The sequence below is a fragment of the Aegilops tauschii genome, chromosome 5 (genome assembly GCF_002575655.3).
Source record: "Aegilops tauschii subsp. strangulata cultivar AL8/78 chromosome 5, Aet v6.0, whole genome shotgun sequence".
NCBI lineage: Eukaryota > Viridiplantae > Streptophyta > Magnoliopsida > Poales > Poaceae > Aegilops > Aegilops tauschii.
Window position 1 is genome coordinate 6,221,901 of NC_053039.3, and position 72,089 is coordinate 6,293,989.

A 72,089-nucleotide genomic window follows, 5' to 3' on the forward strand; every position below is an offset into this window, starting at 1 on the left:
GTAGATTTTTTTAAAAGTTTCATGTGCCAATAAACTACAGATTCATCTTGTTTCCTATAAACTAGTTGTCTCCTCCTCCACCTCCTCTGTACAACTATCTTTTTTTTGCTCTTTCTATGTTTCATGATCCGGGTGTGCATTTATGATGGGTAGAACTGGATTTATTCTCAATTGGGTCGCAATTGCAAAGGATACTGCGAATTGCAGCCGAAGAGTTGCTATTCTGGGTACTCTTCTTCAGCTCCGGCTTTGAAAGTTCAGGTTTTCATATGTGCACTGGTGCTTCCACGAAGCAAACAACTTCAGATTTGGGAGACTGCATTGAATGATACGAGGCAATGAATTTTTATGTTGCTGTTCATCTTCAACTACTTCATCTTGGGCTACCATTCCATCCCTTGCAAAGGACACTCTGCTAATTCCTCCTAAAAGTCATTATGATTGTGTTACAGAGTTCGAACATAAAGCTGCTGCAGCCGAATGTGCAACGACAACTCGAGCTATGAAGGCCATTGCTAATGCGATTGTGAGTGCCATCATCATCCCAATGCTCAGTGAGATGATCAAGGATGAATACAACCTGGACAATCATTTGAAGAGACGCGTCAAGTCTCTCTAGCAGGAACTCATGATGGTGCAGGCTGCCCTCTGCAAGGTGGCCGAGGTGCCTCGGGACCAGCCTGATGCACAGATCAAGCCCTGGGCAGGAGAAGTGAGAGAATTGTTATACGACATGGAGGACTACGCTGACGATTTTATGTTGCGCAAGATGGAGAATGAAGACTGACCATAAGGAATCATGAGCCGAGTCAGGAAGTTCATCAATGTGATCAAAAGTTACAATGTGATGTGGTTATTAATCGAGCTTGATTTAATAAGCTTCATGCACAGGTAGCGGGAGAGGGGCCCTTGCCCCCTCCCCTTCCTCCCCTCTCCGTCCTCACCCCTTCCCCTCCCGTAGTTACACTTTTTTGCAATAACAATATACTAGGCTTTGTAGACCCGTTCCTAAACATGAGACACAAAAATATTGGTTGCGAGTAAAACATTGAGGCTTTGTAGACCCTCGTCACATTCTGCAGTCCGAAGTGTCGAAGCTGCGTTATATATGGACGCCCAGCTTTGTTTTCCATATCGTTGTTCTGGATCCTACTAAAGAGGTGTTTGTTTCGTTGATTTCATCATGTAATCTGATTAGTTATCAGTTTACCACTTACCACGTAACACCACCTGTTTGGTTTACATTGACCTGTAATTAGTTTTTTTTGAGACCGCCTGTAATTAGTTACCACATAATCGGATACAACTCTATTAATTGCTGATTATGCCCAATATCAACTGTAGTGAAAGTGATAATGCAGCTTCCTCCCTATGATTTCAGTAAGCCGCGCCTTCCTCCTAGGCTTTCTTGCTCATAGACCACCATGGCCATCCCAATCGATCCGTCCTCCATGGAGCAGCATGGCCTCTGGCAAGAAGGTTATAACGAGTTGAGACCGCTCAGTTTCATCTTTTGAGGAAGCGCTCGGTTTGGTTTCAAGCAACAAAGTTATGCAACAAAATATACTGTGAATATTATTTTTAAATACATTATGACATTTTTTAAATACGTGAAGACATTTTGGAAATACACTATGAATATTTTTTAATACATCGTGACATTGTCTAGTTACGCGATGATAATGTGAACAACTTTTCGTATACATGATGGTCATTTTTAAAATACATGAATACAATGTTGGAAATGCACGATGAAAATTATTTAGAAACATTAAATTTCTGAAAATGCATGATGAACCTTTTTTAAACATGAATAATATTTTTTAATAAATGATGGACATATTTTAGAAAAGTCTGAACATTTAAAAAATATGTGATTAACATCTTTATTAATACGACGACAGTTTTAAAACATTACGAACATTTTTAAGTTCGACAATGAAAAGAGAACTGAAAGAAAAGGAAAAAAAGGAAAGGAAAAATAAAATCAAATAAATGAGGATAGAAAAATAAAAAGAAACTAATTTAAAAAGAAATCAACCTTTATTTAACAAAAATGTTCAACTTTTTTAAATTATGCTTTAAAAAATACACAATAAAACTTATTAAAGTACTCACTCCGTTTCTAAATATAAGTCTTTTTTAGAGATTCTAATATGGACTCTACATACGAAGCAAAATGAGTGAATCTACACTCTAAAATATGTTTATATACATCCGCACAGGCGGAGGACCCGGTAGGGCGAGGGTGGGCGCCCGCCCTACCTTGATTTAGCACGAGACTCGATATACTAGTACGCTGCATCGCTGCATGCACCGGCAATCCGGCATCCTCGTGCAGGCATCGCTGGTTTTTCTTTTTAGAATAGAAAAAGGAGGGCATTTCGTATGGGGCTTCAGCCCAGCACAGCCGAGAAAAGAAAGGCCCACGGCAGGATCCACCGACCCACGCACCACTCAACTCCTCTGCATTGTCTCAAAAAAAAACTCAACTCCTCTGCACAAACGCACCAGGAACTCCTCTGCCTCCTTCGTTAAGCTAGCTTTGTGCATGGCAGTTCAGTGCATGCGGTTGGTTGACTGGTTGTTATGCAGTGCCGTTCAGTGCATGGGGCTAGCTAGCTAGGAACGCGTGTATTGCAACTTACTACATACGGCTAGCTAACTAATTTATGTTTATGTTGTTGCATATAAGCATTTGTCCAGCAGGTCATAGTATTCACAATACTCCAAAATACACCGATATGTGAAAACTGCGGTATCTTGACCTGCTTGTACTTACAGGCTAAAATAATGTGGTTTTTACGATACTTTGCTACCAAACATAACCTTATTAACAAAATAAGCTTTGTACTGTGTATATTTTTTGTAGGTGGTAGCTTTTGGGAATTTTATAACGTATTTTTGCGTAGTTATAAATGGAAAGTTATTTCATGTTGCCGAATTTAATTTTTTGCCCCGGCGTTCCTTCAGTCGGGCTCCGACACTCCCACCATGCTAGAGAGCAACCAACCCTAGCAATAGTGGCCACTATGGGCGGTCGGGCAAACAACCAGAACAGCGGAGGCGAGACAAGGTCCAGCCATGGGCGCAGGCGACCGGTGAGCAGCAGCGGTGCAGTGGCATTGCTAGTGGCCGGTGTTGGGTGGTGTGTTGCCGCGACGGTTGTTGATGCAAGGTTCGCCCCACCTTAATATTTTTTCGTCCTCCGCCACTGTACATCCGTATGTCGTTCATATAGAATTCTCTAAAAAATACTTATATTTAGGAATGGAGGGTGTACATGCCTAATGTTTTGTTAACGCATGGTGAACATTTTTTAGGTGGATGCAAAACATTTCTCTACAAAATATGAGATGAACTCTTTAAAATACATGCCAAACATTTCTAAAAACTATAGGAACATTACATAAATCCCTTGGTACTCCCGGGAGCACCAACGGATTTCCGTCACAACCCTTTACCATAGTTCCTATGTCGCTGGTCCATGTAGGGTTTTTTTTCAACAATTTTGGAACCTTCTAGAATATTTTCCAGTTTTCTGGGCCCAATTTCCGTAAGTTCTTCAATTCATTTTTTTTGTTTTCAGGGTTTTCTATTTGTTTATCATTTATTATTATTAATTTTGTTTTTCATAGGTCTTTTTTCCGTTTCCATTTTTTCATGAACTTTTTGTCATATTTTCAATGTCGTTAAGTTTCTCTATGGTTATGAATTCTTTCTAAATCCACGAACACTTTTTCAAACACATTATTTTTTTTAAATTCATTAGCTTCTTCTTTAATTTGTGAAAAAATCAAGTTGTTTTTATTCAAATTATTGTACAATTTTCGAATCCACAAACAAAATTTCATATCCATAAAATTTTATAATAGTGATTTTTTAAAGATTTGGGAACGTTTTCTAGGTAATGAACCAGCCAAATGATCATGCATGCCTTGAACTACCTCAGCCTCACCAACCAGTAAACGGAATAGGCACTCATTACCCACATATATGACAAATCTCCATGAAAAGGATTGTGCATGCAGCGGCACAATCTTGCTGCATCACATCCCAGAGCATGGCGGCATGTGGACACACCACAAGTCCATGAAAGGGATTCTCATCATACAGAGGACAGGTTGGGGAACCGGTAGATGAGGCTGGTGTTTGCATAGATTAGTCGCCATGTGTATCAGCTGTGACCCCATATTTGACTTTGTATGTACATGTAACATGTGATTGGGCACCTATATCCATCATCACATTAGTATATTTGTTTCTAGGGGACACATCATGATCATCACCATCTGGAGGTTGTGCATTTAACTTGTTGCGCCTGCAGAATAGCGCTCAAGCATAATTTGTCCATCACAGAACTCGCTCGCTCTCTCTTGGCCCATCCATCCATGGCGGCGATAGGCGGCCACCCTTACTCGCCAAGTGACATAGAGCTCCCTGGTTTCGTGCCGCAGCAGCTTTCACCCCTCCAACTCGTGGTGCCTCTCATAGGCACTTCCCTCTTGGTCATCACGGTGATCTGGCTTGTCTCAGGCCGTGTCCTTAATACCGGTAACTACTGTAAACACCAAATTTATCCTTCCATCATACATACATACATATGTACTTTCTCCGTTTATTTTATTACCGTGCTACTAGGTTTGTCTTGCTTGAGTCAAATTTTGTAAAATTTATATTTATCAATATTTACAATACCAAATAAATACAATATGAAAATATACTCCATGATAAATCTAATGATATTAATACGGTAAGGTGACTGTTGGTACTTTTCTCTATAATAAACTGGATCGACGTAAGACAAACGTAATATGCGTAGTAACAAAGAAATGGAGAGATTGTTCCATGCAAATTAACACTCCCGGCCCATGGTCTCTTGATCTTCGTCTCTTCCAGGAAGATCAGCCAGATTATCCAAGGCCGACCGTTTGATCATGTGCTGGTGGGCAATCACTGGGTTGACCAACCTAATCATCGAAGCATCCTTCCTCTTCACCCCCAATTACCTTACCAAGGAGAGCCCCAGTTTTTTTGATGAAATATGTAAGTTCTGGCCGATTATATCCTCCCACCGTATCCATCATCTTGAAATGACGATCTTATTTTTTTGAGTAACTAACTGCATGAATGCTACATCTTCAGGGAAAGAGTACAGCAAAGCTGACTCCAGATATGCCTCCAGGGACACCACAATTGTCGCGATCGAAGTCATTGCGGTTTTTCTACGAGGCCCTGCATCACTTCTTGCTATGTACGTCTGCTTGTTACATTTTACGACTACTCATTTTCCCTTCATTACACTGTCTATTCCTGGCCGTAGTGAGAATATACGGTGCAACTCAATTGTATTCCTCAAAGTTGGTCACAATATATACACGAGATGTCTTGCGTGACAAGGAAACTAACCCTATCATATCTCTAGGAGTCAACTATACAAGCCTAGAGAAGATAGGAATAGTAGTACAAATATGTCACGTTCAACACCCCCCCCACCCCTCCGGCCCAGTCTTTCGGAGGTGCTCATAGGGGTAGGGTGTGCGTGTGTGCGTTCATAGAGGTGGGTGTATGCGCGTGTATATGAGCGCTTATGTCTGTACTGATGTTCAACCCCCCCCCCCCCCCCCCCCCCCCCCCAGTCGAAGCGCTGGCATCGGCGATGCAAAGACTAGAACGGAACTCCTGGAATGCAGTGGTTGAGAGCCCTTTGGTCATAATGTCGGCAAACTGTCGGGTGGTCGGTACATGAAGAACCCGGAGTTGACCCGACTGAACCTTCTCGCGGACGAAGTGAACATCAAGTTCAATGTGCTTGGTGCGCTTATGCTGCACCGGATTGGCTGCGAGGTAGGTGGCCGAAACATTATAACAAAAAACCACCGTAGCTGTCGGGATTGAGACCCGAAGTTCGCCAAGTAGTTGACGTAGCCAACATGTCTCGGCAACAACGTTGGCGATGGCACGGTACTCGGCCTCAGCACTCGAGCAGGAGACGGTGGGCTGCCGCTTAGAGGACCATGAGATGAGAGAGTCACCGAAGAAGACGCAATAGCCCGATGTAGAGCGTCGAGTGTCAGGACAGCCAGCCCAATCCGCATCAGTGTAAGCAAACAGCTCGGTGGAGGCGGAGGCACGAAGACAAAGACCAAAGGTCGGTGTGCCGCGAATGTACCGGAGAATGTGCTTGACCCGAGACCAGTGAACATCACGAGGCGAGTGCATATGCAAGCAAACTTGCTGCACGGCAAACTAAATGTCTGGTCTTGTGAGCGTGAGGTACTGAAGAGCACCAACAATACTGTGGTAGAGAGCGGCGTCAGGCTTTCCAGCAGTGGCAGAGATCTTCGGCTTGGCCTCGGCAGGAGTAGCAGCAGGTTTGCAATCGGTCATGCCAGCATGATCCAAGAGATCAAGAGCATACTATCCTTGATGAAGAAAAAATCCGAAGGCATCACGTCGCACATTAATGCCGAGGAAGAAGTGCAATGCGCCCAAGTCTTTCAGTTGAAACTCAGAACCAAGACGACCAATGATGTCGCGAAGTAAATCCGCACGAGAGGCAGTGATGACGATATCATCAACATATAGAAGAAGCATGGCGACATGATCAGCTCGATGAAGCACAAATAGCGACGTGTCGGAGGTGGTGCTGTGAAACCCAAGAGCAGTAAGAAATGCTACAATGCGTTGATACCATGCACGAGGCGCCTGTTTCAAACTGTAGAGAGACCGTGATAGCAGGCAGACATTGTCAGGCCGGGTGGGATCAACAAAACCAGTATGCTGCTAACAGAGAACACGCTCCTGAAGATGACCGTATAGAAAAGTGTTGTTGATGTCGAGCTGATGAAGAAGCCAGTGACGGGAGACGGCGAGCTGAAGAACCACACGAATCGTAGCGGGTTTAACGACCGGGGAGAAGGTCTCCGAGAAGTCAACACCGACACGTTGTGCAAAGCCGCGAACAACCCAACGAGCCTTGTACCTGTCCAGAGAGCCATCCGGGAGAAGCTGATGCCGAAATACCCACTTGGCGGTGATGACGTTGGCACCGGGGGAGGGGGGAGGAACCAACGTCCAGGTCCGGTTGGCGACGAGGGCATCATACTCAGCGCGCATAGCCGCAAGCCAGTGCGGATCACTCAATGCAGAGCGCACCGAGCACGGCACTGGAGAGATGACCGTGACACTGAGATTGTGCTAGCGAGGGTTTGGTTTATGAATCCCGTCTTTAGCGCGCGTCACCATAGAGTGATGAGGCGGCGGAGGCGGGGGCCGAACCCAACGTCGAGGCGGAGGCACAACCACTGTTGTGGAAGAGGACGAGGACGAGGTCACGGGAAAAACCGCGGGCGACGAGGCGGTGGTCGAGGCCGTGGGCGACGAGGCGGCAGTCGAGGTCGCGGGCGAGGCCGCAGGCGACGGTGAAGAGGCCGCGGGTGGCGGAGACGAGGCCGCGGGTGGCGGAGACGTGTCTGCGGGTGAGACCGCGGAGGGTGATGACTGATGACGAGCCGGCGGGAGAGGCCACACAGCATGGGCGCGGGCAAGGCCGCGGCCAACGTGGGTGCGGACGGGAGCGCCGGAGAAGCGGCCGGGGACCCGGCCGAGACCCCGCCTGGGGGCGCTGCCAGGACAGCAGAAGCTGGTGCCGAAGCCTCAGGGGCGAAGCCAGCTTCGCCTGAACCGAGAAAGGAGGCCCCGCTGAGGGAGCCGAAGGGCCTGGCGAAGATGCATGTAGTCACGGCGGAGGAAGCACAAGGGCTCCTCGAGGCCATCGAGGGGGAGCATCCGAAGATGGAGCCGTTGTCTGTGGAACCTGCTGAAAAGGGAAAACAACCTCATCAAAGTAAACGTGCCACGAGACGAATACACGGCGAGAGACCGGGTCGTAGCAGCGAAATCCTTTGGTGTTGGGTTGATAGCCAAGAAAGACACAAGCAAGAGACCGTGGTGCAAGTTTATGTGGAGCGGTAGCGGTGATGTTGGGGTAACACAAGCAACCGAAGACGTGGAGATCGTCATAGGATGGAGGAGACTCGAACAGAAGATGATGAGGTGTATAGCTCCATCGTGGTTTGCAAGGTCGGATGTTGAGAAGAAGAGTGGCAGTGGCGAGAGCATCTGGCCACAAACGTGCGGGCATGTGTGCATGAAAGAGCAACGCACGAACACTCTCATTGAGGGTGCGAAGGACACGTTTGGCACGACCGTTTTGTTGGGATGTATATGGACATGTAAGTCGAAAGATGGTGCCATGAGTGGAGAGAAGATGTCTAATGGCGAGGTTATCAAATTCTTTTCTGTTATCCGTTTGAAGGTGAGCAATGGTGAGATGAAAGTGGGTGCGGACGTAAGCATAAAATGAGTGGAGGGTGGAGGCGACATCGGATTTACGGCGTAGCGCAAAAGTCCAAGTGAAATGAGAAAAATCATCTAATATGATAAGCCTGAATTGCTAGGCACTGGAGATGTCCAAACATCATAATGAATAACATCAAAAGGAAAAGTGGCTATTGATGTAGATGAAGGAAACGGCAAGCAAACGTGTTTTCCGATACGGCAAGCATGACAAGTATGTGCTGCTGATTTACTACATGAAAAAGGAAAAGTGCTCAAAATTTTGTGAAGAGCGTCGGTGCCGGGATGACCAAGTTGAGTGTGCCAAAGCGAGAAGTCGGCATGAAGAGTAACCGGACCGCCACTCGTCGGAGGACCGCAAGGGTAGAGATCGTCGGGGGAATCACATCGGTGCAGAACCCTCCGGGAGCGAGCATCCTTGACAGAGAAACCAAGAGCGTCAAACTCAACAGTGACAGGATTTTCACGAGTAAAAGTACGAACATAGCATAGGTTTTTGATTAAGGATGGTGAAACGAGCACATTATTAAGAGTTAAAGAGGAGGAGGGAAACGAAAGGGAGGACGAACCGTGATGGGTGATGGGAAGAGAGGAGCCATCACCAACCACGATGCGAGAGTTGAAGGGATAGGGGGAGGCGCGGGAGAGGATACCGGGGTTGGAAGCCGTGTGAGCGACGACGCTGGTGTCCATGTACCAATCGCCACCTCTGCAGTAGTTTCTTGGCGAGGGCGCGACATGAAGAGCGAAGAGAAGGGCGGGATCCCAGACACCGCCGTGTGTCCCGCCGTATGCACCATAGGCCGGAGGGCCACCATATGCCGCCGGACCACTATAGGGCGCAGCACCACCATATGCCGTGGGCCCGGGGGCGGGCGCGGTTAGGAGCGCCTGATGAGAGGCCGGCCGTGGACCGAGGATGCCCGGAGCAGGAGGGCGAGGGACGGGCATGGAGTATGCATGCACAACACCCGTCCAGGGATTGTACCACGACAGCCAAGGTGGAGGAGGGGCGACCGCGGTATTCGTGGGCGGACGCTGTGCCGTGTTGGAGTTGCGGGCCCGACCCCTGTGACCCCTCTTCTTGCGGCCACCAGAGGGGGCGGGCACGGGAGGCGGGGTCGGAGCAGGAGCACGTGGCACAGTCGGGGTGGGAGGCGCGCCGGTGCCGGCGACGAGGTCGACGTGGAGCGCGGCGTGGGTCGCCTGCCGAGCGGAGTGATGAAGTCGCTTCTCCTCCATGCGAAGGTACGTGACCGCCTTGGCGTACGTCAGCGTGACGAGGGAGAGGTTGGCGGCGGACTGGCCGAGGTCGAGGTGGAGTCCTCGAAGGAGGTTGGTGAGGAGGACGGAGTCGTCGATGGTCATGCCGACGTCGCGTAGCTCGTCGGCGAAAACCTTCAGCCGCGTGCAGTACTCATCGACCGAAAGATCGTTTTGCTGCAGAGTGAAGAACTCCCCTTGAAGGAAGACACGGCGTTGGAGTTGATTGTCGAGGAAGAGGTCGCACAGCCGTGTCCACATGGCGTACGCCGACGGGTCACGGGAGTTCACCATGTTGAGACCTGCAGAGATGGTGAGAAAAAGCCACTTGATGATGCAAGCGTCCACGACAAGCCACTCGTTGTCGTCCTTCATGTCGCAGAAGTCGACGCTCCCATCAACGTGCTCGATGAGACGGTAGGAGCGGAACAAGAGCAAGAAGTAGGTGCACCACGCGTTGTAGGATGGCGAGTCAAGGTCGAGGACGACAGGGACGTGGTCTTTGATGTGGAGCTCGTTGAGGCGGTCAGATGTGAAGATGGCGTCGGCGAAGGAACCAGCGTTGGAGGGTTCGGCTTTGGAGCGCGACATGGTGGCGAGGGAAGGGAGAGGGGTGGCGGCGGTAGGTTTAGGGTTTAGGTGGTGGCCGAGGAGGGAAGGGGTGGCGGCGGCTATAGAAGAACAACGGCAGGGGCACTAGGGTTTGGGGAGAAAGCGGCGGCGGCTGTGGGAAGAAGGAAACAGCGACGGCGGTGTAGGGTTTTGGGTAGGAGGAGGAGGCAGCGGCTACAGGAGAGATAGCGGCGGCGGCGCTAGGGTTAGAGGGCGGCGGCGGCAGCTACGGGAGGGTGCAGCGGCTGCGGGTTGCAGAAGCGAGAGGAGATCGCGGTAAAACTGATACCATGTAGAGAGAATATGCGGTGCAACTCAATTATATTCCTCAGAGTTGGTCACAATATATCACTACTAGGAAAAAGCCTAGTAGTAGCGTGGGTTAAAAGCTAGTAGTAGCGCGGGTGCCTGCGCTACTACTACGGTGCTACAGCTAACTAGTAGTAGTAGCGCCGTGCATCCCGTGCTACTAGTACGTGTGTTAGTAGTAGTGCGGATTCGACACACGCTAGTACTAACTTTCTGTAGCGCATGTCTGTGACCCGCGCTACTACTATTAATTTGAAAAACCCCAAAAAAAATCTCGACCCCGTGCGTGCTGTCAATGGTGTCAATGGTTCGGTCGACGGCGCCGACGCGCACGTTGGCCGGGAGCAGGGAGATCTCGGCCATGACGCGCGCCTTGTGGAAGCCGTTGAGGGTGGCCGCGGAGGCCAGCCCGGCGTGGGCCGGGAGCTGGAGGACCTGGATCTTGGCGTCGTGCGTGGGGAGCAGCACCTCGCGGCGGCCGTTGCCGTTGAGGTCGGCGAAGAGCGGCGGCGGGAGGCGGTCCACGTCGTGCTTGATCGGGAACCCGTCGTCCGACAGGTGGTACCACACCTCCCGGAACGAGAAGTTGCCCTCGTGCTGCCGGACGAGGAGGGGGATGGGTCAGCTAGGGTTCCAGATCGAATCGGAGAGGGGGGAGGAGGAGGAGGGCTGACCTGGAGCGAGAAGAAGATGGCGAAGGTGGCGAGGAGGAGGATGCCGAGGTCGCGCTTCTGCATCTTGGCGGCGGCGAGGAGCTCCGGCGACCTCCCACCGGAGGGATCTCAGAGAGGGAGGGGGAAGAAAGCAGAGTGTACCAGCGACGGCCACCGCTGGAGTACGAGGGAGAGAGGAGGAAAGTGAGAGAGGGAGAAAGTGAGGGAGAGAGGAGGGATTCGGCCGAGGATATGGGGATTTCACCTACCTCGTATTTAGTAGTAGCGAGGGCTATAAAACTGCGCTACTACTATCAACTTAGTAGTAGCGTGGGTTTGTACCCCTCGCTACTACTATGGCATGTCCCGGGAGGGCACGGTAGAGACCGCTTAGTAGTAGCGCGGGTTAAAAACCCGCGCTACTAGTATCAACTTAGTAGTAGCGAGGGGTAAAAACCCGCGCTACTAGTAAGTAGCAGTAGCGAGGGTTACAAACCTGCGCTACTAGTAAGCGTCTGCCTATAAGCTTTTCCCTAGTAGTGTATACACGAGATGTCTTGCGTGATAAGGAAACTAACCCTACCATATCTCTAGGAATCAACTATATAAGACTAGAGAAGATAGGAATAGTATTAGCTCGACAAATTTGTCAGACCACCAGAAAGAATCCAGTTTTGTTTCTAGGCCTTTGATTCATAGCATAGGATATCATGAGAATAGAAAAATCATGGGAAGTGAGATGACATGCATCTCAAATCCTATAGGGAAAGAGGTGTTATTTGGTTCAGCATATATGATTTTTTTCATTGAGTCTAAACTAATGTTTATCTTCCTTTGAAATACAAAGGGTTGGTTCTATCATGTACAAAAATAATATTTTATTCCTGCAAATCAGAGGGCTTCAAAGGAGTTTATCCTACCAGATTCCTATCATTTTGAAATTCCCACAAAATTCCTGTAAACGAATGGAGGCCTAAAATTCCAAGACATATTTGTGTCGTGGTTCTTGGTTGCATATACAGTTGAGTCCATCTTTAACATAAAACAAAACAAAAAGTACCAAATTAATGGCCAGCACACCCTCAAGCATTCGGTTTGCACAGCCAACACTCATTTACGTACTCCTGCATTGATGCTCACATTGACGCCTAATTACTCATCTACCATTTTCTTTTAGTTATTGCCCCTAACAATGGTGTACTTCGCCGATAGTACTAAGTGCCTTAACCTAATATGGTTAGAGGAGTATTTCCCTTCCCTATAGTTTTCTTATCAGCTTCCAATCGTCCATCGATGCATTGCACTAGATTATAGCATTGGTAAATGCATTGAAGACTAATAGATTAAAATTAAGCGTAATATGTACTTGCCATTTATAGATCAACCAGTAACCAACATGTGCATACAAAAACAAATCACGTGTGATATGTCCACATGCAACAATGGCGATCTATCGGTTGTGGGTTTTTTAAGATACAAAGTTCTATCAGGTACACGATATGTTTAAATATTGTTTGTAGATCTAGCAGTTGTAATCTACTAATAAATCGACGGTTCACTATATAAAAAACCACTACTCCCTCCGTCTAGGTGAGTAAGTCATCTTAGGTTGTGCACCGTGACAAAGAGGAGGGAAAAACGAGAGACCTTAATGTTTATTTGCTAATTAATAGTATACATGCAATGAACTAACCACTGCATGTCGTGTTTGTAGTCTCAAGTCATTAAAAGCATGCACACCCCTCATCTCTTATTGGTTGATATGTCAAAAAACAAGAAACGAGGTAGAAGTTAATGCACCGCGCCTAAGTGTTTTGGGATTATTTGGTTTTGTAAGATGACTTACACACCTAGACGGAGGGAGTACATGTTTTATAGACATCCTATATCGTGTATAAATAAATAGTCCGTCTCCACTACCTATATCGTCTTAACATGCACACATGTCATCTCATCAAAGGCCAACCACAACATGTACTCCTTCCGTCCACGAATAAGTGTACATATAGAAATTTTAGAACAGATTATGAGTGGAGTAAAAAATGCATTGAGAAGGTGCAAGCCACCATCTCTCTCCTATTTAATTATCACATCCCAATAATCTTAAGTGTGTGTTGAAAGTGAGAAGACCATGTATTAAATGTTATTGGTCTTGATTACCGTGTGATGAGAGAAAACCATTTTTTTCTACTTTAAAGTGCATTGGGAAGATAGAAGTATCCTCTTTTGTGGACAAATTTTGAATGACAAACGTACACTTATTTGCGGACGGAGGGAGTATGAGATTTTTTTTTCCATTATTAGTTGATCCCATGAACACATCCCACCTCACCACACATGACACCTCATCAAAGGTCCACTCAACAAGTCAAGATGCATGAGAAAGCATTTTCCATTATATTATGCAACTTACATTCAAAATATTTTCCGACTAAACATACTATTCATTTCTAGTTTTAGTTCGTATATTATTAATACAACTATGCATTTGTTCATATAATTAAATAACTGAAATATGTTGCAATCGATTCATGCAGCAACATGCGGCGTATTCTCTAGTTTTTATAAATTTTAGCACATTTCTATATTTTCTTCCATTGTGCTTTATAGATTTTTAGTACTCCCCCGTCCCATAATATAAGAGCATTTTGACACTAAAAACGCTCCTATATTATGGGATGGAGGAAGTACTAGATTAGATAGTCGGGCGTTTTGGTGACCGAGCTCCAGAAATATTCAAAATTCAAACTTTCCAGTTTAAAAAAAACTCATAAAATATGCAAGTATGCAAGGATGAAATGTATATGTGTGTAAAAATTCAGGAGGACATATCTTGAAATGTGACCGGTACAAAAAAAACCCACAGATTCATGGACTTTGAAGACGAATAGTATCATGTGCTAAAAAACCCCATATTTTTTTTGCACAACCCTCATTTCAACGTATTTCATTCTAAAAATATACACACATGCACATTATGCCTCCATGTATATCTGTAATTTTTTCAGATTTTTTTTGAAACATAGAAATATGATTTCTGATAAACTTTGAAAATTGCAAATGGAGGCCTCCATGGAGCTTGGCCTCAAAAACCATTTTACGTAGTCTAGATAGATACCAGTAATTGCATCTTTTTTTTATTTTATCTTACCACAAGTTTTCTTCTTGCAGCTATGCTATTGCTTCCAGAAAGTCCTACAGCTACATTCTACAGTTTAGTGTATGTATGGGCCACATCTGCGCAATGTTGGTTTACTACATTACTGCCTACTTAGACGGCATGAACTTCTGCGTCAGTCCATTCTACTTCTGGACATATTTTGTTGGTGCAAACTCTCCATGGGTTGTGATTCCAACGCTGATAGCAATAAGGAGCTGGAAGTTGATAAGCCAATCATTTCATTCTTCCAAGGTGAATCAAGACTAAGTAAACCAACGCTGATAGCAATAAGGAGCTCGAAGTTTATACTAGCAATGTTCCGGTGATGTGTTTTCCGTGATACAATGATTCCTCTGTTTCAAGCACAATTGCAATCGAATAAAAAATTTACTTATTTTTTAAGAGAGGATGGGTCACTATGAACCTGTTGCTTTATTAAACTAGATAATTTCCCGCGCGTTGCAGCGGAAAACTAAGCTAATAAAGAGTTTAGATGTAAACAATAAACAGATGGTTCCGAAATATTAAAACTACTAATGTTATGCTAGTGTGGAATGGTAATAATACAATGTAGTGCATGGAAACAAAAGGTGACCGTAGGCAGAGGCGATTGTATAAAGAAGTCGAAGATGCTTATTTCCTTCTGATCAGCTGAGCTACACATTAAAACAAACAATATTTGCTTGTTTTTTTCTAAAGGTTGCAACCGCTAAAATGCATGTAACACCTCAAAAGATTTATCTAACTCTAAAAAAAACATTAAAAGGTAACACTAAATGAATCTCTATTGAAGCACATGGTACTAAGTACTCCATTCGTCTTAAAATAAGTGACTCAACTTTGTACTAACTTTAGTACAAAGTTAGTGTAAAGTTGAGTCACTTCTTTTGGGACGGAGGGAGTAGCATATTAGTGCCACATTGTTTTTGTTTGTTATTCCTCTTTCCATTGCGTGGTTAGCCAAAACGAACAAAGCAATTATATGATAGATCAAGAGTTCTAATTCATATGAAGTATCCAAACTTACAATTGACATTAGGGAAAATACAAACATAGAAAGATATGTCCCGAAGTATTTTCTTCTTGGTCCTTCATGTAAAATTAAGTCTTGGTCCCCAGGAGAGCCAAGCAACTCCACAATGAAATATTACGTATAGTTGTCAACTGAAGCTCATGAGAAAATAATGACAAAACAATGCATCCATTTATATGGCATCAGTGTATTACTTGTGGTAATGTGCTACTGTAGAAATGAAAAATCATTACGCAAAAGCAATATATATCATAGGAACCAACAAACCTTTTGGGAAAACATTACAATAGTATGTCTATTTTATATTTATCTGCTATGACAGACAAAAAATCATTTGCAATAATAAATTTACATTTGATATTTGTGACACAACTATGCCAGTGCAAGAAATACCATGTACGTGAGTAATCATATGATATACACTTTATTATCTTCTAGAGTGCAATAAAATGTAAGTTGAACATGGTACAGAATAACAGGAATAGAACATTAGAATTACTATGATGCATTCCTGTTTAGAACAGGCCAAATCTATCATTTTAGTTGCCTTGCTTGCAGGCATTTTTCTGTACGGTGGAGGGCAACCATGGCGACCTAAGAAATGAAACTGCTACCTGCCAAAGGGATGCAAATAATACAATAGGTTGAGACAAGTTTCTTCAAAGAGATAAAAGAATATTAACTGGTCCCTGCTCAATCTACATGGGCATTCCCACGGTTCCAACTCTCATATGTGTGACGAATAATTCAATAGACACCAAAATATGAATATGCCTCTTTGACTTTATGATATCTAATCAGTGAAAGAACAAAACACATTATCTGCGGTGATGTGCGAGGATATGACCACGGAAACAATTATGCATATGCAGGTACTGAGAGATTCATTGTATTGCCATGATTGCAAATGACTAGGTCAGAAGTTTTTTCGAAAGAAAAAAAAAGTACCGAGGGGTTGACTGTATTGGCTAAAATTGACTTTGGGCCCACACTAGGGACGGGGATGCCAATGTGCCTCGTCTTGTCGCCTGGATCAATGGATCTCAATGTCGGCCGGACGCCGGAGTGCCCTTCCATTTCCTCCTGCATGTCATTCTCCTCGCGCCACCCCTCACCGCGCGTCACTTCGGAGTCAGTGAGCAATGGACGTGGCAACAGCCGACGGCACTACGCCGCGATTCTCCACCTCGCTGTCCTCTCTCTCGCTGGTGGCAGCCCTCCACGCCGCCGCGCTCCGCCTAGGTATGGTCCTCGCCCCCTCTCATCCACGCATGTTCAGCCAACGGCAACCCGGATTCTTCCCGCAGCGTGTTCGACAAATTGTCCGCGCAGGAGCAAACGGTCTCCACACTTGCCCCGCTGGCCAGGGCCATGTCCGCACTTGGACAATCATTTGAAGAAAGGCGTCAAGTTTCTCCAGTAGGAGATGATGATGGTGCAGGCTGCCCTTTGCAAGGTGGCCGAGGTGACTCAGGACGAGCTCGATGCGCAGATCAAGACATAGGCAGGAGAAGTGAGAAAATTGTCATACGACATGGAGTATGTTGACGATTCTATGTTGCGCAAGATGGAGAATGAAGACTCGCCACAAGGAATCACAAGTAGAGTCAGGAAGTTCATCGATGTGATCAAAAGTTATTTCCTCATGGGCAATCATCTCCTCAAATCTTCGAGGCCATCCAAGAAGCCAAAACCTCGCCAAGGACTTGAGAGAGACATACGTCAAAGGTACGAGCTTGACATGCCTAGAACTAGCGGTCTGGCTACCATGATCCTCAGTCCTTATGTGATGATGGAGATGATCGAGGTTTTCTCAAGATTTATAATATTTCTCAAGTTATTAACTGAGTGTGGTTATTAATAAGCTTCATGCATGGGAACCAGGAGGGGGGCCCTTGCCCCCTCCCTGCCCTCACCCCTTCCCCTCCCATAGTTAGAATTATTTTTTCAATAACAATATACTAGGCTTTGTAGACCCGTTCATAAACATCACAGAAAAAATATTGTTTGGCGTAGTCTTTGCACTATAGCCAAAGGAGGGAACCAGAAGCCCCCTCCTACGCAGAAGCAGGACCAGGCGCATGTGACGAAGCTGACCGTCGGCAGACTCTGCAGCTCCAGGTGTCAATTGCATTATATATGGACGCCCAACTTTGTTTTCCAGATAATGTTGTTTGGTTCATTGATTTCATCACATAATTCAATTAGTTACTAGTTTACTACTTACCATGCAACAACTGTCTGTTTGGCTTACATTGGCTTGTTATTAGTTACCACGTAATTGGATACGACTATTCATTGCCGATTAGGCCCAATATCTACCATAATGAAAGTTATAATGTAGCTCCCTCCCTAGGATTTCCACTCAACCACAACTTCCTCTAGGCCTTTCTTGTGCATTGACCGCCATGGCCATCCCAATCAATCCCTCCTCCATGGAGCAGCATGGCCCCGGACAAGAAGGTTAGCATGAGTTGAGACCGGCTCGGTTTTGCCATGCAAGGAGGCGCTCGGTCTGGTTTCAAGCAAGAAAGCTATGCAGCGGACATGTTTCTAAAATATACTATGAATATTATTTTTAAATAAATATGAGATTGTATAGTTCCGCGATGATACTGCGAACAATTTTTCTTATACATAATGGCCATTTTTCAAATACATGAATAAAATTTTGGAAATACACGACGGAAATTATTTAGAAACATGAACTTTCTTAAAATGCATGATGAACCTTTTTCAAAACAAGATAAATATTTTTTAATACATGATGAACATATTTTCGAAAAGTATGATATTTTAAAATATATGATGAACATCTCTAAAAATATGACGATGGTTTTAAACACTATGCACATTTTATAAATTCGACTATGAAACAGAACCGGAAAACAGGGAAAAACAGAAACATGAAAGGAAAAAATAAAAAGGAAAAGAAACGAGGACTGTAAAATAAATAAACCATATTAAAACAAAATTAATGTACAATTTTTTGAAAGTATGTCTTTTTTAAATACACGACAAACTTTATTAAAGCACAAGCCTAATGTTATCTTAACACATGGTGGCCATTTTTTAAATACATGCAAAACATTTTTTTTACAAAATATGAGATGAACTTTTCAAAAAGACATACCGAATATTTTGAAAAAACTCTAGGAACATTATTTTCTACACACAGGGCCCGAGAAAAAAAAGTAAAGAAAAAGAAAACAATTAACAGGGAAAAGAAAAAGGTAAAATCCGGCCTAGTCCACGAGAGAGAAGAGCACACAGGGAAAGACATATGAAAGAAAACCGGTTGAGGAAGCACGTGTAAAGTGCGATGGCAAATCGTATTTGGCATTTATGCGTGGATTTTTTTTGAGAAAACATTTATGCGTGAAATGTGGTAGGTAGCGCTCACAGCCCCCTCTACACATAGTTCCTATGTGGGCTGGTCCATGCAGGGTTTTTTCTCACCCATTTTGGAACCCTCTAGAAGGTTGTATCCTGCACTAGTTCAATAGGCTTGGCCGAGAGCAACACTCGGTAATGTTTTGCCCAACAGTCTTTGTTTTTTGCGTTTTTGTTTTGTCCCTGCAGCAAAACATATACAACAGCAACATATAGTGCATCTCACATAGAACATCTCACATATAAGCATCATTAAACAAAAAAAAAATGCTTCTCAAGAACATACCACATAAAAGCAATAATGCATAAAAGGCGCAATAGTTGTCAAGCACTCTTATAGGCTCTTATGCAATCTAAAGGCGATGGAAATGACGCCTCTCCTCCTCCAGCAGCTTAACCCAATGGAAACGATGCCCCCTCCTCCTCAACGCGGTGTATGAAGACGTGAACTTGGTTGTGATGTCCATGTATTTTGCAATATGAACTTGTATGAAGTTGTATGAAACATTGTCCTATGTAAACTACTTTGAGTTATGCTTATGTGAACTACTTTGAGTTATGCTAATGCTTATGTGAATTTCTAGTTTGAATTATGTTTATGTGTGTGATGTGCTCGAGGAAATTCTAGGCACTCATTTGATATGATAATATTTTCTGCACTGAAAATATGGCCAGAAATCTATTTAGTTGATTTCACTTGCAGGGATAAGACAAGAAGGGGTTCAACAAAAGAACTATGGGACATATTTCCGAGAGCAACACTCGAAAAAGCTCACTTTCCTGAGTGTGGCTCTCGGAAAAGGGGTCGCCTGACACTGACAACGGTAGTGCCATTCTTTTTCGAGGGCCCTCTCGGTAAAGAGTGGCAGTCTGAAACTTAAGTAATGGCATTTTGAACTTCATTCATTAAAATACATGAAATATCAGACATGAAAAGATAGTGGCAAAGAAACACAAAAAAAAGGAAAATAAGATGTGGGCTACATATTACCGAGGGTCGATATCGGGCTCTCGGTACAGGTCCTAACCCTAGTTCAAGGGGTCTTCCCCATTTGTAGTCGTGCTCGATAAATATGTGTTATTCTTTTTGTTGTTGTTTACCATTATAGTTATACATCACCATTATAGTTAGACATTATTGTGATGGGGTTTTCCGGCCCTGCGCCCTTTCAGTGGCCCGGACGGTCTACGGCGTTGACCGGCACCGAGAGGGGGTAGGGGTTGATGAATACCTGCTTCTCCATAGGTCATTGTGAGATGCTAGACCAAGTTTTAGCCCATTGCCTCACATGATCGCCCACCGCCGGTTTAATCTAGGTGACGGACGCAGCTAGTCCTCGATGTTCAGGCCTGTGCATGTGTCTTGCTTGTGAGGCATCTTCCACGTCAAGGATGTGCATTGGGTATTCTTACACCACACACCACCCTTTCATACATATGCCTTGGCCACATGCATGTAGGGCCAGTTGCCGCCCCCCCCCCCCCCCCTCGGGCGGCTTCCCGACCGAGCACCCAGCCAGTGGCCCCGGCTGTCTACGACGTTGACCAACACTGAGAGGGGGTAGGGGTTGGTGATACCTGCTTCTCCGTGTTACGACAGGCCACTATTTTCATTCTTTTACTTTATAGTGCTTAATTAGAAGTTGAGATTCGAAAAAATCTAACCGGCAACAAAAGTCATCAAAAGTCATGGCATTTTGAAACTTTAGTAATTAAAAGACATGAAATATTAGACAAAAAAAGAGAGTGGCAAAGAAACACACACAAATAAAAGGAAAATAGGATGTGGCCTTTGTCGAGAGTCGATATACGACTCTCAGTAATAGTTGCCTTTACTGAGAGTCACTCTCGGTAATGGTCCTAACCCTAGGTCTACACATCCTTCGTTCGTAGTCATGCTCACTAAATATGTGTTATTCTTTTGTTGTTGTTTACATCTCCTTTATTTTCCTACATGCTTCGCAAAGCACCTTACCATTATAGTTAGACACTACCGAGATGGGGTTTTCCGGCCGTGCGCCCTTCCGGTGGCCTAGACGGTCTACGGCGTTGAGCGACACCGAGAGGGAGTAGGGGTTGATGAATACCTGCTTCTCCGTGTTAGGACATGTCTCTGTTTTCATTCTTTTACTTTATAGTGCTTAGAAGTTGAGATTTGAAACAATCTAACCCAAAACACAAGTCATCAAAAGTCATGGCACTTTGAAACTTGAGACATTAAAATACATGAAATACCAGACACAAAATGAGAGTGACAAAGAAACACACACAAATAAAGGAAAATATGATGTGGCTTACTCAGTACCGAGGGTCGATAACCGGTTCTCGGTAATAGCTGCATGTACCGAGAGCCCTTTCGGTACATGTCCTAACCCTAGGTCTAGTGGTCATCTCCGTTTGTGGCCGTGCCCGGTAAGAATATTTCTCCCTATTACAAGTATCTCGTTCTTTCCTGGCCTGATTGATTTACTTGCCACTAACCAACAAATTAGCCAAGGATAACTTCGTCCCAAATCCTCTATAATTTTGTGCCTTGGTCACCGTGGCAAAAATAATACATTTTACATAAAGGAACAGAGGGAGTAGTGCTTAGAAGTTGAGTTTTGAAAAAAATCTAACCCAAAACACAAGTCATCAAAAGTCATGAAAATTTAAAACTTTAGTCATTAAAAGATATGAAATATCTGACACAAAAATAGAGGGCAAAAAACACACGAAAAAATAATAGGAAAATAGGATGTGGCATATTCTGTACCGAGCGTCGATAACCGGCTCTCGGTAATATGGAAAGAAACTGACGGAGTCGTTAGGTGCGAACAGGCATGCCACGTGGCTACTCTTTGCCATGTGGTGCTCTCGGCGTCTGTACCGTTTGTCGGGTGTAGTCTCTTCGCCGTGACTATGTTCGGCGACATGGGCTAGTTGTCGTGAACCCACTATTGTCGAGCGTGGCTCTTGGCGTACCGAAGTTTGCCGAGTGTCTGTAGTTTGGCTCTCGGCGAAGAGCCGCACACCCGGCATATACGAAAATTTCAGTAGTGGTGGGCTGAGACCACATAGGACGCATCATTTATCCTTATCTGCATCATCATTGCTATCAGTTGCAGATGTCCTACATGTATATTATATTTTAACGGTAACACACATGTGGTTAAATGAAGTACGGACTTAGTTTAAGTAAGGGATTTAACGCAAGCAAACTACGTTTTGAAGAGTGTATTAATTGGCAAATATATGAAACCGCAAAAATAAAGTGAATGTCTCTTTTAGATGTTCCTCTACTACTTGCAATATGGGATCACCAAGGCTCCACATCTTTGTTGGCATTAGTACATCAATGGGAAATTTACTTGTTCATTGCGAGTTGTGGCATCTACACCATAAAGAACTTCTTGGCCAAAGAGGGAATGGTGACCTCAGCGAAATTACCAAAGCTAATCTCTGACTCTAGCCCTTGGAAGAAATGAGATGAGACCTCTGGTCCAACCAAAAAGGTTATCTTTGGTCCAAACAAATTTACCTTAATTACAGTGCCGACCCTTGTATACAGATCATTGATTGTAACTCAAAAACCCTTGTTAAAAAGCGAAGGCAAGAGTGCAAGGACATTCTAAAAATGGTCTTGTGGACAACAGATGGGCGTTGCATTTCCATCTTGAAATCTTGGTGGCTAGAACAAATATGAAAAAAAATTAGATATGACCAACCATGTGGCTCTAGTTGCCAGAGCCAGCCAACTACGTACCCGATATGTCCGGCGCTGCAAAAACAAGAACATATATCGAGGTAGTAAGTCAGATATGCATATATCCATACAGGTAAATTTAGTGAGTGACAAAGCTGAGTGGGTTCAATTTGTAAGGTGATTGACATTTGCTATTTCTTTGATTCTCAGTTTGTACACCGCAAGAATGGAAAAGAAACCCCAAGATTGTGCTTATTCATACAAGACCATGGTTTACTTGTGGATCAACTGCCTGTTGGTTGCGTAAAGGACCTTCTTTGAGGAATTAAACTCTATAACCCCCTCCCCCCACCCCCCACATAAAAAGACCGTGGTTTTTTTCTCGTTTGTTGTTCTTCTTTGGACACCGAACATCAAAACTAGATATTAACATCACTGAGATTACATATGTAATTCATGGTGTTTTCCCATTTGGTGTGCGTGCGCGTGATAATATTAGGAATAAAACTGTACCATCTGAAATTGGAGTTCTTTAAATTAGAGCAACAAATGCAACATTTTAAAATATGTATAGGCATGATGTTTTGTTCTGCTTATCTATTACACAGTGGCCAGGCAACACAACATCAATACCGGTGTTTTGTTTCCATATATTCAATTTAGAACAAAATGAACTAAAACTTTAATAGTTCTCAACTGAATTTATTGTTCATTTGGTTGAATTAGAAAAGGTCAGAGGGTAGCCTGAGGGTCACAAATTTGCATTCCTATTTGCATAGGAGAAGGCACAAAACAGAGCTCTGATATAGTTCTACTAGTTTCGCAAACAAAAAAAATTTATACGTCAGGAGTAAGCTAATTAAGGGAAATTAGAGTTTGTCCTCGATATGGTTGAAGTTCATTTCGCAGATGTGGACATGACACAACAATATGTTGATGGTATGAATAAAACGGTTGATCGGGCACCGTTTCTGCACGTACCAATTAAGTTACTAATTATTTTTTGCAGTAATCAGAAACGCCAGGCAAAGGGGGAAGAATCCCTCTCTCTTAACCCATTGGGACAAGAACTCTCTGTTAGACCACATGTGTGTACGTAGTATGCCTGTATATGTGTACGAGTAGAGTACATGTGATGGGCGTGAGTTAGTGGCGCACGATCACCAGGAGTGGCGCACGATCTCTCTCCCTGGAGGTCTCTGTAAACTGTATATATGCCCCAGCCGATGAGCTAATCGAAGTGCGTTGAAACTCATAGCTAAACCTCCTCTTATCATGGTATCAGATACCGGCGACCGGACCAATTCCTTTGCTCCGGCCGGCGATCCCGCTTCCGCCGCTATGGGTGACAACCCTCCTTCCTCCCCTGCCGCTGATGGCTCCGGCGTCCCTGTCGCCGTTGCTCCGCCCCCCACACCACCTGCCCTCCCGCCCGCTCGCTCTGTCGCTGGCGTTCCTGCTCTTGCGGCCGCTTCGACGCCGCCTCTGACCACCGTCTCCCCGGCGGTTCTGCAGACCATCCACATCCGTCGTCATGTCCCCATCACCCTCGATCTGCTCGCCGGCAACTACGCGCAGTGGCGCCGCCACTTCGACACGGCGATCGGCATGTTCGGCCTCCGCGATCACGTGGACGCCGAGGCCGTACCGCGCTTCGACGACCCTGACTGGGCGATGGCGGATCACGCCGTCGTTCACTGGCTGAACACCACCGTCGCCCCCGACCTCCTGGACGCCGTGATGGCGGACGACGACACCGCCCTCACCGTCTGGACGGCGATCGATGGCATCTTTCGCGACAACCAACTCACCCGCGCTGTCTACGTCGACGCCGAATATCATGCCGTGGTGCAGGGCGATCTGACGATCATGCAGTACTGTACTAAGCTGAAGACGTACGCTGATCAGCTCCGCGATCTGGGCCAGCCGGTGTCCGAGCCGCGCCAGGTCTTCCATCTTCTCCGAGGGCTCAACCGCCAGTTCCATGGCGCCATCCCCCACATCACGTCGCAGTCGCCGCTGCCCTCGCTCCTTCAGACACGCTCCTTCCTGCTTCTCGAGGAGCATCGGGCCGAGCAGACCGCGGCGCCCATGCGCTCTTCGCCGGGCGTGGAGCTGCTTCGCCCTCACCACCCGCTGCACCTCCTGCTGTGCCTGACGCCACCAGCGGCGGGCGTGCGCGCGGTGGCCGCGGGCGTCGCCACGGGCGCGGCAACGGCACGAGCGGCGCCCCGTCGCAAAACGCGCCGCCTCGCGCACCTGGACTACCTGCTCCGGCGCCTGGCACCAACTCGTGGACTGCCCTCGTCCAGGCCTGGCCCATGCCGTGGCGCGCACCAGGGTCTGGTGTGCTTGGTCCCCGTCCCGGCACGCCGCCTCAGCAAGCCATGTACGCTGCGCCGTTCCTCGCTGCACCTGGCGGCTACGGCTACGCTCCGCCGCCTAGCCACGCGCCGCCGTACGGCTACGGCCCGCCCCATGGAGCGCCTCCGCAGCAACACCAGCAACCCCTGGACATGGCTTCACTCCAGGCGGCCCTCCACAGCGCCACCGCTGGTCCCTCGTCGTCAGGCAGTACCTCTGATTGGTACTTGGACTCCGGCGCGGCCTCGCATATGGCGAACAACCCCGGTAACCTCCACTCCGTTCACCCCCCTACCTCTCCTTCACACATCATCGTTGGTAGCGGTGAACATCTCCCCATCACCCATGTTGGTACTGGCTCCTTTATCTCTGGCACTTCTCCAATTCAGCTTCGCAATGTTCTTGTTGCTCCATCCTTGATCAAAAATCTTCTGTCTGTTTCGTCAGCTTTGCCGTGACAACCCTGTTTCCGTAGAGTTTGACTTATTTGGTTTCTCTGTTAAGGACCTCCGGACTCGCACAGTGATTCTCCGATGTAATTCCACGGGCGATCTGTATCAGGTGGCGTCCGCACCGTCGCTGTCCTCCCTTCCGTTCGTTGGCGTGGTCACCACCGAGCTTCTACACCAGCGTCTCGGGCATCCGGGGAGGCGTCGCTTCGTCTGCTGGCTTCGCAGCTGCCCTTTACTTTCGCCAAGTCTGCGCCTCACCACTGTCATGGCTGCCGAGTGGGCAAACACACTCGTTTATCTTTTTCTTCTTCTGTCAGTAGCACATATTTCCCTTTCCAGCTCTTGCATTTGGATGTATGGACGTCGCCAGTTACTAGTATTTCTGGCTATCAATTCTACTTGGTTATACTCGATGATTATACACACTATGTCTGAACATTCTCACTGAAAAACAAATCTGATGTTCCCCCAATTCTGCGCGATTTCTTTGCTTATGCTCGTACGCAGTTTCAGCTCCCCGTTTTCTCTCTTCAGACTGACAATGGGCGAGAATGCGACAGTGCTTCAGTTTGCTCGCTCCTCTCTGCACAGGGCTCTGTCCTTCGCCTCTCCTGCCCCTACACGAGCCAGCAGAACGGCAAGGCAGAACGCGTGCTCCGTACCCTGAATGATAGTGTGCGCGCGCTCCTCTTCCATGCATCGATGCCGCCGCGGTTCTGGGCTGAAGCCCTGAACACCGCCACCTACCTACAGAACAGGCGCCCATGTCATGCTACTGCCCCTCGCTCTCCTCATGAGCTCCTTCTGGGCGTCGCGCCTGACTACAGTCTGCTGCGTGTTTTCGGCTGTTTATGTTATCCTAACACTGCTGCCACCGCGCGCCACAAGCTTGCTGCTCGCTCCATAGCCTGTGTATTCCTTGGGTATCCTTCCGATCACCGTGGCTATCACTGCTTCGATCCTCAATCTCGCCGCGTCCTCACCTCGCGCCATGTCGTGTTCCACGAAGACGTCTTCCCCTTTGCTCATCGCAACGCTCCCCCGCCTGAGCCGCCCCTGCCCTTGCCTGCTGTTGTGCCTCTAATTCTGCAGGTGCCCGCGTCGAGCTCTGTTGCCGCGCCTCCCTCTGTTTTACAGCAGGGATCGCAGGCTGCCGTGCCCTCTTCATCGAACGGCTCCAGTACCGTCGCGCCCTCCTCGGGTTCGAACGGGACCGTCGGATCTGGCGCGGACGACTCCCGCGTCCGCTCGCATGGCGGCTGTTCAAGCTCCACTACCCCTTCCTCATCGGACGGCTGCGGCTCCTCGGCGCCCGCTCCTTCACCCGCTACCCCGCCCACCACGGCAGGGCCTGCTCCGCCGCGTCGGATGGTCACGCGTGCGCAGACTGGGATCGTCCGCCCCAATCCACGCTACTACGACGCCGCCACTGCCTCCACTACTGCTGTGCTCTCTCCGCTTCCCAGCTCTGTTCGCGTCGCCGTGCCCGACCCGAACTGGCTGGCCGCCATGCGCGAAGAGTACAGCGCTCTCGTCCACAACCGCACCTGGGATCTGGTGCCTCGTCCTCCCGGCGCCAACTTGATCACTGGTAAATGGGTGTTCAAGCATAAGCTGCGTGCTGACGGGATGCTCGAATGCTACAAGGCCAGGTGGGTGGTGCGCGGTTTCCGTCAGCGTGTCGGCGTCGACTACGGCGAGACCTTCTCGCCGGTCGTCAAGCCTGCCACAATTCGCACCGTGCTCACCATTGCTGCATCGCGCCGCTGGCCTGTCAACCAGCTCGACGTGAAGAATGCCTTTCTACACGGCACGCTCGCGGAGGAGGTGTACTGCCATCAGCCCGCCGGCTTCATCGACACCGATCACCCCAACCACGTCTGTCGCCTGGCCAAATCTCTCTATGGCTTGAAACAGGCCCCGTGCGCCTGGTTTCTGCGCTTCGCCGGCTTCCTCAAGACGATTGGCTTCACCAGCACGCGCTCCGACTCGTCTCTGTTCATCTACACGCACGGCGACGACACGACCTTCCTCCTCCTGTACGTCGACAATATCGTGCTCACCGCCTCCACGGTGGGGCTCCTCGAGCGCGTCGTCGCCCGCCTCACCAGCGAGTTCGCCATGAAGGATCTCGGCCCGCTCCACTTCTTCCTCGGCATCCGTGTCCAGCGCACCGCTGCCAGCTTCTTCCTCTGTCAGCGCCAGTACGCTGAGGACGTGCTCGATCGTGCTGGCATGGACACCTGCAAGCCGTCTTCGACGCCCATCGACACCAAGGGCAAGCTACCGCATGCTGATGGGCCGCGGGTCGATGATCCCTCCGCCTACCGCAGCGTCGCCGGTGCGCTGCAGTACCTCACCATCACCCGCCCCGAGCTGGCTTATGCGGTGCAACAGATCTGCCTTCATATGCATGATCCCGGCGTCTGTCACCAGAACCTGATCAAGCGCGTGCTCAGGTATGTGCGTGGCACTCCGTCGCTCGGTCTGCACCTGCGTGCCTCGGCGCGCCTAGACTTGCGTGCTTTCACTGACGCCGACTGGGCCGGCTGCCCCGACACCCGCCGCTCGACCTCCGGTTTCTGCGTCTACCTTGGGGACGCCCTCGTCTCCTGGTCGTCCAAACGCCAGGCCATCGTCTCGCGCTCCAGCGTCGAGGCGGAGTACCGCGGCGTCGCCAATGCCGTTGCCGAATGCGTCTGGCTACGCCAACTCCTCGGTGAACTCTGCGCTTCGGTGACCACGGTGACTCTGGTCTTCTGCGACAACGTTTCCTCTGTCTACCTCTCGGCGAATTCAGTGCATCACCGACGCACCAAGCATGTGGAGCTGGACATCCACTTCGTCCGCGAGTCGCGCTCGGCGAGTTCCGTGTCCTTCACATCCCCACGAAGCAACAGCTGGCTGATGTCATGACCAAAGGCCTGCCCAAGGACGTTTTCCTCCAGTTCAGGTCCAGTCTTTGCGTCGACACGGCCGACGACACGACTGCGGAGGGTGTTAGACCACATGTGTGTGTGTACGTAGTATGCCTGTGTATGTGTACGAGTAGAGTACATGTGATCGTGTGCGTGAGTTAGTGGCGCACGATCACCAGGAGTGGCGCACGATCTCTCTCCCTGGAGGTCTCTGTAAACTGTATATATGCCCCAGCCGATGAGCTAATCGAAGTGCGTTGAAACTCATAGCTAAACCTCCTCTTATCACTCTCCACAATTTAAATCGTGGACAGCAACCTAGTAGAGTCCGCTGAGTGACTCAAACGTGGTAAGCCATTGTGAACTCCAGCCACTGAGCTAGAGCCCTGTTCCCAGTATTCACTCAATCTAAATGAGAGAATAAGAAACATATGTAGGTAAGAGCTTTTTTACGGTACCCTTGTACTCCCTCCAGCAGAGATGGAGTAGTACTAGCAGTGCCAGTTTTGTTCGAGCTATCCATGGGGCTGAAGAAGAGGAGATAATTCACTCAACTGAAAGTAGAACACATAGGTAGTGCATACTTCCTTTTCCAAAAAAAAGGTCTATTTTTTATAGTGCACACCAGTGTTTCCTGAGCTCATTGTGAGGTGTCACAGTGGACCATTGATAGGTGGAGTACCAAAGCGAGCAGCGTTACTTATAAGCTCGTTGCCTAGTATGGCCACAAAAGGCATCTCCAACACTGACCCTTAAACTTCCCACATCTGTCCGGACCGCACTGTTCGGACAGCGGAAACCATCCAACAGGGGTCTGAATCGGTCCGCGACGTGGTCCGGACATACTTTCTCCCGCAAACTGAAGACAAATGTGAGGCTTTACGGGAGTCTGGACCACTGCCAAGCCCTCTTCTGAACGCCCTTTCGATGGCATCCGACGAGTAGAAAGAGCAGTTCTCCGGCATAAAAGCCAGCTGGGTGGCTCGCCGAACCCGACAGATACGAGTGAGGCAGCTCGCTGCTCCACCTCCCTCGCCTAGCTCGACAGAGCAAGTTGCCATCCCAAGCCGGCGCGTGGTTCAGCAACTTGCCGCTCCAAGCCAGCTCGTGGAAGAGTGGCGAGTTGCTCCAGCCAGCACGACGGGGAGCACAATGGCACGAGCATCGTCGTTTCTGTTGATGACTCCGCACTGTACTGCGCCTCCAGTGCGTGCGACTGCGCCATCCGCCGTCGACGCGGGGGTAGCCGAGCCATGCAAGCAGAGAAAGAAGCCGGCTGCGCGGACATCGACGAGGTGGCGGCCCACACGTCCACGCCCGCCGCCATCATCGTGGAGAAGTAGAACACGGAAGGCCGCCGCCGCTTGGGTCCCATGAAGGCAACCGACGAGGCGACGCCGGTGTCTTGCACCTGGGCTCCATGGAAGTGGAGGCGCCACCCTCCTTCCCCTCCGGCTGAAGCATCAGCCAGCAGTTCCACACCGTTGAGTGGTGGGGAAGCAAGTCACCCTTTAAGCTGAAGCATATACCTCCGGGGCTCCCGGCAGTCCGGCGAGCGGACCGCCGGACATGGGGAAGACAAAGGGATCCGCCACGGCCGGCCGTAGACTATGTAGTGTATCCGTGTCATGGCAGTGGAGTTCCGTGCGACCGTACGTGCATATAGTTTTACCTTTTTAGTTAAAATATGTTGAAAATATAAATGTTTTCATCTAGTTTGTATGAAATCCGTCATGTTTATATGAAATCCGATCGTGTTTGCATGAATTTCATCAGGTCGGTTCGATCTGTTGTTAAAATGTATGCGGCTATGGTTGGATAACGGCCTCCCGCGTCCGTGTCCGCGGAGTGGTCCCCCTGCCCATGGACAGATGCGGGAGGAAATTTGCAGGTCGCCGCTGGAGATGCCCGAAGAAAGAAAAACCCAAAAATTTGGTTGCTTCTAGCTAATTGCAGAGAAAAGAGACATCATGAACCGTAGATGGCATAAATGATGTGATCATTAAAAACAGGAAGATGCTACATCGAACAATGAAATTGTAATAGCACGGCTTGTAGGTATTCCTTTAAAATGGAGTGAAATGCGAAAAACCACCACATTAGTGGTCTCGTTAGCAGAAAACCACCACTTTACAATTCATGGCAGAATCACCGCACCAAAATATTAATATAGTGACAAAAAAACACTAACATGTGAAGCTAATTGCTTTGATGACATTGCTAATTGATTGGCCTTGCCCGTCAGGCTAAGCTGACATAAAAAAGTGTCACGAGAGCAAATTGACTTGGTTATCTTCTTCCTCCTCCTCGCTTTCGATGTGTCATTACATCAATACAATGGTTGGTGGTGATTTTTTGACCATCCACGGGGCAACATTAACTAGGAGCGCACCATAAACTACAAAATTTATATTTCTCAAGAATAAACTAACTCAAATTTCTTGACCTGGAGCTCACATCATCAAGTTAGAATTCTTATATATATATATATCCAGTAGCTAGCTGATGGCTTTGCTCTATCAAAAACAGAGCTAATTTCTTTTTTTAGGATTAGTAGAAATTAATCAGTCATGCAATAAGTTGGAAGAAAATTATCAACTTGCATAATAATCCCCTGCTCTTTAAGGTATGATTGACTTTATAATTTGAAAATTTCTCTAAGTGCTGTTTGGTTAGCAGGTATTTTAATAGGTTAAGGCCCTCGCATCGCTCGACAAGGACGACTCTGGTGGCGACCAACGTGTCCACCGCCGCCACCCTTCCCCTCCTCACCCCTCCTCGCCGCCTCTAGAGAGAGCCGTAGGGCAAGCCCTTGAGGGTTCCAAGGATGGTGGCAGCGGGGCCTTCGTCATTCGCCCGCTGGCTGGACTTGCGGGGGAGGCTCGGCACCCTGGCGGCTCCGATGCCGTTGTGGCTACTTGTCTTATTTCGGTGGTTGCGTGGCAGCTGTGGGTGCTCGTCCCGACGTGGGTAGGCCTTTGGGAGGCGGATTCGGTGCTGCCTCGTTAGATCAGGGCAGCCGTAGACCGAGGCGGGAGTGCCCAAACAGATAGCCTACGGTATTGACCGTTTTATATTTGAGGTACGAAAAATGGTACGCGCCAATATTTTATGGTTCGAACTTACAAGTATGAACTATTTCTTGAATCCCATGAGGCGCTCCAACCAACGGGTACGTAGTTCGTCACATACGCAAACAAGTGGCTGAGCATCGAACGCGGGTGAAGCATCATTCTCAACAACAACAAAAGAACAAGTCAGGTGTAACATCAGCTTATCAAATCACCAAATCAACCCAATAATTTGTTATGGCAAAATTGAGTTATTGGGTTGGCAAGTTGCTAGATATCATGCCAGATAAGTTTTTCAAATCCACCAATAAAATTATCAATATTCCCGAATGACAAATTTTACATTGCATTTATAACATATTTTTTGGAATCAACAACATAATACCAAGTCCAGGCTTTCTCGTGTAGAGGGTTATGGAACCTAAAACGTTGGCATAGCTTGGAAAATGACACAGCTTGCACTGCCATATTCGGTCCTCCACCACTGGAGTACAAAATTATGGGTCGGCACCGTAGCAGCCTTGACGCATGGGTACGTGTAACATGGGGCCAGCATAAACTAATATGATGCGATCCGTAAAATAGGGAAGCTGCACCCTTTTTCCTTTGTTATAGGAATCTGTACTATTAGGTACATGTAGAAGAGATATAGGAGGATATTCCCAAAAACAAAAACAAAAGAAAAATGGGAAGATGGATTGAGACGCTCCAGCAGATAAAGTCAAGTATTGGTTAGAGTAACTCTAGCAGACCCGCATCCCGCCGGCTCGCAAAACGCGTTTGTAGTTCGCGCAAAACCGCTTTTGCGGGTCGGCGCGGACGGCCACAGATGCAGACCCCTCAAACGGACCCGCATAAAAGTATATTCGCAGAATATGCTTTTTTACGGGTCGGCTTCTGCGGGTTCTGGTCAAGCACCACCGCGACGACCTGCAAACAGAAAAACTGCAATTCTCGAATTTAACATAGGATTTCACAAACAAGTTCAAATTCAAAAGACATAACGCAGTTTTACGCGCAAATAAAAGCCAAATTCAGTACGGCAAACACAAAATAGGGCCCTGCAAAAGTTTGCGCCCATGTCCGGCACCATCTTGGTCGATCTTTACTCCGCGCCATCGAGTCCATCTTGAAGTTCATCGCCACCACCGAATCCACCTCCAGCGCTTGTTCCAACTCCCGCACCGAAATCATCAACATTGCCATCATATGGAGCAGAGAAAACATCTCCAGAACTGTAGCACACACCGGCCGACGCAACCATTCTCCTCTTCAAGATTTCTCTCCTTGCCATATCATGCCATGTTTTAGTGAGATCATCCATGTCATTGCGGTTCATTGACATGATCTTGTTCTCTTCGGCGAGCAGCTTGGACATGGCTTTGTTTTCTGCAGCGCGTGTGAGGGAGTCCTGGATTAGGGGGTCCTCGGACAGCCGGACTATATCCTTTGGCCGGACTGTTGGACTATGAAGATGCAAGATTGAAGACTTCGTCCCGTGTCCAGGTGGGACTCTCCTTTGCATGGAAGGCAAGCTTGACAATTCGGATATGTAGATCTCCTCCCTTGTAACCGACTCTGTGTAACCCTAGCCCCCGCCGGTGTCTATATAAACCGGAGGGTTTAGTCCATAGGACAAGAACAATCATAATCATAGGCTAGCTTCTAGGGTTTAGCCTCTACGATCTCGTGGTAGATCAACTCTTGTAATACTCATATCATCAAGATCAATCAAGCAGGAAGTAAGATATTACCTCCATCGAGAGGGCCCGAACCTGGGTAAACATTGTGTACCCCGCCTCCTGTTACCATCCGCCTTAGACGCACAGTTCGGGACCCCCTACCCGAGATCCGCCGGTTTTGACACCGACATTGGTGCTTTCATTGAGAGTTCCACTGTGCCGTCACCGTAAGGCTTGATGGCTCCTTCGATCATCAACAACAATGCGATCCAGGGTGAGGTTTTTCTCCCCAGACAGATCTTCGTATTCGGCGGCTTCGCACTGCGGACCAACTCGCTTGGCCATCTGGAGCAGATCGAAAGCTACGCACCTGGCCGTCAGGTCAGGTTTGGAAGCTTAAACTATACTGCCGACATCCGCGGAGACTTGATCTTTGACGGATTCGAGCCCATGTCATGTGCGCCGCACAGTCACGACGAGCATGACTTAGCTCTGCGTCGGACGGTGTTCGGGAGGTCACACCTGCGACTACTCCGGCCCTCAATCCGGAGCACATTGTGCCGTCCGAGGACGGGTGGATGGACCCCGCCACGGAGGCCGCACACTCAGCGGCGTTAGAGCCGAATACTGACTTCAACTCTTATGAGACCTGTGTTGCCGAACCCTTGGATGCGTCCCCGGCCACAGTCTCCAAACCGCTCGCATCCGTGCCTATCGAATCTGATTGGGCACCGATCATGGAGTTATCTCCGTGGATATTTTCCAGCACTCGCCCTTGGGCGACGTGCTAGATTCATTAAGGTCTCTCGCTTTGTCAGGAGACCCTCGGCTGAACTATGTACGGCTCGAGTGAGAAGCGGACGGCGAAAAAATTCGTTCCCCACCCACCACCCACTCAATAGCCACTGTTGACGATTTAACCGACATGCTTGATTTCGACTCCGAAGACATCGATGGTATGGACGACGATGCAGGAGAGGAACAGGAACCACCGCCCATAGGGCGCTGGACAGCCACTTCATCACACGATATATATATGGTGGATACACCCAAAGAAAACAATGACGAGGAACGGAAGGATGCAGCGAAGGATAACCCCCTCGAGAAGCAACCAAAGCGACGACGTAGGCGCCGCTCCAAATCCCGCCTCGGCAAAAACAGCGATAACAGCGCAAGAAAGAATAATACCCCGGTCAACTCCAGAGGAAACGACGACCACATGGACCCAGCGACAGAGCAGGATGAGCCAGCGGACGGCGAACATAGTACGGAGCCGCTGTCCGATCACGGCGACGCCGAGGGTAAAGCTAATCAACCTGTCTCCGGAGAGGAGAACAGTCCGGACGACGATGCACACATCATCCCGGAAAGGCACTTGGAGCAAGAGAACCTTCATAGAAGGCTTATTGCCACCGCGAGGAGTCTAAAGAAGCAGAAGCAAAGGCTCAAGGCCGCGCAAAACACACACAATAGTAGATGGAACAAAGTGCTCGACACTGAAGAAAAGTACGGTGGCAGTCGCCACACAAAGAGCTATCCAAAGCGCAAGCTGCTGCCTGAATTCGATGACGAGGCTTTAAAGCCTATACAGCTGAAAAATAAAATGGCCGATCAGCCGGATCGACCACCCCGTGGCCGTGATAGGGCGGCTAACGATGTCACACATAAGTCAGCACACGATTTACGTGAGGACTTGCACCAAAAAGCCGGTATGACCAGGTCCATCTACGGATCTAGGAAGCGCGCTCCGGCACGGAAGAAAAATCGAACACTACAACCGTCAGCATGCCATGACACATCAAAATACAGGGGTGCCGCGCACCCCCTATGCTTCACCGATGAGGTGCTGGATCACGAATTTCCAAAGGGATTCAAGCCCGTGAACATAGAGGCATACGACGGAACGACAAACCCTGGGGTCTGGATTGAGGACTTTATCCTTCATATCCATATGGCTTGCGGAGATGATCTCCACGCCATCAAATACTTGTTGGGGAACGTACTAATTTCAAAAAAATTCCTACGCACACGCAAGATCATGGTGATGCATAGCAACGAGAGGGGAGAGTGTTGTCCACGTACCCTCGTAGACCTACAGCGGAAGCGTTATCACAACGCGGTTGATGTAGTCGTACGTCTTCACGATCCGACCGATCAAGTACCGAACGTACGGCACCTCCGAGTTCTACACACATTCAGCTCGATGACGTCCCTCGAACTCTGATCCAGCCGAGTGTTGAGGGAGAGTTTCGTCAGCACGACGGCGTGGTGACGATGATGATGTTCCACCGACGCAGGGCTTCGCCTAAGCTCCGCAACGGTATTATCGAGGTGTAATATGGTGGAGGGGGGCACCGCACACGGCTAAGAGATCTCAAGGATCAATTGTTGTGTCACTGGGGTGCCCCCCTGCCCCCGTATATAAAGGAGCAAGGGGGAGGCAGCCGGCCAAGGGGAGAGGCGCGCCATAGGGGGGAGTCCTACTCCCACCGGGAGTAGGACTCCTCCTTTCCTTGTGGGAGTAGGAGAAGGGAAGGGGGAAGGAGAAAGAAGGAAGGGTGCGCCCCCCTTCCCTAGTCCAATTCGGACCAGACCATGGGGAGGGGTGCGGCCACCTTTTGAGGCCTTTCTCTCCTTTCCCGTATGGCCCATAAAGGCCCAATACGAATTCCCGTAACTCTCCGGTACTCCGAAAAATACCCGAATCACTTGGAACCTTTCCGAAGTCCGAATATAGTCGTCCAATATATCGATTTTTACGTCTCGACCATTTCGAGACTCCTCGTCATATCCCCGATCTCATCCGGGACTCCGAACTCCTTCGGTACATCAAAACTCAATAAAACTGTCATCGTAACGTTAAGCGTGCGGACCCTACGGGTTCAAGAACTATGTAGACATGACCGAGACACGTCTCCGGTCAATAACCAATAGAGGGACCTGGATGCCCATATTGGCTCCCACATATTCTACGAAGATCTTTATCGGTCAGACCGCATAACAACATACGCTGTTTCCTTTGTCACCGGTATGTTGCTTGCCCGAGATTTGATCGTCGGTATCTCGATACCTAGTTCAATCTCGTTACCGGCAAGTCTCTTTACTCGTTCCGTAACACATCATCCCGCAACTAACTCATTAGTCATAATGCTTGCAAGGCTTATAGTGATGTGCATTACCGAGTGGGCCCAGAGATACCTCTCCGACAATTGGAGTGACAAATCCTAATCTCGAAATACGCCAACCCAACAAGTACCTTTGGAGACACCTGTAGAGCACCTTTATAATCACCCATTTACGTTGTGACGTTTGGTAGCACACAAAGTGTTCCTCCGGTAAACGGGAGTTGCATAATCTCATAGCCATAGGAACATGTATAAGTCATGAAGAAAGCAATAGCAACATACTAAACGATCGAGTGCTAAGCTAACGGAATGGGTCAAGTCAATCACGTCATTCTCCTAATGAGGTGATCTCGTTAATCAAATGACAACTTATGTCTATGGCTAGGAAACATAACCATCTTTGATTAACGAGCTAGTCAAGTAGAGGCATACTAGTGACACTCTGTTTGTCTATATATTCACACATGTATTATGTTTCCGGTTAATACAATTCTAGCATGAATAATAAACATTTATCATGATACAAGGAAATAAATAATACTTTATTATTGCCTCTAGGGCATATTTCCTTCAGTCTCCCACTTGCACTAGAGTCAATAATCTAGTTCACATCGCCATGTGATTTAACATCAATAATTCACATCACCATGTGATTAACACCTATAGTTCACATCTCTATGTGACCAACACTCAAAGGGTTTACTAGAGTCAATAATCTAGTTCACATCGCTATGTGATTAACACCCAAAGAGTACTAAGGTGTGATCATGTTTTGATTGTGAGATAATTTTAGTCAACGGGTCTGTTACATTCAGATCCGTAAGTATTTTGCAAATTTCTATGTCTACAATGCTCTGCACGGAGCTACTCTAGCTAATTGCTCCCACTTTCAATATGTATCTAGACCGAGACTTAGAGTCATCTAGATTTAGTGTCAAAACTTGCATCGACGTAACCCTTTACGACGAACCTTTTGTCACTTCCATAATCGAGAAACATATCCTTATTCCACTAAGAATAATTTTGACCACTGTCCAGTGATCTACTCCTAGATCACTATTGTACTCCCTTGCCAAAAACAGCGTAGGGTATACAATAGATCTGGTACACAGCATGGCATACTTTATAGAACCTATGGCCAAGGCATAGGGAATGACTTTCATTCTCTTTCTATCTTTTGCCGTGGTCGGGCTTTTGAGTCTTTACTCAATTTTACACCTTGTAACACAGGCAAGAACTCTTTCTTTGGCTGTTCTATTTTGAACTACTTCAAAATCTTGTTAAGGTATGTACTCATTGAAAAACTTACCAAGCGTCTTCATCTATCTCTATAGATCTTGATGCTCAATATGTAAGCAGTTTCACCGAGGTCTTTCTTTTGAAAAACTCCTTTCAAACACTCCTTTATGCTTTGCAGAATAATTCTACATTATTTCTGATCAACAATATGTCATTCACATATACTTATCAGAAATGCTGTAGTGCTCCCACTCACTTTCTTGTAAATACAGGCTTCACCGCAAGTCTGTATAAAACTATATCCTTTGATCAACTTATCAAAGCATATATTCCTACTCCGAGATGCTTGCACCAGTCCATAGATGGATCGCTGGAGCTTGCATATTTTGTTAGCACCTTTAGGATTGACAAAACCTTCTGGTTGCATCATATACAACTCTTCTTTAACAAATCCATTAAGGAATGCAGTTTTGTTTATCCATTTGCCAGATTTCATAAAATGCGGCAATTGCTAACTTGATTCAGACAGACTTAAGCATAGATACGAGTGAGAAACTCTCATCGTAGTCAACATCTTGAACTTGTCGAAAACCTTTTTGCGACAATTCTAGCTTTGTAGATAGTAACACTACTATCAACATCCGTCTTCCTCTTGAAGATCCATTTTAATCTCAATGGCTCGCCAATCATTGGGCAAGTCAATCAAAGTCCATACTTTGTTCTCATACATGGATCCCATCTCAGATTTCATGGCCTCAAGCCATTTTGCGGAATCTGGGCTCACCATCGCTTCTTCATAGTTCGTAGGTTCGTCATGGTCTAGTAACATAACCTCCAGAACAGGATTACCGTACCACTCTGGTGCGGATCTTACTCTGGTTGACCTACGAGGTTTAGTAATAACTTTATCTGAAGTTCCATGATCATCATCATTAACTTCCTCATTAATTGGTGCAGGAGTCACAGGAACAGATTTTTGTGATGAACTACTTTCCAATAAGGGAGCAGGTACAGTTACCTCATCAAGTTCTACTTTCCTCCCACTCACTTCTTTCGAGAGAAACTCCTTCTCTAAAAAGGATCCATCTTTAGCAATGAATGTCTTGCCTTCGGATCTGTGATAGAAGGTGTACCCAACTGTCTCCTTTGGGTATCCTATGAAGACACATTTCTCCGATTTGGGTTTTGAGCTTATCAGGATGAAACTTTTTCACATAAGCATCGCAAACCCAAAATTTTAAGAAACGACAACTTTGGTTTCTTGCTAAACCTCAGTTCATAAGGCGTCGTCTCAACGGATTTTGATGGTGCCCTATTTAACGTGAATGCAGCTGTCTCTAATGCATAACCCCAAAATGATAGTGATAGATCGGTAAGATACATCATATATCCCACCATATCTAATAAAGTACGATTACGACATTCGGACACACCGTTACACCGTGGTGTTCCAGGTGGCGTGAGTAGTGAAACTATTTCACATTGTTTTAACTGAAGGCCCAACTCGTAACTCAAATACTCTTCTCTACGATCAGATCGTAGAAACTTTATTTTTCTTGTTACGATGATTTTCCACTTCACTCTGAAATTATATGAACTTTTCAAATGTTTCAGACTTATGTTTCATTAAGTAGATATACCCATATCTGCTCAAATCATCTGTGAAGGTGAGAAAATAACGATATCCGCCACGAGCCTCAATATTCATTGGACCACATACATCTGTATGTATGACTTCCAACAAATCTGTTGCTCTCTCCATAGTTCCGAAGAACGGCGTTTTTAGTCATCTTGCCCAAGTGATTCCAAAATCCCATCAGTATGGAGTTTCTTCATGCTCTTTACACCAATATGACCTAAACGGCAGTGCCACAAATAAGTTGCACTATCATTATTAACTTTGCATCTTTTGGCTTCAATATTATGAATATGTGTATCACTACGATCGAGATCCAACAAACCATTTTCATTGGTGTGTGTGACCATAAAAGGTTTTTTATTCATGTAAACAGAACAACAATTGTTCTCTAACTTAAATGAATAACCGTATTGCAATAAACATGATCAAATCATATTCATGCTCAACGCAAACACCAAATAACACTTATTTAGTTTCCACACTAATCCCGAATGTATAGGGAGTGTGCGATGATGATCATATCAATCTTGGAACTACTTCCAACACACATCGTCACCTCTCCTTGTACTAGTCTCTGTTTATTCTGCAACTCCCGTTTCGAGTTACTACTCTTAGCAACTGAACCAGTATCAAATACCGAGGGGTTGCTATAAACACTAGTAAAGTACACATCAATAACATGTATATCCAATATATCTTTGTTCACTTTGCCATCCTTCTTATCCACCAAATACTTGGGGTAGTTCCGCTTCCAGTGACCAGTCCCTTTGCAGTAGAAGCACTTAGTCTCAGGCTTAGGTACAGACTTGGGCTTCTTCACTTGAGTAGCAACTTGCTTGCCGTTCTTTTGAAGTTCTCCTTCTTCCCTTTGCCCTTTTCTTGAAACTAGTGGTCTCGTCAACCATCAACACTTGATGTTTTTCTTGATTTCTACCTTCGTCGATTTCAGCATCACGAAGAGCTCGGGAATTACTTTTGTCATCCCTTGCATACTATAGTTCATCACAAAGTTCTACTAACTTGGTGATGGTGACTAGAGAATTCTGTCAATCACTATTTTATCTGGAAGATTAACTCCCACTTGATTCAAGCGATTGTAGTACCCAGACAATCTGAGCACATGCTCATTAGTTGAGCGATTCTCCTCCATCTTTTAGCTATAGAACTTGTTGGAGACTTCATATCTCTCAACTCGGGTATTTGCTTGAAATATTAACTTCAACTCCTGGAACATCTTATATGTTCCATGACGTTCAAAACGTCTTTGAAGTCCCGATTCTAAGCTGTTAAGCATGGTGCACTAAACTATCAAGTAGTCATCATATTGAGCTAGCCAAACATTCATAACGTCTGCATCTGCTCCTGCAATAGGTCTGTCACCTAGCGGTGCATCAAGGACATAATTTTTCTGTGCAGCAATGAGGATAATCCTCAGATCACGGATCCAGTCCGCATCTTTGCTACTAACATCTTTCAACATAATTTTCTCTAGGAACATATCAAAAATAAAATAGGGAAGCAACAACGCGAGCTATTGATCTACAACATAATTTGCAAAATACTATCAGGACTAAGTTCATGATAAATTTAAGTTCAATTAATCATATTACTTAAGAACTCCCACTTAGATAGACATCCCTCTAATCCTCTAAGTGATCACGTGATCCATATCAACTAAACCATGTCCGATCATCACGTGAGATGGAGTAGTTTCAATGGTGAACATCACTATGTTGATCATATCTACTATATGATTCACGCTCGACCTTTCGGTCTCCGTGTTCCGAGGCCATATCTGTTATATGCTAGGCTCGTCAAGTTTAACCTGAGTATTCCGCGTGTGCGACTGTTTTGCACCCGTTGTATTTGAACGTAGAGCCTATCACACCCGATCATCACGTGGTGTCTCAGCACGAAGAACTTTCGCAACGGTGCATACTCAGGGAGAACACTTATACTTTGATAATTTAGTGAAGGATCATCTTATAATGCTACCGTCAAACAAAGCAATATAATATGCATAAAGGATTAACATCACATGCAATCAATATAAGTGATATGATATGGCCATCATCATCTTGTGCTTGTGATCTCCATCTCCGAAGCACCATGCTTGTGATCTCCATCTCCGAAGCACCGTCATGATCACCATCGTCACTGGCGTGACACCTTGATCTCCATCGTAGCATCGTTGTCGTCTCGCCAACTTATTGCTTTTACGACTATCGCTACTGCTTAGTGATAAAGTAAAACTATTACATGGCGATTGCATCTCATACAATAAAGCGACAACCATATGGCTCCTGCCAGTTGCCGATAACTCGGTTACAAAGCATGATCATCTCATACAACACATTATATCACATCATGTCTTGACCATATCACATCACATCATGCCCTGCAAAAATAAGTTAGACGTCCTCTACTTTGTTGTTGCATATTTTACGTGGCTGCTACGGGCTTAGCAAGAACCGTTCTTACCTACGCATCAAAACCACAACGATAGTTTGTCAAGTTGGTGCTGTTTTAACCTTCGCAAGGACCGGGCGTAGCCACACTCGGTTCAACTAAAGTGAGAGAGACAGACACCCGCCGGTCACCTTTAAGCCACGAGTGCTCGCAACGGTGAAACCAGTCTCGCGTAAGCGTACGCGTAATGTCGGTCCGGGCCGCTTCATCTCACAATACCGCTGAACCAAAGTATGACATGCTGGTAAGCAGTATGACTTATATCGCCCACAACTCACTTGTGTTCTACTCGTGCATAGCATCAACGCATAAAACCAGGCTCGGATGCCACTGTTGGGGAACGTAATAATTTCAAAAAAAATCCTACGCACACGCAAGATCATGGTGATGCATAGCAACGAGAGGGGAGAGTGTTGTCCACGTACCCTCATAGACCGACAGCGGAAGCGTTATCACAACGCGGTTGATGTAGTCGTACGTCTTCACGATCCGACCGATCAAGTACCGAACGTACGGCACCTCCGAGTTCTACACACGTTCAGCTCGATGACGTCCCTCGAACTCCGATCCAGCCGAGTGTTGAGGGAGAGTTTCGTCAGCACGACGGCGTGGTGACGATGATGATGTTCCACCAACGCAGGGCTTCGCCTAAGCTCCGCAACGGTATTATCGAGGTGTAATATGGTGGAGGGGGGCACCGCACACGGCTAAGAGATCTCAAGGATCAATTGTTGTGTCTCTGGGGTGCCCCCCTGCCCCCGTATATAAAGGAGCAAGGGGGAGGCAGCCGGCCAAGGGGAGAGGCGCGCCATAGGGGGGAGTCCTACTCCCACCGGGAGTAGGACTCCTCCTTTCCTTGTGGGAGTAGGAGAAGGGAAGGGGGAAGGAGAAAGAAGGAAGGGTGCGCCCCCCTTCCCTAGTCCAATTCGGACCAGACCATGGGGAGGGTGCGGCCACCTTTTGAGGCCTTTCTCTCCTTTCCCGTATGGCCCATTAAGGCCCAATACGAATTCCCGTAACTCTCCGGTACTCCGAAAAATACCCGAATCACTCGGAACCTTTCCGAAGTCCGAATATAGTCGTCCAATATATCGACTTTTACGTATTGACCATTTCGAGACTCCTCGTCATATTCCCGATCTCATCCGGGACTCCGAACTCCTTCGGTACATCAAAACTCAATAAAACTGTCATCGTAACGTTAAGCGTGCGGACCCTACGGGTTCGAGAACTATGTAGACATGACCGAGACACGTCTCCGGTCAATAACCAATAGCGGGACCTGGATGCCCATATTGGCTCCCACATATTCTACGAAGATCTTTATCGGTCAGACCGCATAACAACATACGTTGTTCCCTTTGTCACTGGTATGTTGCTTGCCCGAGGTTTGATCGTCGGTATCTCGATACCTAGTTCAATCTCATTACCGGCAAGTCTCTTTACTCGTTCCGTAACACATCATCCCGCAACTAACTCATTAGTCACAATGCTTGCAAGGCTTATAGTGATGTGCATTACCGAGTGGGCCCAGAGATACCTCTCCGACAATTGGAGTGACAAATCCTAATCTCGAAATACGCCAACCCAACAAGTACCTTTGGAGACACCTGTAGAGCACCTTTATAATCACCCATTTACGTTGTGACGTTTGGTAGCACACAAAGTGTTCCTCCGGTAAACGGGAGTTGCATAATCTCATAGCCATAGGAACATGTATAAGTCATGAAGAAAGCAATAGCAACATACTAAACGATCGAGTGCTAAGCTAACGGAATGGGTCAAGTCAATCACGTCATTCTCCTAATGAGGTGATCTCGTTAATCAAATGACAACTTATGTCTATGGCTAGGAAACATAACCATCTTTGATTAACGAGCTAGTCAAGTAGAGGCATACTAGTGACACTCTGTTTGTCTATATATTCACACATGTATTATGTTTCCGGTTAATACAATTCTAGCATGAATAATAAACATTTATCATGATACAAGGAAATAAATAATACTTTATTATTGCCTCTAGGGCATATTTCCTTCAGTCTCCCACTTGCACTAGAGTCAATAATCTAGTTCACATCGCCATGTGATTTAACATCAATAATTCACATCACCATGTGATTAACACCTATAGTTCACATCTCTATGTGACCAACACTCAAAGGGTTTACTAGAGTCAATAATCTAGTTCACATCGCTATGTGATTAACACCCAAAGAGTACTAAGGTGTGATCATGTTTTGATTGTGAGATAATTTTAGTCAACGGGTCTGTTACATTCAGATCCGTAAGTATTTTGCAAATTTCTATGTCTACAATGCTCTGCACGGAGCTACTCTAGCTAATTGCTCCCACTTTCAATATGTATCTAGACCGAGACTTAGAGTCATCTAGATTTAGTGTCAAAACTTGCATCGACGTAACCCTTTACGACGAACCTTTTGTCACTTCCATAATCGAGAAACATATCCTTATTCCACTAAGAATAATTTTGACCACTGTCCAGTGATCTACTCCTAGATCACTATTGTACTCCCTTGCCAAAAACAGCGTAGGGTATACAATAGATCTGGTACACAGCATGGCATACTTTATAGAACCTATGGCCAAGGCATAGGGAATGACTTTCATTCTCTTTCTATCTTTTGCCGTGGTCGGGCTTTTGAGTCTTTACTCAATTTTACACCTTGTAACACAGGCAAGAACTCTTTCTTTGGCTGTTCTATTTTGAACTACTTCAAAATCTTGTTAAGGTATGTACTCATTGAAAAACTTACCAAGCGTCTTCATCTATCTCTATAGATCTTGATGCTCAATATGTAAGCAGTTTCACCGAGGTCTTTCTTTTGAAAAACTCCTTTCAAACACTCCTTTATGCTTTGCAGAATAATTCTACATTATTTCTGATCAACAATATGTCATTCACATATACTTATCAGAAATGCTGTAGTGCTCCCACTCACTTTCTTGTAAATACAGGCTTCACCGCAAGTCTGTATAAAACTATATCCTTTGATCAACTTATCAAAGCATATATTCCTACTCCGAGATGCTTGCACCAGTCCATAGATGGATCGCTGGAGCTTGCATATTTTGTTAGCACCTTTAGGATTGACAAAACCTTCTGGTTGCATCATATACAACTCTTCTTTAACAAATCCATTAAGGAATGCAGTTTTGTTTATCCATTTGCCAGATTTCATAAAATGCGGCAATTGCTAACTTGATTCAGACAGACTTAAGCATAGATACGAGTGAGAAACTCTCATCGTAGTCAACATCTTGAACTTGTCGAAAACCTTTTTGCGACAATTCTAGCTTTGTAGATAGTAACACTACTATCAGCATCCGTCTTCCTCTTGAAGATCCATTTTAATCTCAATGGCTCGCCAATCATTGGGCAAGTCAATCAAAGTCCATACTTTGTTCTCATACATGGATCCCATCTCAGATTTCATGGCCTCAAGCCATTTTGCGGAATCTGGGCTCACCATCGCTTCTTCATAGTTCGTAGGTTCGTCATGGTCTAGTAACATAGCCTCCAGAACAGGATTACCGTACCACTCTGGTGCGGATCTTACTCTGGTTGACCTACGAGGTTTAGTAATAACTTTATCTGAAGTTCCATGATCATCATCATTAACTTCCTCATTAATTGGTGCAGGAGTCACAGGAACAGATTTTTGTGATGAACTACTTTCCAATAAGGGAGCAGGTACAGTTACCTCATCAAGTTCTACTTTCCTCCCACTCACTTCTTTCGAGAGAAACTCCTTCTCTAAAAAGGATCCATCTTTAGCAATGAATGTCTTGCCTTCGGATCTGTGATAGAAGGTGTACCCAACTGTCTCCTTTGGGTATCCTATGAAGACACATTTCTCCGATTTGGGTTTTGAGCTTATCAGGATGAAACTTTTTCACATAAGCATCGCAAACCCAAAATTTTAAGAAACGACAACTTTGGTTTCTTGCTAAACCTCAGTTCATAAGGCGTCGTCTCAACGGATTTTGATGGTGCCCTATTTAACGTGAATGCAGCTGTCTCTAATGCATAACCCCAAAATGATAGTGATAGATCGGTAAGATACATCATATATCCCACCATATCTAATAAAGTACGATTACGACATTCGGACACACCGTTACACCGTGGTGTTCCAGGTGGCGTGAGTAGTGAAACTATTTCACATTGTTTTAACTGAAGGCCCAACTCGTAACTCAAATACTCTTCTCTACGATCAGATCGTAGAAACTTTATTTTTCTTGTTACGATGATTTTCCACTTCACTCTGAAATTATATGAACTTTTCAAATGTTTCAGACTTATGTTTCATTAAGTAGATATACCCATATCTGCTCAAATCATCTGTGAAGGTGAGAAAATAACGATATCCGCCACGAGCCTCAATATTCATTGGACCACATACATCTGTATGTATGACTTCCAACAAATCTGTTGCTCTCTCCATAGTTCCGAAGAACGGCGTTTTTAGTCATCTTGCCCAAGTGATTCCAAAATCCCATCAGTATGGAGTTTCTTCATGCTCTTTACACCAATATGACCTAAACGGCAGTGCCACAAATAAGTTGCACTATCATTATTAACTTTGCATCTTTTGGCTTCAATATTATGAATATGTGTATCACTACGATCGAGATCCAACAAACCATTTTCATTGGTGTGTGTGACCATAAAAGGTTTTTTATTCATGTAAACAGAACAACAATTGTTCTCTAACTTAAATGAATAACCGTATTGCAATAAACATGATCAAATCATATTCATGCTCAACGCAAACACCAAATAACACTTATTTAGTTTCCACACTAATCCCGAATGTATAGGGAGTGTGCGATGATGATCATATCAATCTTGGAACTACTTCCAACACACATCGTCACCTCTCCTTGTACTAGTCTCTGTTTATTCTGCAACTCCCGTTTCGAGTTACTACTCTTAGCAACTGAACCAGTATCAAATACCGAGGGGTTGCTATAAACACTAGTAAAGTACACATCAATAACATGTATATCCAATATATCTTTGTTCACTTTGCCATCCTTCTTATCCACCAAATACTTGGGGTAGTTCCGCTTCCAGTGACCAGTCCCTTTGCAGTAGAAGCACTTAGTCTCAGGCTTAGGTACAGACTTGGGATTCTTCACTTGAGTAGCAACTTGCTTGCCGTTCTTTTGAAGTTCTCCTTCTTCCCTTTGCCCTTTTCTTGAAACTAGTGGTCTCGTCAACCATCAACACTTGATGTTTTTCTTGATTTCTACCTTCGTCGATTTCAGCATCACGAAGAGCTCGGGAATTACTTTTGTCATCCCTTGCATACTATAGTTCATCACAAAGTTCTACTAACTTGGTGATGGTGACTAGAGAATTCTGTCAATCACTATTTTATCTGGAAGATTAACTCCCACTTGATTCAAGCGATTGTAGTACCCAGACAATCTGAGCACATGCTCATTAGTTGAGCGATTCTCCTCCATCTTTTAGCTATAGAACTTGTTGGAGACTTCATATCTCTCAACTCGGGTATTTGCTTGAAATATTAACTTCAACTCCTGGAACATCTTATATGTTCCATGACGTTCAAAACGTCTTTGAAGTCCCGATTCTAAGCTGTTAAGCATGGTGCACTAAACTATCAAGTAGTCATCATATTGAGCTAGCCAAACATTCATAACGTCTGCATCTGCTCCTGCAATAGGTCTGTCACCTAGCGGTGCATCAAGGACATAATTTTTCTGTGCAGCAATGAGGATAATCCTCAGATCACGGATCCAGTCCGCATCTTTGCTACTAACATCTTTCAACATAATTTTCTCTAGGAACATATCAAAAATAAAATAGGGAAGCAACAACGCGAGCTATTGATCTACAACATAATTTGCAAAATACTATCAGGACTAAGTTCATGATAAATTTAAGTTCAATTAATCATATTACTTAAGAACTCCCACTTAGATAGACATCCCTCTAATCCTCTAAGTGATCACGTGATCCATATCAACTAAACCATGTCCGATCATCACGTGAGATGGAGTAGTTTCAATGGTGAACATCACTATGTTGATCATATCTACTATATGATTCACGCTCGACCTTTCGGTCTCCGTGTTCCGAGGCCATATCTGTTATATGCTAGGCTCGTCAAGTTTAACCTGAGTATTCCGCGTGTGCGACTGTTTTGCACCCGTTGTATTTGAACGTAGAGCCTATCACACCCGATCATCACGTGGTGTCTCAGCACGAAGAACTTTCGCAACGGTGCATACTCAGGGAGAACACTTATACTTTGATAATTTAGTGAAGGATCATCTTATAATGCTACCGTCAAACAAAGCAATATAATATGCATAAAGGATTAACATCACATGCAATCAATATAAGTGATATGATATGGCCATCATCATCTTGTGCTTGTGATCTCCATCTCCGAAGCACCATGCTTGTGATCTCCATCTCCGAAGCACCGTCATGATCACCATCGTCACTGGCGTGACACCTTGATCTCCATCGTAGCATCGTTGTCGTCTCGCCAACTTATTGCTTTTACGACTATCGCTACTGCTTAGTGATAAAGTAAAACTATTACATGGCGATTGCATCTCATACAATAAAGCGACAACCATATGGCTCCTGCCAGTTGCCGATAACTCGGTTACAAAGCATGATCATCTCATACAACACATTATATCACATCATGTCTTGACCATATCACATCACATCATGCCCTGCAAAAATAAGTTAGACGTCCTCTACTTTGTTGTTGCATATTTTACGTGGCTGCTACGGGCTTAGCAAGAACCGTTCTTACCTACGCATCAAAACCACAACGATAGTTTGTCAAGTTGGTGCTGTTTTAACCTTCGCAAGGACCGGGCGTAGCCACACTCGGTTCAACTAAAGTGAGAGAGACAGACACCCGCCGGTCACCTTTAAGCCACGAGTGCTCGCAACGGTGAAACCAGTCTCGCGTAAGCGTACGCGTAATGTCGGTCCGGGCCGCTTCATCTCACAATACCGCTGAACCAAAGTATGACATGCTGGTAAGCAGTATGACTTATATCGCCCACAACTCACTTGTGTTCTACTCGTGCATAGCATCAACGCATAAAACCAGGCTCGGATGCCACTGTTGGGGAACGTAATAATTTCAAAAAAAATCCTACGCACACGCAAGATCATGGTGATGCATAGCAACGAGAGGGGAGAGTGTTGTCCACGTACCCTCATAGACCGACAGCGGAAGCGTTATCACAACGCGGTTGATGTAGTCGTACGTCTTCACGATCCGACCGATCAAGTACCGAACGTACGGCACCTCCGAGTTCTACACACGTTCAGCTCGATGACGTCCCTCGAACTCCGATCCAGCCGAGTGTTGAGGGAGAGTTTCGTCAGCACGACGGCGTGGTGACGATGATGATGTTCCACCAACGCAGGGCTTCGCCTAAGCTCCGCAACGGTATTATCGAGGTGTAATATGGTGGAGGGGGGCACCGCACACGGCTAAGAGATCTCAAGGATCAATTGTTGTGTCTCTGGGGTGCCCCCCTGCCCCCGTATATAAAGGAGCAAGGGGGAGGCAGCCGGCCAAGGGGAGAGGCGCGCCATAGGGGGGAGTCCTACTCCCACCGGGAGTAGGACTCCTCCTTTCCTTGTGGGAGTAGGAGAAGGGAAGGGGGAAGGAGAAAGAAGGAAGGGTGCGCCCCCCTTCCCTAGTCCAATTCGGACCAGACCATGGGGAGGGTGCGGCCACCTTTTGAGGCCTTTCTCTCCTTTCCCGTATGGCCCATTAAGGCCCAATACGAATTCCCGTAACTCTCCGGTACTCCGAAAAATACCCGAATCACTCGGAACCTTTCCGAAGTCCGAATATAGTCGTCCAATATATCGACTTTTACGTATTGACCATTTCGAGACTCCTCGTCATATTCCCGATCTCATCCGGGACTCCGAACTCCTTCGGTACATCAAAACTCAATAAAACTGTCATCGTAACGTTAAGCGTGCGGACCCTACGGGTTCGAGAACTATGTAGACATGACCGAGACACGTCTCCGGTCAATAACCAATAGCGGGACCTGGATGCCCATATTGGCTCCCACATATTCTACGAAGATCTTTATCGGTCAGACCGCATAACAACATACGTTGTTCCCTTTGTCACTGGTATGTTGCTTGCCCGAGGTTTGATCGTCGGTATCTCGATACCTAGTTCAATCTCGTTACCGGCAAGTCTCTTTACTCGTTCCGTAACACATCATCCCGCAACTAACTCATTAGTCACAATGCTTGCAAGGCTTATAGTGATGTGCATTACCGAGTGGGCCCAGAGATACCTCTCCGACAATTGGAGTGACAAATCCTAATCTCGAAATACGCCAACCCAACAAGTACCTTTGGAGACACCTGTAGAGCACCTTTATAATCACCCATTTACGTTGTGACGTTTGGTAGCACACAAAGTGTTCCTCCGGTAAACGGGAGTTGCATAATCTCATAGTCATAGGAACATGTATAAGTCATGAAGAAAGCAATAGCAACATACTAAACGATCGAGTGCTAAGCTAACGGAATGGGTCAAGTCAATCACATCATTCTCCTAATGAGGTGATCTCGTTAATCAAATGACAACTTATGTCTATGGCTAGGAAACATAACCATCTTTGATTAACGAGCTAGTCAAGTAGAGGCATACTAGTGACACTCTGTTTGTCTATATATTCACACATGTATTATGTTTCCGGTTAATACAATTCTAGCATGAATAATAAACATTTATCATGATACAAGGAAATAAATAATACTTTATTATTGCCTCTAGGGCATATTTCCTTCAATACTTGCCCCTCAAGTTGAAAGGACCAGCTCGGCACTGGCTGAAGAGCCTCCCCAAAAACTCAATTGGAAGTTGGGAGGAGCTTGAGGATGCTTTTAGGGCTAATTTTCAAGGGACCTATGTCCGACTTCCGGATGCAGACGATTTAAGTCATATAATTCAACAGCCCGGAGAGTCTGCCCGAAAGCTTTGGAACAGATTCCTCACTAAGAAGAATCAAATAGTCGACTGCCCGGACGACGAAGCCTTAGCGGCTTTCAAACACAGCGTCCGGGACGAATGGCTCGCCAGACACCTCGGCCAAGAAAACCCGAGGACAATGGCAGCCCTAACAAGCCTTATGACCCGCTATTGCGCGGGCGAAGATAGTTGGCTGGCCCGTAGCGGCACCAGCGACCCAGGCACATCCAAAGTCAGGGATGGCAATGGAAAACCACGACGCAATAAAAGCAAGCGTCAAAACAATCAAGACAGCCCAGACAACACGGCGGTAAACGCCGGATTCAGGGGCTCTCGACCCGGTCAACGGAAAAAGCCATTCAAAGGCAGTAGAGACGACACCTCCGACAAACCTGCAAATCACACCAACAGAGAATGCTGGGTCTTCAAGCAGGCCGGCAAGCTAAACGCCGATCACAAGGGGAGGGAGACACCAAGTGAAGACGAGGATGAGCCTCGCCAGCAAAACACTGGGGGACAGAAAAAATTCCCACCAGAGGTCAAAACAGTGAACATGATTCACGTAACCAAGAGGAGGAGCAAACACGCACTCCGAGACATATGCGCCATGGACCCCTCACCCCCAAGTTCAACCCTTGGTCGGCCTGTCCGATCACTTTTGATCGTAGGGATCACCCGACTGGTATCCGACACGGAGGATCGGCTGCCTTGGTACTAGACACAATAATTGACGGATACCATCTCACCCGAGTCCTTATGGACGGCGACAGTAGTCTTAATCTGATATATCAGGACACAGTCCGCAAAATGGGGATAGACCCGACAAGAATCAGGCAAAGCAATAGTACCTTTAAAGGAGTAATACCAGGCCCAGAGGCCCGCTGCACGGGCTCTCTAGTACTAGAGGTTGTATTCGGTTCTCCCGACAACTTCCGAAGTGAAAAGTTAACCTTCGACATCGCTCCTTTCCGAAGCGGCTATCAAGCACTACTCGGAAAAACGGCCTTCGCTCGTTTTAATGCAGTACCGCATTACGCTTATCTCAAGCTTAAGATGCCCGGTCCGCGTGGCATCATCATAGTTAGCGGAAACACATGGAGTTCCTTACATGCGGAAGAATGTGTGGCGGCTTTAGCAGCCGAACACTGAACGACCTCTCCAACCAGAATAAATGATCGGTCGTCAAGACCACGGACACGGCTAGACAAGTCCGGCGCACCACTAGCTGTAACAGCTCAGACAAACCTGAGATTGGGTCGATGGATATACCCCCATAGGTGGCGCTAGGGGCTTCCCGCATGTAAAAAGGACTACAGTTCGGCTTGACTTTATTTAGATTGAATTTTAATGGTTTATTAAGAATAACCAATATTTCGCACAAAACTTTCACCTGAGTTTTTCTCTTTTACAGATGATAATCGTGCTACAACCTTCCAGGATACGGCACAACGGAGACACAGGCGCAGACGTGCAGCAGGGACCCGCTCAAAGGTTTCTTTTTAGATTAAGACCCTGTGTAAACCTTTCTTACTGTCTCTTGTTGCTTCACACCCTCCGGATACTCAACACAACCGAGAGGGATGCTAGCGTTATTGGCATTTCGCCACGTCAGACTAATTCACGTACCTGGAAATTCAGGGTTCATTATCAAGGGCGTTACTCAGCCCGGTATATGTTGTAAAGTCCGAACACCTTAGGGAGTGTTCGGCGTTGCAAGTTTGGCCTTATATGCATCAGCTCCGAATCATGTCTTTGGTCAATAGTTGGGTTTGCCCGGCTCCCGTGTTTTGCTACCTTATGTTCCGCTCTATCAGCTCAGGTGGCACCGGGAGAACTACAACGATTGTGCCCTGGTTCATCTGGACGAGCACCTCAGTAGAGAAAGCCGAAAACTGACTCATGATAAAGCGCGAGACTGGTCAACCACTCGATGACTCAGTGGAATCTTCGCGATTCCTCCGCATTAACGAAGGGCCGGTTTCCCGGCCATGTATGTACGCGCCCCGTATTCGGACGAGCGCGGAAGTACCAGGGGCTATATAGTAGCCCCACCGTCAAACTCCTATGGCTAAGTGAAAGTGTTAAAGCTATCTAGTTCGATTGCCTTGTTCGTCGTGCCATCACCTCCTTAATGGACCAAGACGTTGGATCAAGTGTGAATACGCGCTTTTCCGAACACCCCCGCATTATATGCGTGGGGGCCGAAGCCGACGACTGCAAACTTTCAGGTTATATACATACATAAACGGCCGCACATGAGGCATCATAATACTTTCAGGCAAAAGTATAAACACATCCTTTATAATCCAAATAGCATTGTTTTTACAATCGGGATACATGTTACTCGAACATGATACTCTTCGAGCACTGAGCCTCTATTAAACGAGCACCTTCTAGGACTTCCTCAAAATAGTGCTCGGCCGAGACCTGGCCTATGGCCGGATCCTGGGTTGCAATAGCGGTGGCCTCCATCTCTACCCGGTATGCCTTAACACGGGCAAGAGCCATCCGCGCACCCTCTATGCACGCCGACCTCTTTACAGTGTCGATATGCGGCACAACACCAAGGAATCATTGCACTAAGCCAAAATAACTATTCGGCCTTGGTCCTTCCGGCCAAAGATGATCCACGACAGACCTCATGGCAAGTCTGGACAATCTATGGAGTTCCGCCCACTCGGCCATTTGTTCATTTAACAGCAGCGGACACGTTGGAGCACTGAACTGCGACCAGAACAACTTCTCCACTTCGTGATCTTTTTGATCTTTAAAAAACCCGATCGCATCAGCAACACTCGTTGCCAAGTCCAAGTACGCGTCTACAACACTCCATAAATGATCCAGAGGGGCATACTTCGGATCTCCAAACTTTGTCCACAACAAAAAGGGCTTCCCAGCCGTGATATCTCCGGCTTGACGAAGCTCCTCCTTCGCCGCTCTGATTTTAGAGCGGGTTTCCTTGGCTGCTACCATGGCTTTCTCCAGGTCCGCCGCTTTCGCTTGGCTTTCCTTTTCAAGAAGCTCATACCGGTCGGCGGCAGCCCTCAGCTCAACAGCCATCTTGGCTATTTTATCTTCGCTCTGGCGATGAGCAGCTTGTTCGGCTCTTAACTCTGGTGATGAGCAGCTTGTTCGGCTCTTAACTCAGCCCGAAGGGTCTCCACGACGGCAGCTCCATCTGCAATCACAGCATATTACAAATACTAGCGTCATGCTCCTCTTAATAGCTGTTGACCACCGGCGAATACATACCCTGTGCCTCGTCAAGCCGCTTGTTTACAAGCACGATGTCGGCATCTGCCGGATCAAGTTGCCGCCTCAGTTCAGCAAACTCACCAGTCCGGCCAGCCACCGGACCCTCAGCCGCCTGCACATGAAAGCATCATGATCATTACCTGGGACTATGACCCTCTATTTGCCGCCTTTGGGCAGCAACCAAAGTCTCAGCGGCTACTATATATCTGCATAGGGCACACCTAGCGTGTGCGGTACCGTCAAACAATATATATATTACTTTGCGTACCTCAAAGCCTCTTAGTAGGCTCATAAAAGCTTCATGCAACCCACTTTTGGCGGATGAAATTCTCTCAACCACCGTACCCATTAAAGTACGATGCGCCTCTGAGATAGCTGCTTGCTCCAGAAGACCCATCAGTGCGTCCGGTCGTGCACCGGACAGTCCCGGACTCTTTCTGTTGCTCTCCTTAGGAGCCGAATACTCCGGACTTCGGATGGCCGAAGGGTTACCTTCCGGCCTTGGCGGATTAGGAGAAATCCTCCGTGACGACACATTAGGGTCGTCCGCCTCATGAGGCGGGGAGACAGGGGAAGGCATTTCGCTCTCCATCATCTCCGGAAGAAGATCCCCCGAAGACGAACTTTGTCGAGAAGGGCTACGATCCGAACTGCAAGACATATGTCTCGGTTATTATCCTCGGAGATGAAGCAGGATATATTTACCAAAAGTACTCTTGTTCACTTACAGCTCGGTGGAGGGCTGATCCCCTTGCGGGCACGATGCAGTAAGGATGCCCTCCGGGGCAGGGCCCCCGGCGAAGGTTTCTTCCCTCGTTTGGAAACCCTTGTTTCCAAGTCTTCAGAGGCGGTCCTTTTCCTTCCTTGGGGGGAGGGAATTTCAGATTCTTCTCCTCGATTATCCTCCTTTGCGGAGACACTAATTCCCCCGGTTTGGATGAGTAATGCGTGAGGCCCGCTTTCGGCTTCTTTATTACTCCCTCTATCTTCCCCTGATGGCGCTCGATAAGGTGCGAGCTCAAGCATCCTGGCTAGTACAGGATCCGGTGAGCCTTCAGGAAGGGGGGCCGAACACCTGATCATCTTCGCCTTTCTTATCCAGTCCTGGCCAAGAGCAATTTTTTCAGAATGATGGTAGGACAAATGAAAAGACAGTGTGTTTGGCGCGGAAATACTTACATGGGTATCTCGACGATTGCAGTTTAGACCCGCATCCTCGGTGGTGTCCGGACACTTTATTCGTGATTCGAAGAACAATCCATACATCCCTTCGAGCGTCACGCCGAAGAATTGCTGAATAGTTCGCGGTCCTTCCGGGTTGAACTCCCACATACGGAGAGGTCGACATTGACATGGCAGGACCCGACGAACTAGCATGACTTGCATTACCTTGACAAGGCTGACATCTCTCTCGAGGAGATCTCGGATGCGATTCTGCAATATCGGCACGTCATTAACCGGCCCCCAGTCCAGCCCCTTGTTGACCCATGACGTCAGTTGTGGCGGGGGGGCCCGAATGGAAGGCGGGGACAACTACCCACTTAGTACATCGGGGAGCTGCGATGTAAAACCACTCCCGCTGCCATAAGTCGGACATCTCCGGGAAGGAACCCTTTGCCCATGGAGTATCGACGCCTTTGCTTATTATGGCACCTCCACATTCTACGTGTCGCCCATCGATCATCTTCGGCTTCACATTGAAGGTCTTGAGCCATAAGCCGAAGTGTGGGGTGATGCGGAGGAAGGCCTCACACACGACGATGAACGACGAGATGTGAAGGATGGAATCCGGAGCCAGATCATGGAAATCGAGCCCGTAATAGAACATAAGCCCTCTAACAAAGGGATCAAGGCTAAAGCCTAGCCCTCGGAGGAAGTGGGAAACGAATACGACACTCTCGTTGGGTTCGGGAGTGGGGATGACCTGCCCTTGAGCAGGCAGCCTGTGCGAGATTTCGGCGGCCAGATACCTGGCTTCTCTTAGCTTCTTGATGTCCTCCTCTGTGACGGAGGAGGCCATCCACCGGCCTTAAAGGTTGCATCCAGACATGATTGAAGGTCCGAAGCGCTTAGCCCGAGCCTTGGGTGTTGGAATTCGAGGTGGGGGAAGGGAAGGATCGAGCGCGAGAAGAAAAGGACAGGCCTTGGCCCCTTTATAAAGAGGGTGAATATCAAGCGTCCTCCGCGTGGCCGTTCGGAACTTGCCTAAAAATCGAGGAGTCATACCAACATGCACGATTGGGTTACCCATACCCGTATTGATGAGAATCCCATGATAAGGGGAACACGATCTCTGCTTTGACAAGACGTGCCAATAAAACCGCCTCGCAACACGTGCAGTGGCAGGCTGGGAAAAACGGTTCGTAATGACCGGACCACGGCAGGATGTCACGTTACATGAAGTTGTCAGCAGATTGGATTTGTGGAAATATTATACTCTCTACGGTGGTATGTGGAATTTGTTTTGCAGAGCCGGACACGATCCTTGTGTTCAAAATCTTCTATTGAGTATTCGGAGGAGGAACCCGCCTTGCAATGTCGAAGACAATCTGCGCCCCGGACTCATCGTCATTGAAGCCTGGTTCAGGGGCTACTGAGGGAGTCCTGGATTAGGGGGTCCTCGGACAGCCGGACTATATCCTTTGGCCGGACTGTTGGACTATGAAGATGCAAGATTGAAGACTTCGTCCCGTGTCCAGGTGGGACTCTCCTTTGCGTGGAAGGCAAGCTTGGCAATTCGGATATGTAGATCTCCTCCCTTGTAACCGACTCTGTGTAACCCTAGCCCCCTCCGGTGTCTATATAAACCGGAGGGTTTAGTCCGTAGGACAAGAACAATCATAATCATAGGCTAGCTTCTAGGGTTTATCCTCTACGATCTCGTGGTAGATCAACTCTTGTAATACTCATATCATCAAGATCAATCAAGCAGGAAGTAGGGTATTACCTCCATCGAGAGGGCCCGAACCTGGGTAAACATTGTGTCCCCCGCCTCCTGTTACCATCCGCCTTAGACGCATAGTTCGGGACCCCCTACCCGAGATCCGCCAGTTTTGACACCGACAGCGTTCTCTTCTCTTCTCAATGGCAGCTTTGCGCAGCCCCTCTTTCTTGAGAAATTGCCACTTTTCTTGCTTCTCCTTTGCCTTCTTCTCGGCCAACTCTTTCTTCATCTCCAACGACTTCAACAACATCGACTCGTTTGATTGCACCATGGCATCAGTCTTCTCCCTCAAGCTCGATGCTTCTTGCTCTCTCTTCATCTTCTCCTTAGTCTTCTTGTCGCCATCGGGCTTGTGCAAATTTCTTGGGCCATCATTGTCATCCTCATCTTCATCCATGTTTGTAAGTGAGCCTCTCTTTGGTGGGGATTCTTTGTCGATCAACTTCCACTTCTCACACTTTTGGAGCAACTCCCAATAATGCTCTAGTTTGAAGAATTTGCCTTCCGAAGCTTCCATGTCCTTGTATATATGTTGAGCAATCTTGTCCTACAAAATGTGAACAAAGTGATGCAATCATTTCCCATGATGCAAATATGATGATGCACAACTTGAACAAAGGCAAAAAACTCACATAGTCGGACTCCACGGTGCCACTTGGAGGTGCATTGCGTACTTGCTCCAAGCAAGCTGCCCAACGGCTGCATATTGGCTTGATATTCTCCCAACGCCCTTGAAGCGACCGAAATGTGCGTGGAGTCCTATTGGGATGCTTTGCCATAATGCGGAAGTATTGATCTTAGATCCTTTGCCAATATCTCTTGGCGGTTTGAGAAGTACCCGTGCATGCATCAAGAGACACCGCACTCCATGCTTTGATCAAAGCTTGATCTTCCAAGATCGTGTAGTTCTTCGATCTTATGCTTTTCCTAGTTTTTGTTTGTGATTGCTCATACGCTTCCGCTTCGATCTCCTCTAATTCGTCCTCACAACCATGATCATCCACGCCGCCCTCCGTTTCATTGTAGTCGAATGAGGCGAACGGGGCTTGATCAATGTCAACCGCGTTGGTGTCCAACAAGTTCACGAACTCGGTAGTTGCATTGTTTGAACCACCGCTATAGTGAACGATAACAAGTCACGAGCTATCGAGAATAATGGCGAAAATGAAAGGAAATCGCCATGACCGAGGACGCATACCTTCCGACCATTTTGTCGAACACCTCGCTTGCGGGGGGAGTGGCATCGTTGAACGGCATCGCCGGAGCACCTCTTTCCGGGATGGACTGAGAGGATGAAGAAGGTGGCTTCTTTGTAGCCGGAATCTTCATCCGCTTTACGCCCGCAACCTTGCCGACCTTCTCCTGCACCGGCCGGGATCGCGCTGCCGCGTTGGCGCCCGGAGCGCGGGCCATCGCGGCGGGGGCAGCCGGATTCCCGCCCTGCACAACCACGTTGCCCTGCCGCTTGCGGGGAGGCCCGGCGTTTGCTTGGGCGACGGCGGCGGGGCCAACAATGGCCGGCGACGAGATCCGCCCGAGGGGAAGGAGCGTGTGCGACCTCGACGGTGACGGGGGATAGCAGGGGGTCGTCCATGGCGGCGAGGGATGGCCGGGGAGGAAGCACCAGAGCCTGCGAAGGCGGGGCAATGGTGGCGGATGGTGGGGGAGTGGGAAACGGCGTGCGGAAATGTCCCTCCCACCAAATCTCGCTGCGGATAGGGGTTGAGCTCGGGTCGGCCTCCCAGCCCGTGAAACTAGAGGTTGGGGGAGAAGATTTGCCGCGCCCCGCAAAAATATTTGCGGGCCGGGGCGGGATGCGGGGTCTGCTAGAGTTGCTCTTATACATAGTAGTCTGCTACACTTGGGCACTGGGGCTGATAACTTAGTTAGGCTAATCATGGACCTCATCTACTCCACCATGTTAATGAAGGGTGCGCAGCATAGCAAAATCTTACTTTGATTATAAATTAGACCAATAATAAATTATAAATATAATGATACTTGCCAAACATCGGATTAAAAACTTCTTTCAAATACGGATGAAATGATATAACTTTTGTCACATATAACTCACATTTAGTTTGTCTAATCTGTGGCCAAATTTAATTTTTAAAATGCGTGTGCGCCTTACTAATTAGAATGGAGGGAGTATTCATTAGGCCAAACTTGGATACATTTTTTTCCATGTGTCGTGTGGGTGAGCTTACAAATCCTGCTTACCTAGTGGAAATTTCGGTGTTTGTCTATACAAAAAACCTTGAACCCTAGATTGCTAGCAATTAGGCAGTGCCCTTCCTTGTCACATGCTCAATTATCTACCACAGACGTGTTGACTTAAGTTATATCAATCTTGTTGAGTACCATTGATCTTCCCATTGTTGCGAGGAGGGGAATCCTAGTGCCTCAGCTCTGGCTAGCAGGTAGGTTTGGGTTTTTAGTCCTCGCAGAGGCAATTCTCAGACGGATGACTCTTCTTCTTGGAGTTAGTCTTCCGGACTCGATCCTCCTCAAATTTTTCCATAGGGATGGATTAGACGGAGCTTCGGCTTAAATTCCTACCAGTGGTAGTGAGGTTAGGGTTTCTCATCATGTGTATGCGATGACGAGATTTTCTCAGGTTCTTCAGATCGATTCAAGGGTTCAACGACGATGAATGCGACTTTAGTGGCATTGTTTCTTAGGGGCACATGCATGAAGAATTCCCACATGTTATCAACAAGGTCAGGCCGGATCCAATATGCGATCGGCAAAGACGGTGTGTCGAGTACTCATTCCGGTTGAGGCGGTGGTCGTTTGGTCGTCTAGGAACCTAAACGTAGTTTTTATTATGTTTGGGTTGGTTTGTACATCTGGTGAACCTTTATTGTAGATTTGGTACATTTTTCCAGAAAAAAAGAGAATTCTTATATATCTCCACTAGCTAGCTGATTTCTTTGCTCTTTTAGAAACAAAGCTAGTTTGTTTTTGTTTTGGATTACTGGAAATTAGTCGGTCATGTAATATGTTGAACGAAAATTATCAACTTGAGAACCAAATCTCCCCTCTTTAATGTATGATTGGATTTCTAATCTGAAAATTTCTTTAAGTGATGTTTGGTTAGCAGGTATTTTGACAGGTTAAGGCCCCCGCGTCGCTCAACACCAGCGACCCGGGTGGCGACGAACTCGACCGCTGCCGCCACCCTTCCCCTCCTAAACCCTTCTCCTGGCCGCCGCCAGAGAGAGCCGTAGGACAAGCCCTCAAGGCTCCAAAAAACGGTGGCGGTGGGGCCTTCCGCCTTCGTCTTTCTCCCGATGGCAGACTCGCAGCGGAGGCTCGGCACCATGGCAGCTCTGACACCATTGTGGATCCTGTGGATCCTTGTCTTTGTTTGGTGGTTGCGTTACAGCAATGGGTGATCATCCCCACACAGGTATAGCAAGGCAGGCTCCCTCCCCGTACCCCCACGCCCCCCACCCCCGAGCGGGGCGACCGGGGCGGCCCTCCCTCCCCTCGCTTGCCAGCCCCCACCTCCCACCCCACCTCCCGCCGGCTGGCGTGGCCCGGCGTTGCCCGTGCGGCGCCGTGGCGAGCCCGGCGGTGGCGGCCCTCTTCCTCTCCCCTTCGCGGTTCCCCGGCTCGGGCGGCGGTTTCCGGCGATGGTGCGCCTAGGCGGGCGGTGCTCCGGTGTAGATCGGGCGCAGATACGGCGGTGGCGCGGCCCTTTGGCGGCGGGGGTTGGCCGGCGGAGCCCTGCAGGCCCAGATCCGGGCCCTTTTGGGCCAGATCTGGGTCAGGGCGGGTTGGTCTGGCCTCCGGCGGGTCTCCTCCAGCTGGGCTGGCGGGATGCGGTCGTTGGGATCGGCGTCTCTGCGCTCTGTCGGTTGCAGCGCGGCAGCAGGAGCTTAACGGGCCCGATCTGGGCCCGGCTGGGCAGGGGGTCCGGCGTGCTCCCGCGCCTGCGTCCGGTCTGCTACGGCTTGTGCCAGTGGAGGTTGTCCCCTCCCACGTGGCTGTGGTGCTCCCGGCCCCTATCGGCGGTGGTCCCGTTTGGTTTGACCGGCCCCGCAGTGTCTGCGGTGGAGAGACGACGGTGGTGTCCTCGTGACTGTGGTGGCGCAGGTTGGTGGGCTGTTGGCGTGGTGGAGCCGCCGGTTGGTCCTAGGTTGTGGGTATGAGGGGTAGGGCGAAATCCCTCTCGGGTCCACCCGGCACCGACGCGGTGACGCCTGCGGGCGCCATCAACCTTCTTGAAGGGCGTCAGGAGTACCTCTCGCCCGCTTCCCTCCGTGTACTAGGAGAAATCCTAAGGTTCGTCCGGGCAGCAGCGTCGTCGTCGTCGCAGTCCTTCTTGAAGGTGTTGCTTGGTTCGCGGCGACTCGATGGCATTGGAGCGTGGTGGATGTTTCCGGTGGGCGCAGTGGTTGCGGGATGCTTCAGCTTTCGTTCATCCGGTGCTGCCGGCATTTCTTTCTCTTGCTTTTCTCTTGTTTTTTTGGTTGTGATTGTGCTGTTTGCTCCAGCGTTGAACTTCTGACTGTATTGAGTGGTTGCTATATTAATATAGCGAGGCGTTTCGGTATCATCCCCGCACGGGTAGGCCTCTACGAGACTGATTCGTTGCTGCCTCGCTAGATCTGGCTGGCCACAGACCGGGGCGGGACTGCCCAAGCAGATAGCCTACACACTTATCGATCAGTTTACATTTTAGGTACAAGAAGTGGCACTTAGGCGAATATTTTTACGGATGGCACTTACAAGTATTGACCGTTTCATGAACTCCATGAGGCGCTGCAACCAACGATCTGTAGTTCACCACATACGTAAACAAGTGGATGGGCATCGAAGGAGGGTGAAGCATCATTCTCAACAAAAAGAAGAAGACATCAGGTGTAGCATCAGCTTATCAAATCACCAAATCAACCCAATAATTTGTTATGGTGAAATTGAGTTATTGGGTTGGCCAGTTGCTAGATATGATGCCGGATAAGTTTTTCAAATCCACAGATCAAATTATCAATGCTTCCAAATGATAAATTTTGCATTGCATTTACAACATATTATGTAGAATCAATAACAGCTGGTCTTGATCTCACTGCCTTCTGTTGACCTCGCGGGCGTTTCGGTTCTGGTCTCCAACGGGTGCGCGGTGGCGCGCGTGGGGCATGCCGCCGCACCTGATGTATGGCTCCAGCCCGGACCATGGTGGTTCCTGGCCTCGGGCAATGCTCCTTTGCTCCTTGCCAACATGGTGCTCGGCAGGGCATGGTGGCATGCGTTCCGTCCGGTGGCCTGCGCTCGGTCGGCCGTTGATGGATCTGGCGCCTAGCTAGTGCTGAAGTTTGGTGTTGGTGGTCTCCGTAGGGTGCGGTTGGCTCCGGCGGCTTGTCGTGCTTCTTCGTCTCTCGAAGGGTTCGATGGTGGTGGTGGTCAGGTGCCGTCTTGTTGTAGGGATGTGCTCAAACTTCGGGTGAGAACCCTGCATCGACTACGTCAATGCCGGCGGCAACGACGTCTATGGACGTCATTTTCCTTGCAGGAGGTGCCGTTGTGGAGCTCCAGCACCTACAACTTTTGCTTTGTGGTCTCCGGGTGAAAACCTAAGATCAGGCAATGCCGGATCGGATGGCGCTGTTGTGTCCTCGGCAACACTACCTCCTCGGAGGCGTCATATTGGAGACCCAAACGACAGCTTCAGTTGCTGCATGTGGTTGAGGGTGGTCCGCGTGCTGCTGGTGGTGTGACCTGCTCAGGACTGATGGTGGTGTGTTCTTCTTCATGTGTTTCTCTTCGGCTATCCTACGTGTGGTCTCCGTCCTGCTGCTATGCATGCTCAAGACCCCGTTCTGTTGAGGCGAGCTTCGGGCTCTTGTTCTCATCTTGGTTCACCTTTGCTCAATGACGATGCAATGACGCCCCCCCCCCCCCTCCCGACTTGCTAATCGTCTTGAACTTCCGTGGCGGAGCTCTTAGTCAAGGTTCGTGTTAAGCTTTGGCACTCGTTGATTGTGGAAGCTCCTCCGTTGTGCCATGGGGTTTGATACGCACGCCGGTGCGGTGCGTTAGGCTCTTTGTAGTCTTGGTATTGTGATCCCTCGACGCACCCCTCATCTACCTGGTCCTGTTAGTCTAGGTCTTGCCTTATGTTGAGCGTCCTGTTCCTCTCTTCTTCTTGTAACGCTTGTTACTTATATGTTTTCGGCTCGGTTTTCTTTATAAACCGGGTCAATTTGTTAAGGTTTTCGATCCGGTTTTTCTTATAAACTGGATCACTCTTCTGTCATTATGGCCACTTTGAGCAATATATTCAGGTGGAGGGACTCCTCCGCGGGTGATTTTCAAAAAAAAAAAAACACGTCCAGGACAGACTGGGGAACTGGAAGATGATGCTGCTGTTTGCATATATTAGTCACCATGTGTACCAGCTGCCGCCCCATATTTGACTTTGTATGTACATGTGGTTGGGCATCTATATCCATCATCACATTAGTATATTTGTTTCTAGGGGGGCCATCATCATCATCATCCGGAGGTTGTGCATTTGATTAACTTGTTAGGGAGGCGAGCTGTTGCGCCTGCAGAAGAAGAGGTTACATAGAGCTCAAGCAGAATCTCTCCATCACACAACTCGTTCTCTCTTGGCCCATCCATCTAGATCCATCCATGGCGGCGATAGGCGGCCACCCTTACTCGCCAAGTGACCTGGAGCTCCCCGGTTTCGTGCCGCAGCAGCTTTCACCCATCGAACTCGTGGTGCCCCTCATAGGCACTTCTCTCTTGGTCATCACGGTGATCTGGCTTGTCTCCGGCCATGTCCTCAATAGTGGTAACTACTGCAAACACCAAACCTATCCTTCCATCATGTATGCGTACTATACATACTTCCTGCGTTTATTTTTACTCCACTAATAGGTTTGCCTTGAGTCAAATTTTGTAAAAGTTTATTGGACTCATATTAAAATTTATCAACATTTACAATACCAAATAAATATAATGCTATAAAAATATATTCCATGGTAATTCTAGCGATATTGATTTGATGAGGTGAATGTTAATTGGTACTCTTTTCTATATACTGGATTAAACTATAGAAAGTTTGACTTAAGACAAATCTAACACGTGAAGTAAAAAATAAACGGAGAGAGTGCTCCGTGCAAATTAACACGCCCATCGTCTCCTGATCTTCATATGTTGCAGGAAGACCCAGCAGACTATCAAAGGCGGACCGTTTGCTCATGTGCTGGTGGGCAATCACTGGGTTGACCCACCTAATCATCGAAGCACCCTTGCTCTTCACCCCAAATTACCTTACCAAGGAAAATCCCAGTTTTTTTGATGAAATATGTAAGTTCTTGCTGATTAATTATATCCTCCCACCGTATCCATTATCTTAAAATGATGATCTTAATTTTTGGTGTAACTAACTGCATGCATGCTACATCTTCAGGGAAAGAGTACAGCAAAGCTGACTCCAGATATGCCACCGGGGACACCACAACCACCGCGATCGAAGTCATTGCGGTTTTTCTACAAGGCCCTTTATCACTTTTTGCTGTGTAGGTCACCTTATTAAATTTAATCTTTGTTTTTTATTCCCGGCAAAACAACAAAGATTAAATTTTGCTTGATCTGTTAGTTTCTAGCTAGCTCGACGAATTTGTCAGACCACCAGAATGAATCCAGTTTTGTTTCTAAGGCTTCCTTTTGATTCATAGTATAGGAATATCATGAGAATAGGAAAACCATAGAAAGAGATATTATTTGGTTCATGATATATGATTTTTTTTTCATTGGGTCTAGACAAATGTTTTTCTTCCTTTGAAATACAAAGGATTGGTTCTATCATGTACAGGAATAATATTCTGTTCCTGTAAATCAAATGGCTTCAAAGAAATTTTTCCTACAAAATTCTTATCCTCTCAAATTCCTACAAAATTCTTGTAAACCAAAGGAGTCCTAAAATTCCAAGATGTAATAATCACATGGTTCTTGGTTGCATATACAGTTGAGTCCATCTTTAACAACATACATGAGAAAAAGTTCCCATTATTAGTTGATCTCATGCATGGCACCACCTCACCACACATGACACCACATCAAAGGTCCATTCAACATGCATGAAAAAAAATCCATTATATTATGCCACTTATATTCAAAATATTTTTTGACTACACAATAATCAACACAAATATATAATATTCATTTCTGGTTTAGTTTGTATATTATTAATACAACTATGCATGTGTCATATAATCAAATAACTGAAATATATTGCAATCGATTCACGCAGCAACGCAGTAGGTATTCTCTATTTTTTTTAAAGAAAAATAGCACGCCTCTCTATTTTCTAACACTGTGCTTTATAGATTTATAGTACTAGATTAGATAGATACCATTAATTGTAGATTTTATTTATTTTATCTTACCATAAATTTGCTTCTTGCAGTTACGCTATTGCTTCCAGAAAGTCCTACAACTACATTCTACAGTTCGGTGTATCTATGAGCCACCTCTACTCAATGTTGATTTTCTACATTACCGCCTACTTAGACGGCATGAACTTCTGTGCCAGTCCATTCTACTTCTGGACATATTTTGTTGGTGCAAACTCCCCATGGGTTGTGATTCCAACGTTGATAGCAATAAGGAGCTGGAAGTTGATAAGCCAAGCATCTCAGTCTTGCAAGGTGAATCAAGACTAAGTAAACCAACTCTTTGCCCTCGGCACCATAATTATTTGGGCAGTATGACACCTGCGCGGATGGGAACCACAATTTTACTATTTCTACACTGGTTGCGGTGATGTGTGTTCCATGATACAATGATTCCTATGTTTCAAACACAATTGCAATCGAAATAAATATTTTTACCTTTTTAAAGAGAGGATGGGTCCCTGAGGACTCGTTGCTTTATTAAATATGAAGCAGTTATGCAAAGAAACTTACATCATGACTCAAAGTGAATTAAAAACTACAAACTAGACCCTGACTTGGGCAAGAAGGACCCTGAATAGTGGATGCAGACTGCAATTAGGTCCCTACAAGCTCCCGAATGGAAACATTCTCACAACCACTGCGGATGGGAGCCCACACTACTACAGCAACATCTTGTAGCCGTCTGCTGACCAGTGACAGTTAGGGCGACTCTTGTCACTGGTAATACTTACCGCTCATGGGCAAAGGGATAGACGTGAATGGTAAGAACGCGGTCGTTTAGTGTAGTGTAGTGTAACTCCTATTGGTGTGAAGTGGTAGCGGCCAAATCTGTGTTGAGACATGGGCGTCCCCTTGATAACTGTGGTGTGGTCTTAGGTGGGAAGACGTCTCACAAATCTAGTGCCTTTTCGGCCTGGCATGGAGTAAAGACGGAGGTGGTTGTCGAATGATTCGTCATCAAGAGTTGATTGAAGACCACTTTATATCTTAGTAGTGACGAAATTGCGCCGTTACCATGTTTAAGGCATCATCTACTTGTCATTGCATTGATATTCGATGGCTAGCATTGACAAACATAATGAAAATCCTTATACATGCCGTCTTCGATCAGGCGTGGCAACGATGGCGTGAGGTTGTTTATCCATTTTTAAAGGTGTTGTTGCGGAAGTAGTACTCTTTTTACAGGGGAAGAAGTTGTACTTTAATTAGTCATAAGTGTTTACTTTAAATCTTGTAATAGTTCAGGCGTGGTTTATGTGTTATGTGCTCTTCTCAATAATTAATGAAAATAGATGGGAACATCACAATGATGCAGAGGCTAGGGTTTAACCTCCTTTCCAAAAACAAACTAGTGACGAGCACATGCAATTGCTCGTAGTTTTAATGTTCCGGGGGGGGTATCTAGAGAGGCATTCATAGCGTTGGTAATAGGGGGGTTGGTAATGGCTCCACACCCCTATTTCCTCCCCTCTTCATATCAATACCCCACCGCCAACCCTCTTCTCCCCATTGGACCTCAACCCCCCCCCCCCCCCCAAAAAAATCAAATCTCCATCTCGTTGCCCGCCATCGCCGGAGATTTTCGGTCAACCACCGCACGCCACACAACCTTGCAACTGAATAGTGGACGAGCTTGTTGGGTATCGTCAAGATCTTCTTCGTACACCGTCAGCCTCCTAGTCGAGATCCTTTTCCAATGGCTACGAGATTGATGATTCACCAATAGAAGAGGACGACATGTGGTCCATGTGGATTGAGGATGACTTCATGGGGATGGGTGGGAGACAATAATGCCTTGTTCGAGTAGCCACATCACCGTCGAGGCCCCAATTGAGGTCGTCTGCGTTGATGGGTTGGGCTCGCTGCCATCGGCACATATCCAGTAATGCTCGATGAGAAAATCGGCGTTGAGCCCTCTGTTGAGCCCGCGTGACAAGCCGACCAGTGGATATGCAATGGAGGGAGGCCACCGAGTGTGAGGTGGTCTCATACTTTGTCGCATTATCCGACTCCAATTACGGGGCCATGAGTCATGATGTCATCATCATCATCTCCTCCTCTGACCAACTAGGCACACGTTGTTTGTTTTAAATTATGTTTCATTAGGTCGATTAACTATGTATTGGTGGCTAATTACGTTGTCTTTTGATTTTGAACTATGCTCCTCAAATTGATTAACTCTAGTGTTTAATTACGTTTAGTGTTTTGTTAGTTATGTTAATAACATCCTCGTGAGGTCCTATGATGGCGATATGGGAAATTTCCTCAATTTTAGACCACATTTAGATTTTATAAATAGTTAAGAAGAAACATGATGCATGTAGATGTCTGAATTTTTCAAAGGAAATGTTTGACATTTTTCATTTATCTTTTCAAAGGAGATTGTGATAAAATTAAATACTTCAAACAACGCTCCGACCACCATGGCATGTCCAATCCGGCCATCCCTGCCATGGGCGCCAGACCGTCCACGCTATTGTAATCTCTCTCTAGTCTACCATCTTATGTCTAGTTTATTTGGTTACCCCGCGGCACTTACGGAGCCTCATGGGGGCCAAAGGGGGCCACAGCCCTCCCTTCCAAAAGCAAAACCTTCTCTTTAATTAGTACTACTAAGAATGTTGATCCAACGCATGAACATACATTTTTCCTCTCTAGCCCAATGCACAAATGCGCCTCTCATGCTCATGCCTCCCTTCACAAAATAGACAATTTTGCTCCCTGTCTTCAATGCAATTTGATCTCTAGGTTTTCCTCCCAAGATCTAATTCCCCAATAGCACTTTCCCCCATCTCGGCTGCTCCATCAAGGCTTTGATTGCCAACCGCTGCCGCGCCGCTCCTTGCTACTGCATCTGCATGTCACCAATGTTGCTTGCCCTTCCTATCATCTAGATATGCCTGCCATGCCGAGCGATATCGATCATCAACAACAGTTTGTTGTCTCATCTACATGTTGCTACTACCGTTACCTATCTCGTGATGTTGCAGTTCTGCATCTACACGGCTCAATGTGACGATTACAGATGAACTGAATGGCTGAACAATGAACTGTTGTCAAACAACTGATGGAGTGAAGAAGCAAAGAAAGGTGGTTTTGAATTTAGTTAAAGAAAATTGATTCTAAGACGCTCTGATGCTCATAAAATTTCAATTTCCATGTAAACCTAGTGCTTCCAGCGTAAATTGGATTGCACCTATTTTGATGCATATTTAGCTTTTAGTTTGAATTTGTCCCTCTCTTGGTTGCTTGTCACACTCCATCACTGCCCCGTGGTGCCTTATATGACACGTCCAGGTTACACATGTTCGACTCAACCACCTAACCCTCCGCTAATTATAAGTCCAATTATATCACTACTCGTACACATAATATTATTAAACACATATTTAAACATCTTGGAGTGGAGTACACCAGCAAGCAACTGGCGGTGCACGCGGCTGACTAGCAATCAGATCTAAACTATGAGCACTGATGTTGTCTTCCTGAGTGTTGGTTTGATTTTTCAGATGTTCTGCTCGATTGAATTTTGAGGCATTTTCTATGGCTATGAATCATTATCTTCACTTTCTTTTGTTTTTTGTATTGCAATTCATGTGCTCGTGGAAGTTGCAACGTTGCACAACCTGGGAGAGCACAGAAGTCCCTACACTGCAAAGAAGACCCCCTTGAATAAGACTACAATCAAGCCCCTAGGAGTATGAATAAAGCAATATACATGTAGTAGTTTTGAGTATGAATAAAGTTACATGCATTTCTAAGGAAAAATAGCTATCTTACTCACTTGAGTGTTGAAAAAACGTCTTCTATGCATGCGATTTTATGTTAGACAAGAAATTTAGTAGAGTGATAACTTCCACAACTAGTCCAAAATCAACATAAACAGTATTTTTGCTTGAAAAAACATATTTGAAAAAAGTTTTGTTAACCTATTTAAAGTCAATGTTCATGTGCCCTGAGAAAATTGTTCCGATGGCACATAACTTTTGTTTTGTATAACTATTCTTTATATTTGTATCATATTGCATTAAATGTGCTAACATACATGAACACATTTTATATGACTTAATAAAAGTATTCCCAAGATCAGACAAAATATTACGGAAAAAATTGCACATGCATATGAAATGAATGTTCTCAAACATTTAAAATAAATATTTTTAGTTATTTGAAAGACATTTTCCAAAAATATACTATGAGTAATTTAGATACACGAAGGCGATTTTGAAATACAGTATGATCATTGTTTAAATACACGGTGACATTGCCTAGGCACGTGATGAATATTCTCGAAAATATACTGCGAACAATTTTTCTACATACACGATAGCCATTTTTCATATACGTGAATACATTTTGGAAATAATGATGAATATTTTTTGAAAACACGATGAACTTTCTTAAAATGCATGATGAACATTTCTTAAAACACAATGAATTTTTTGTAATACACAATGGACATACTTTAGAAAAGTATGAACATTTTTTAATACATGATCAACATCTTTAGAAACACGCCAACATTTTGGAAACAATATGCATTTTTTAAATTTTCCCATGAAAAAGAACAGAAAGAAAAGAAAAAAAATCAAATAGAAAAGGGGAAAATAGAAATGAGAAAAGGAAAATAAAAAAGAAACTAAATTTAAAAAGTAATCACTGATACAACATTTCCTATATCTTCTTTCAAGCTCTATCGGTTACAACCTATCATACATATAAAATTTGATTCACCTAGATTCTCTAACAAAATATAAAATGCAAATGCAAAGTACTCCCTCCGTTCCCAAATATAAGTCTTTCTAGAGATTCCAACAAGTGACTACATACGGAGCAAAATGAGTGAATCTACACTCTAAAATATGTCTATATACATCCGTATGTTGTAGTCCATTTGAAATGTCTAAAAAGACTTATATTTAGGAATGGAGGGAGTATGTAGTATGATCATAAAGTGCAAGTAAATAAAAGGGAGGCACTGAAATTGAAATATGCGATAAATTAGATGAAAGCGAGTCTGGAAGTAGTGGTGGTAGGTGTTGCAAAATTGTCCCTAGGCCATTGTCTACAATACTATAACCGATAAACATACTTCCAGTTTTATATGTGGGAGAGGTGTATGCTAATATGATGCAAAATCAATTGACTCACATGTACTTATGATTGAAATCCCCAGCAAACATCCGCAAATACTAACAATTCATTCAAGTAAACCCAACCAGAAAATCAATATCTATTCTTTATCGATATGTTTTGACTCATATACTGTCACTCCGGCCACCCTATGCATACTCATGATTACATAATACTAGGAAATACTAGGCGTTAAGTGTGATCCAACATACGTGCATGCTTATAAATTGGCACAAGAGGATAACACCGTATCACAACAAACAATTAACATCAATCATAACAGGCTACCAAGACCATTGGACAAATGAAAACTACTCAGACATAATGGTAGTGCAAAAAATCATCGGATAATAACTCGTCACATACAACACCATGTGTATCGATTTATGGATGAGGGGAATTCCCGGGAAAATGTTCAAATATGTGTTTAAAAATATTCACTTTCTATTAAAAAGAATGTTCAATTTGCATTTTGCAAATGTTCAACATGTATTTGGAAAAAGAATGTTCAACATGTATCTGAAAATTGTTCAACATGTATTTGGAAACACAGAAAACAAAAAAGTAAGAAAAATGAATAGGAACTGATGAAAACAAATAGAGAAAACACACAAGGGAAAACAAAGAAATAAATAAAACTACAAAAAAACAAAAAGGAACAATCGCATGGAAGGTTCTAAAACTAGTATGTAGAACCTTCCCAAAATCGGTCTATTGAGGTGTCCCATTAAGGTGAGCTCACAACCATCCAAAATCACTGTATTGGTCGGTCCATTAAGGCCGGCGCATAGTTGGGCGCAAAGGCAAAACGGTACTACATCTCACACGATTATATCTCTCGAGTGTTCCCTGCCGTGGGTCGTCCCACAAAACTCACGCCTACTCGCGTCCATGCGGCTAGGTGTTGAGTCCGCCCGCCAAACTAGTCTGTAAAACTAGCTAACATAGATGTCTTGTCAACATAACAAATCACCGTGGTCTTTCTTGAATAAATTACCCCAGTTCATTGTAGCGGTGCCACGGAGACAGTGAGTTACATGTCCTTGCAGAGTCCATTATTCGGATCTGATGTGTCAAGTTTGTTTTTGCTAGTTTGATTTTTATGGAGTTCGAATCTTCCATGACATTATGGTGAATTTTTTTGTGGTTTGACAGACTGCACTTCTAGGGGACCATCCCCGGTCCATGCATGATCATCGCTCATGACTTCTCATCTTTTTGGATGGGTGACTCAAGAGGTTTTCCAAAACCTTTATTGGTAATCAAATTCGTGCAGGTGAGTGAGTAGCAATAGCGATGCTCCAGTCCAATTGCAGTCTCTTTATTGATGTCTTGTCAGTACTGCATCTAGCAAAGATTTATACCATAGAGAAGATGTCTCCGAAACATTATAGACTCGAAAATCAACATAAACAATTTTTTCGCTTGTACAAAAGATATTTGAATAAACATGTTAATCTGTATGAAAATCAATGTTCACGTGCCTTAAGAAAATATTTCCCATTGCACATAAATTCCGTGGCACTGTGTGTGTGCGCGCGCGCACGCGCCATACTGCATAACAATTTCTCACGGACTTGGAAAAGTTTTATATGGCTTAAAAAAATGTAACCTAGATCAGAAAAATATTACGGGAAAAGCCTACGCATATGAAAATAAATGTTCTCAAACATAATTTAAAATAAGCATTGAGTTTTTTCAAAGAAATACACGGTTAATATTTTCTTTAATATGAAAAGATATTTTTGAAATACATGATGGAAGTTTAAAAAACATGATGAACATCTTTAGTTATGTGACGAACATGTTTCTAAACTTTACTGTGAATATTATTTTCACATACATGATGGGGTTTTTAAATAAGTGAGACAATTTTTTAAT

At 46.3% G+C, this 72,089-nt stretch overlaps 3 protein-coding genes across 3 annotated transcripts in view; all 3 read left to right on the forward strand.

The window, feature by feature from the left end:
• The window catches only part of LOC109759242 (ubiquitin-conjugating enzyme 15), a 6,537-nt gene extending 5,750 nt beyond the window's left edge, over nt 1–787 (forward strand). Inside the window, exons 8-10 of the mRNA XM_073499606.1 lie at nt 154–261; nt 453–526; nt 641–787. Coding sequence (XP_073355707.1) covers nt 154–261; nt 453–526; nt 641–787 — 329 coding nt within the window. The remainder of the gene's footprint in view (nt 1–153; nt 262–452; nt 527–640) is intronic.
• A 3,548-nt stretch (nt 788–4,335) lies between these two features.
• On the forward strand, nt 4,336–15,308 carry LOC109759246 (probable 3-beta-hydroxysteroid-Delta(8),Delta(7)-isomerase). The gene is made up of 4 exons (XM_045228236.2): nt 4,336–4,554; nt 4,900–5,046; nt 5,146–5,254; nt 14,370–15,308. Exons 1-4 carry the CDS (start codon nt 4,392–4,394, stop codon nt 14,623–14,625), a joined length of 675 nt encoding a protein of 224 aa, XP_045084171.1. The 5' UTR covers nt 4,336–4,391; the 3' UTR covers nt 14,626–15,308.
• Nucleotides 15,309–63,163: 47,855 nt separating this feature from the next.
• Nucleotides 63,164–65,520, forward strand: LOC109759243 (probable 3-beta-hydroxysteroid-Delta(8),Delta(7)-isomerase). The gene is made up of 4 exons (XM_020318066.4): nt 63,164–63,466; nt 63,838–63,984; nt 64,088–64,196; nt 65,087–65,520. Exons 1-4 carry the CDS (start codon nt 63,304–63,306, stop codon nt 65,340–65,342), a joined length of 675 nt encoding a protein of 224 aa, XP_020173655.1. The 5' UTR covers nt 63,164–63,303; the 3' UTR covers nt 65,343–65,520.
• The last annotated feature ends 6,569 nt before the right edge of the window (nt 65,521–72,089 follow it).

What these genes read in the sequence shown, in the direction of transcription:
- LOC109759246 (XM_045228236.2), top strand. Translation starts at nt 4,392, where the DNA reads ATGGCGGCGATAGGCGGCCACCCTTACTCGCCAAGTGACATAGAGCTC. An exon ending in AGGCCGTGTCCTTAATACCG is followed by an intron (nt 4,555 to 4,899) that starts GTAACTACTGTA and finishes CGTCTCTTCCAG; the next exon opens with GAAGATCAGCCAGATTATCC. An exon ending in CAGTTTTTTTGATGAAATAT is followed by an intron (nt 5,047 to 5,145) that starts GTAAGTTCTGGC and finishes CTACATCTTCAG; the next exon opens with GGAAAGAGTACAGCAAAGCT.
- LOC109759243 (XM_020318066.4), top strand. Translation starts at nt 63,304, where the DNA reads ATGGCGGCGATAGGCGGCCACCCTTACTCGCCAAGTGACCTGGAGCTC. An exon ending in CGGCCATGTCCTCAATAGTG is followed by an intron (nt 63,467 to 63,837) that starts GTAACTACTGCA and finishes CATATGTTGCAG; the next exon opens with GAAGACCCAGCAGACTATCA. An exon ending in CAGTTTTTTTGATGAAATAT is followed by an intron (nt 63,985 to 64,087) that starts GTAAGTTCTTGC and finishes CTACATCTTCAG; the next exon opens with GGAAAGAGTACAGCAAAGCT.